Genomic DNA, 72,089 nt, shown 5'->3' on the forward strand with positions numbered 1-72,089 from the left:
TCCTGGACATCGGGGCTCTTAGGAAGTTTTCCTTTTAAGAGGGGAAACATAGCTAGCAGGTGCAAAAGTAAGCAAGGTGATTTCAGATGGTTATAAGAGCGCTGAAGAAGTCAATCAGGATCACGGGGAGACAGTGGCCGGCAGAGGTGGAGACCTTGAGTTGATTGAGGTCAGGAAGACTTGACAGACAGCTCGGGACCTGAAGTCTGCATGAGGAGAAGGAGCTGGCCCCGGGGCGGCGCAGGCGAGGAGGGCTCCAGGCAGAGGAGCAGCCCGCCCTCCGCCAGGTCCCGGCCCTCCAGCCGCCTCTTCACGCCGCGGGTGCCGGCTCCTCTCGACCTGAAGGCCACTTCTCTGGCTTGGCTCTTTCTGTCTGCCTAACCTAAAGTAGCCTATTCTTGCCCTCACCACTCCCTACCTAGGTTAGTCTTTTAAAGAACTTACAATTTTCAGGTATTTGGTCATTGTTTACTTATTACCAGTCCCCAGTAAGCTATAATTCCCATGAAAATAGGGTCACGTCCCAATGTTTCTTGAATAATTTCATCAGTCAGTTCAGTTCAGTTCAGCCGCTCAGGTGTGTCTTGCTCTCTGCGACCCCATGGACCGCAGCAGCCCAGGCCTCCCTGTCCATCACCAGCTCTTGGAGTTTGCCCAAACTCATGTCCATGGAGTCAGTGATGCCATCTGATAGAACTATGATTATTCAGCATTCACAAATATTGGGTAAGCAAATACATAAATGAATTAAGATAGTCCCAGTCTGAAAGGGTGACCACAAATGCCTGGCGTGGGACAGGTTCCCAAGTCCGATTCTTGATGAGCCCAGACAGATGCAGTCCTGCAGGCTGGTTGGGGCATCTGCTTTCCGGAGGTTTCTTGCTGGTTGGGGCATCCGCTTTCCCGAGGTTTCTTTTTCAAAGCTCCTTGGAGCTTCTTGGACTCTGAGTCTTGGTCAGCACTGCCGCGATACCTCAACAGGTTTCCATCGTTTTAAACCCCAGAAAGGAGACTTGGGAGTCTGTTTCCTTAAAAACTCTCCAGAGATTCTTATACAAAATTCCTACCTCTCTCTCCTGCTACTTTCAAAATTCTTCATGGGGAAAAAAGAAAAAGATTTTAATTCTTTATCTTTAGACACCATCTGCCACGAACATTGATAGAGGGGTCAGTCATCCGACTTTGCTTACCAGATAGCAGACACTTGAAGCATAATATTAGTAGCCCTCCCTTCAATCCTGCAAGGTAGGAATTCTTTTCCTCATTTTCCAGGTGGGGAAACAGACTGTCAGAGGTCAAGAAACGTCCACAGTCTCATCTCAGGGCTGAGTGAAAGAGCAGATAATCAGACTCCTGAGTCTAGAGCTGATGGTGTTCCTACCACCCACATTGCCATTATGCTGACCCACTTCACGCAGGAGAGGGAAATACAGATCCACCATGGCGTGCTCCCAACCCTGAAATCCAAAACTTTCTGCAAACCAAAAACTTTTCTGCAAAAATCTGACCTGACTTGGCCTGAACTCATTTGTGAACAAAACTTGACCTGAACTGATATGAAGCTAATTATACTCCTTACTTATGCCACTTATTATGACTAGTCTTACATTTTGGTATACAAATAGTAAAATGTTAAATTACAGGGTGCTCTTCCATCTCCTTAGTGCCCCATTAGGTCATTATGCATATAATATCTGCCCTGTAATCCTCCTTAAGGTCTGAAAGTTCTAAACTCTGAAGCACACGTGGTCCCAGGAGTTTCAGATGAGCAACCGGGAATCTGTTATATTTGTGAGTGATCCTATCATCCACAAAGCTTTTACAAACTGGAAGTAATTTTTTCTCATCTTCTTCTCATGCCCAAAGAGGAATTGAGAAAATTTTCTAACATGCCTTATTTTCTTGCTTTTTATAAAACCACTTCATTCTGTGGTTTCAAGGTATTCGCTGTACTTGATGTCAAGAGAAGTTTGCGGTTATTTGTTCGAGAAAAAAAAATTTAATTTTAAAAATTAATAACATGCTAAGTGGGGGAGGTGAAGGCCAAAAATGTATACAGAGTATGCTAACTGTATTCTTTGAAAGAGAAAATCTTCAGTTTTTTTCATGTGTGATTATCAACTAGAAAATTATGGGCAAAATTGATAACTGTGGTTCTCTCTGCGATGATTGAGGGAAATTTTTTTCTTTAATTTCGTACCCTTTTATACCTGTAAGTTTAGAACTACATGAACTTATTATCCACTGAGAAACTTATAGTCATAAGTAAACATACCTACGAATGATTTTTCACAATGTGTGAGAGACTTGAGACACAGGTGCCAAGTCAGTGGAGGTACAGTTCACAGCCAGTGTCAGTCATTCGTGCGGCACACAGTTGATGGCCCGTGTTTTCCTTGCTGTCTCCCATTCCCATTTAGGACAGGTGTTTCCCTCATCTTCCATCCCTGAAGAGCACGCACTGGCCTTTGTTTCTGGCTCATGCCAGCCTGCCCTCTCTGCCGCTTCAGTCCTGGACAGTATTCTTCTCTGGCCAGAGCTCTCAACCCCTGGCCTAAGTGGTCATCTGAGTCAGGGCAAAATGAGAGGGTCCTGAACAGGAGGCTGGGCAAAGCTGGTGGGCGGGGTGGTCAGAGCGGGCCCACAGGTCACAGCAGGCAGCGGTCGGTCTGTGACGGGCAGCCCCAGACAAGGGCAAGGGCTGGGCGCACAACGGGGATGGGGGCTGAGGTGCAGAGACCAAAGCCACTGTGGCTGGCACCCGATGGAACTGAACCTGGGGTGCAAGTGTCGGCTTGACGTTCAAGCTGGGCACATAGAACAGATTTCAACTTCCAGAAAAGACAGGCTCATACATGTTTATGCCAGAATCGAGCTATACCATTCCCGCTGGACTGGAGAAGACTCTTGAGAGTCCCCTGCACTGCAAGGAGATCCAAACAGTCCACCCTAAAGGAAACCAGTCCTGGGCGTTCATTGGAAGGACTGATGCTGAAGCCGAAGCTCCAATACTTTGGCCACCTGATGCGGAAAAAGGACTCATTGGAAAAGAACCTGATGCTGGGAAAGATTGAAAGCGGAGGAAGGGAACTACAGAGGATGAGGTGGGTGAATGACATCACTGACTCAATGGACATGAGTTGGAGCAAAACATCTGGAGATGGTGACGGACAGGGAGGCCTGGCATGCTGCAGTCCATGGGGTTGCAAAGAGTCAGACGTGACTGAGCGACTGAACTGAACTGAACTGGACTAGTTTAAGCACATTCCCCTCAAGGAAAATGAGAAAGCTCAGGATTCTGTACGTGCTGCTTGTAACACAGAGTGGATGAGATTTCCTCCCCTCCCTCACGCAGGGCTGTCCTGCCCAGTTTTATACTCTAAGAAGCAACAGGTCATGGAAATCCCTGCAAACTTGATTTGTCCTTCCCCAAAAGTTGGGTTGAAATGGTCTAGGGGCAGCCTTGACGGCTAAGGAGGCAGACTGGTGACCTCAACGGCAGTGTGGGTGCAACAGTGAGTCACACACTCAACCCACAGCTCATTGCAACAACCAGAAGTCATGGTGCCCAACTGCCATGGTACCTTTTGTCTTACGCTTTGTTCATATTGTGATGAGGGGATTAACTGGGCTCAGTTTAGCTTTGTGTAGACACTGCAATTCAAGGCTTGTCCGTAGCTGTATTTCAATCCTCCTAAATCTAATAGACTTAAAAATCTCTCAAGGGCCTCCGATTATCATCCATCTTTGCACTGGATCAACAGGAGCCTGACAAAAATAATATAATGCTGCCTCACCTCTAGGTTCTCTGCAGAGGGAATGGAAAGAACTGGACTTTCCAGCTCACTTTGAAAGAGGCAAGTGGGAAGGAGACCGAGAGCAGACCATAAATCTGTTGCTTGAGGCAGGACACCTGCCCTGTCAGTCTTTGCTCCATCCAAATGGAAACATGGGTGATCTAGGATTACCCTCCCACAATGCCAACGGTCAACGCACTGAAAGGTCACGTCTATTACGGTTGGCGTTGCTACCCTGCTGAGCTGCTTTCTGAGTGGACATCATACTCATCTCATGCAGAAGGCATGTTCTCCATGCCAGAATGCTGCTGGTAATATTTGATCTAATAAAAGACACCCTATCTTTTCTTCAAGCTTCATGGTGACTAGCTGCTGTTAGATGATCATTCTTTTCTTCCTCATCATTCCAACTTTGTGTTCTAAGGACTTGAATCCTTCAGCAAAGTTTTATTTGCCACCTCTCATTTTAAAGTGATTCATTTAAAGAGATGGTATAACCAAAGAAAACAGCTTTATTTGCAGAAGTAACTTTATGTGAATAGTCGGTGTGCCTTTGGAAGGAGCCACTGGCCTTTACTAATACTATCAGCTTCCCCAGCAAACCACACGGTGCTGTTTGTGTAGGATTGTAAGCGGGGAAAGGAAGGACTGGAAACACAATCTTCACCAAAAAACAGGGTTGAAACGTGCAGCAACAGCTGGAACCAGCTGGGAACAACTGCACAGTGGAATCCTGTCCAACTCTGCCGACGGAGATCTGAGCACTCTTGGAGCCTGGAACAAGAGGAACAACAGACCGCTTCGTAAGAATGTCACACGTAAACCCAGCCAGCTAGCACCCCCAGAAATCGGCAACAGGAGGAATTCATCTTCTCAGATCCAATCACTGGGTAAAATCAGCCCTGTTTGTTCTAGGAGGTCCACGCACATGAACTTCATGCTAACTGGAGCTTGGTTCTCAGCCACTGGGACCCTTAAGGACTCCTTTGGACTCTGTGGGTCTCCACTTCAAAAGCATTATTGACATGAAGCTGGGGAGGTTTTTCCTGGGGTTCTTTCTCACCAGACTGGTTCTGGCTGCCTCCCGGGTGATGATGGAAGACTAAGGCGCTAGCCAGCATGTTATCCCCTCATTTTGTAATCATCAGGCAGTTGCACAAAGGTTATGTGGAACTTTCCCAAGTGGTCAAAGGCACAGCCCCAGGCAGTCTTAAAGGATTTAGGACTGTTAACGCACTCCCCAGATTGCATATTAAGGAACTCCACCGCCGGCCAGGTAAACTAGGTATGAGGGAATGCAGTCATCACCTTTTCACTCTCAACCGTGACCTTTGGAAACCCAAGGCCTTTCAAGTCACAGTTGAGAACTGCTGCTTGGCTAACCTCTCCAACATTTTCTGATCCCAAAAAGGAGCCGTAAGAAACCACAGGGAAGGACCCTGCGCACTCCTGCCGAGGAGTCATTGCTAAAGGAGGAGCATTTTATCAGAGATGCTTAAGAGTCCTTAAAATCCTTCACTTATGGCCAAGTCCTTCTTAGAGATCAGCTTAATGTAAGTTCCATGTTTAGGTAGCTCTCATTTGCCTCAGGGCTTTCCAGGAGGCACTAGTGGTAAAGAATCCGCCTGCCAATGGAGGATATGTAAGAGACACGGGTTTGATCCCTGGGTTGGGAAGATCCCCTGGAGGAGGAAAAGGTACCCTACTCCAGGATTCTTGCCTGGAGAATCCCATGGACAGAAGAGCCTGGAGGGTTACAGTCCATGGGGTCGCAAAGAGTCAGACACAACTGAGAAATTTAAATAACAGCAACTAAACAGAAATTTAAATAATAGCAACTAAACAAATAATCTGAATATGGGAGACAAGACCTGAAGGGACTTTCATTAAAATCTTGCTATTTGGCCTTTAGTGCAAAGGACAAGAATCTTTTCTGAAATCCTATTGTAGGGATTCTAATGTAAATTTTCTTTTTCTTCTTTCAGCCCTAGTGATAGAAGAGAGGAGGATATATTATGGTCCATCCTGTGCTCTGATCCTTCACCCTTAGGACTAGAAGAAATAAAGTAGATTTTTGTGTGAATGTAGAAATATGTTTACCAGCTACACCGGAAACAGGGAGTTGAAGTCATGTGTAGCTTGGTTTCTCCAAAGACATGTTGGAAGTGTGGGCACTGAAAGAGTGTCGTGGGCATTTAACTCTCCTGTCCAAGTTAACCACAGTCCATGCAGTTTCCCATCATCAGCAGTACACTCAGTGGAAAAAATCACAGCTGTGTTTTACTGTGCATCAGCTATGTGCCTGTATCTCTAATCCTGATACAAAAAGAAAAACCTTCAAGAGAGTACTATCATTAAACCAGTTCAAAATAAATAATACAATGATTCAGAGAAATTGGGATAGACAAGTTTTGGTTAATGCTAACGACTGAAACAGCCATGAAGCAAATGAGAGTCTTTAGAGCCCTCGGGAGCACTGTGTTAATAGAACGGCTTCGTCCCCATTAGGTGGCTGCCTTCACCCTCTTAAGATCAATAAGCAGAATGCCAGCAACGTGCGTCCTCTGAGCACTCCGAGTCCCTCTGCACACCACTATTTCAGGTGGTGGTCTTGCCACTCTCCTTTGGTAGCCTCAGGAAGACGAGGATCAGTTAACAGTAAATTAAATGGCAGCCTCCGGCATGCAGCCGTGGGTATTTCCACTACTAAAAGGCATTTGGTTATTAGGCTTGTCTTCACTTAATCATGGACCTGACTTGAACACTCGATTCAAAATCCCCTGCAGAGCAAGCTATCACTCTGTTGTTGTTAGCATGTTGACCCAATAGATAAAAAAGCATAAAAAAAGAAAAGAATGGAAAAAGGTTTTCTTTTCTGAAGTCAGGAACTAGTAAAAGGCTCAAAGGATTTTTAAAATCTTAGAGAGATTAAAAGCTAGTAAAAAAGTAAATATTTCTTTCAGTGGCTGCTCATATTTGTATTCTTTCTAAAGGTGGAAGGCATGTCAGGAAGATGACATTTCTCTTAAAAGAGTGTTTGTAAAAGTGTCTAAATGTATTTGATCAGAGCTGTTTTCATTAAAGCATATCTTTTGTTAGTTAGATTGTGAAGGCAGATTCATATAGCCCCCAGATGCATCTGAAAAGGCTTCAATACCACTAATGCAATGCCCCTGAAAGAGCCTGAAGTTTGTTAGCAGTCCAAACCAGCTCAGGCTATCTCACAGAAGTAAGGGGCTGGATGAGATGTGCACATGCATTTTCACTCATGTGTCTGTGACTCCAAAGCCAGTGATCTACAGCCTGAATATTACAAACCACAGGATCAAGAAAGGACATGCTGCTGCTGCTGCTAAGTTGCTTCAGTCGTGTCCGACTCTGTGCGACCCCATAGATGGCAGCCCACCAGGCTCCGCCATCCCTGGAATTCTCCAGGCAAGAACACTGGAGTGGGTTGCCATTTCCTTCTCCAGTGCATGAAAGTGAAAGGTGAAAGTGAAGTCGCTCAGTCGTGTCCGACTCTTAGCGACCCCATGGACTGCAGCCTACCAGGCTCCTCCATCCATGGGATTTTCCAAGCAAGAGTACTAGAGTGGGGTGCCATTGCCTTCTCCGAAGCGAGGACATATTCAGCTGCAAACTTGCCGGGAGCCAGCGTGAGGAACTCCGCCCGTGGCTAAGGTCATGAGGAAGGAGGCTCGGCATACGCAAAGGTGCGATCGAGCCTCAGGAGTCCCCCTGGAAATTCTCAAGCATCTACCCCGAAACCCAGAGTCTGCCTACTTTCTGTTTTGTGCTCTCACCTACACCTCTGACTTTACAGGGGGCTGTCCCCCACTACCTCTCTCTGAAAAAAGAATTAACTTACAGCTCCAGTTAATAAAGTTCCTGGGTGTGATAGTGTTTCAACCTACAAACTCCTTTGGAAATCCTCTAGCCTGCCTAAATAGGTTTTTCCAGCCACATGTGATTGCTCAGAGCCTCCCAACTGTGAGAGGCATGAGATGTTCTAAACTGTCTAAATACAGATTCCTTTGAGCAGTTAAAAGATTGATTTAGAAATTGTATTGGTGAAGGGTTTTTCACTTGTTGGGCCAATGTTTGCTGCTAAGTTTCCATATCCCTTACCTGCTGTGTCCCTGGCAGTGTATTGATTAATATAGTTGGTGTAAGTAGTAGCTTTAATGTTTGTAACCTTGGACCCTTGAGTTAATTCTTTTTCTTGTTATAGCCCACCACACCTTTGCTGTGTAGGAATGCAACTTTATCTAATGCTTTTGGAGGGTGGCTCCTGACTGATCACCTTTAGAGAAAAATAAGTTTTCTGAAGAAAGGGTCTTAAAATGTTAACAGGCCTCCGGGCCAGAAGATGATGCAAATCACCTAAACTTTTGCATATGATAAGTTTGCAGGAAGAAAGCCTGGCTTGCTGCATGACTCTACCCCTTCCCCCATCATCCTCTATGCATAACTTAAGGTATAAAAACTACTTTGGAAAATAAAGTGCGGGCCTTGTTCACCGAAGCTTGGTCTCCCCGTGTTGTTCTTTCTCTCAACTTCTGGCTGAATTATTCAGCCTCTTTTCTCCACTGAATTTCCTCACTGAGCTATCCTTATTCTATTACTCTTTATATCCTTAATTAACATTTAGTTAAGCAATTGTTTTCCCTGGATCCACTGGGGCTGGACCCCGGCACAAACTTGTTTTAGAAATCTCGCCTTTGATAAAAATGGTTTGAGAGCTAACAGAAGTATTTGGGAAGTCAGGAAAAAATGTTTTTAACTCTTCAAATAACTTTTTGGTAGATGGACCCCAACAAAGTTTGCTTGAAGGATGTTACAAGGCAGTTGATGTGACTGACTTTCACCCCCTTAATATTTAAGTTGGAGAACTTATCTCCTTTTGTGTTTACATGTGGGATTTACTTTAATCTATGGCAAGCTGATTTCTGTTACACAACTGTTTGAATTTCAGGCCACATGCAATCACTTGAACTATTTTACTTAATTTCATGTGTTTATATTATGTATTTACTGAGAGTTAAAAATCAAACTTTTTTGAGGCTGAAGTTAATCATTTACATTTGTGCAGTATTTTAAGGTTTGTAAAGCATTATACATACTATTTTCTTTTTAGATGAAAAATATTGTTTAACTGTCATCTGCTATATAGGAGCTCATTAATTCCCTAAACATTATAGGAGATAAGACATAAATATTATTTTGTCTGTTTTGAAAATAAATACAAGGATAACACACTTAACCTGCTCAAGTTACCCATTCATCTAGTAGAAGAGGCTCAACAATTAGCTTTAAAGTATATTTTCAGTGTATTCAGTATATATCTTTCCAATCAGTGATTTTTAACATGTATGACAATCAACTAGACATATTTAAAATGTAATGTTTTCAAAAGCAAGAAATTGTAAGAAACCAGAGCCTCTATGCTGTGGATTAAAATAGTCACTTTGGTTGACTTGGTTATTAGAAAAATATTCATTAGTGAATTTTAAAACTGCCTTCAGAAATAAAAATAAAATGTTCCAATGCAGAAAATATCAAGTTAAAAGTTTTTCTTTAAGAGTTAGGGATTTATGAAATTTGTATGTCAAAACTTCAAACCACATTTCAAGAGTTAAGTTTTGACACTTTCAATGTATCAAAAACTTTGACACTTAGAAAGACCAACATTCTCACTCTCCCAGCAGTGACTGACAGACACACACGGGTCCCTTCGTTCCTCCATTAATAGAACTGAAAAGGGAAAGCTCTGTTTTCTGAGTTCCGAATATGAACATAAGTTTACCTCCAGCAAAGCTCATTCACACCTGAGTTCAGACCAGTGCATTTGGGTGGGCGTAGTTCCCGATGAGGGTTCTATTCTTCCAAGTCTTTATAAAAATACAATAATTAAAGTTCAAAATGACCACTTAATAGTTCTCTCTAAACTGTTTATTGAACACCACGATTTACCATGCATGTTATAATTAAAGTTAACATAGTGAGATAAAAAAAACAATAAAATAGCCCATTGTTATCAAGGTGTCACTATAGAGATGGTTGTAGGTATTAAGCAAGTAAACAAATAAATTTCAGAATGGAAAAGAATGAATAATTTCAAGATGTAACAAATGTAGTGAAAGAACTAAGATGGAAGGAAGTAATAGAGTGACTGAGAGCTGGGCAATATGTTCAGTTTGGAGGTCAGGAAACCTGTCTCTGAGAAGGTGATATTTGAGCCTGTGGAAAGATCTGGACACAGAGAAATCCAGACAGAGGGAAGAGCAAGTGCAAAGCCCTAAAATGGGAACCCCGTGGTGGGGGTGGACACAGACCTCCTTGGAAAGGATGAAGCTGGTAAAACGGCTGGTTACAAGGGGAGAGAAAGACCAGTTTGGAAGAAATAATCCAGCCATTTAAATTGATTCAGCAGAATTTCCAATTGTCTTACTGCAGAAATGTCCGAGCTAATATTACCATTTTCCATGTCCCACTTCTCCACTAGAATTAAGCTTTCTCTTGTCACCCTAAACAATATCAATTCTGGAGAAGCAGGGACATTAAGAAGCGATGTGAGAGTTATGCCAATTTAATAAAAATGACACTTGATTTTCACTATGTATATTTCTTAATTTTAGGGAAAATATGAGTCCCAGGAAATCCACGTATCCTATGGAATACTAAGCATCATAGAACTGCTACTGTCTTTTGGAATTTCTCTTCAGTGGCATTTACAGATTTCTACCATAATGAGACATCATTCTTTCATATTCTTAGTTCCTTCTCTACCAAAGAACTATTTTTAATTATGAATTTAAACTTGGAACTCATCATAATTTACTTGCCTTCATAATACTTCATGTTCTCAGTTTTAAAATATGATAGTAGGAATCAGAGGAAATGTTTGTTTAAGAGACTAGGAGAAAAAAACTCAGTTAAGAAACACTAAGACTTAAAAATATATTTTAGAGTTGGCTCTTACTCCTTGGAAGAAAAGTTATGACCAACCAAGATAGCATATTGAAAAGCAGAGACATTATTTTGCCAACAAAGATCTGTCTAGTCAAGGCTATGGTTTTTCCAGTGGTCATGTATGGATGTGAGAGTTGGACTGTGAAGAAAGCTGAGCGTCGAAGGATTGATGCTTTTGAACTGTGGTGTTGGAGAAGACTCTTGAGAGTCCCTTGAACTGCAAGGAGATCCAACCAGTCCATTCTGAAGGAGATCAGCCCTGGGATTTCTTTGGAAGGAATGATGCTAAAGCTGCAACTCCAGTACTTTGGCCACCTCATGCAAAGAGTTGACTCATTGGAAAAGACTCTGATGCTGGGAGGGATTGGGGGCAAGAGCAGAAGGGGACGACAGAGGATGAGATGGCTGGATGGCATCACTGACTTGATGGACGTGAGTCTGGGTGAACTCTGTGAGTTGGTGATGGACAGGGAGGCCTGGCGTGCTGCGATTCATGGGGTTACAAAGAGTCGGACATGACTGAGGGACTGAACTGAACTGAAATATGGTTTTCAAATTTTGTGAAACACTGAGAAAATGTCTCTACTCTGTTAAAAACATTTTATGGCGCTAAAATTATCTTCGGTAAATTTAATTGATGTTACTCAAAAATAAATGTCATCAGCTATTAACTAAGTTTAAAGCAAACATTCTATGGACAGCCTGTTAAAGATGGTCATGTGATAAAATAGAGCAGAGGATGCGCTTTTGGGTTTTAGATTCAAATCCTGCCTTGTCCACTAGAATTTTCTGAGCCTCAGTCATTCCTCTTTAAAAGTGGAGTGAGATTAACCTAACCCCAAGTCTACTGTGAGAACTGAATTAGATCATCATTTTTAATGTTATTCAGTGAACCATAGTCTTTTCTAGCCTATTGCAATACTCCTAAGTGTGTGCATAGTGAAATAGCTCACTTTAATCACAGTAAATCTTTTGTGTCAGATGCTCAGTCATGTCTGACTCTTTGCACCCCATGGACTGTAGCCCGCCAGGCTCCTAGGTCCATGGAATTTTCCAGTCAAGAATCCTGGAGTGGGGAGCCATTTCCTCCTCCAGGGAATCTTCCCAATCCAGAGATCACATCCATGTCTTTATGCGCCCTGAATTGGCAGGCGGATTCTTTACCACTAGCACCACTTAGTTCGGTTCGGTTCGGTTCAGTTCAGTTCAGTCGCTCAGTCGTGTCCGACTCTTTGCGACCCCATGAACCTCAGCACACCAGGCCTCCCTGTCCATCACCAACTCCCGGAGTCCACCCAAACTCATGTGCACTGAGTCAGTGATGCCATCCAGCCATCTTAGGAAGCACAGTAAATCTTTTAGCCTCTTTATAGTTCTTTTTGTTTGTGTGTTTGCTGCAAGAATTTTATTTATTGCAAAGGATGGTCAAGAGATAAAATTAGGGCATATAGTTTAAGAGTAAAGATAATATCAACATTTTAGCTGTAAGTTTTTTTCAGTAAATATTTGACTTCTAAAATTCCATTTTAGAAGGTTAAGAAAGGAATCTTTCTTCCCTCTCCCCCAGCCCATTAATACATTTTCATCAAATTTGAAAATTAAGCCAATGTAATTGTTAAAATTAAACATTCTGCACATCATTCTTTCAACATTTAAAATTTTTAATTTAAAATACTACAGTATTTTATTCTTATTTTCTCCATTTTCTTGACATATAGCTTTATACTTCTAAATGTTATCAATTAACCAATACTCTATGAAAATTGATTTATGCAGTTTTACAGTACTTTAAAAATATATATATGTTTTCCCATCAGGTTACTTGCTCCTGCACCAGTTCCAAGTACCTATGGATTTCTTCGGAATATTCTAACAGGGCTTGGGAAACCTACATATGTGCTTGCATCCTTGATGGTTTTTAAGGAATAAACTGTTTAAATCAGAAGAGCAGAGTTCAGTGTAGACTAAACTCTTCAGTATGCAGAAGCAGTCCAAAGATTATAAGCTTCGAAAAATGTCCTGTGAGGATGTTACAGGTGAAAGTGGAAGGAACACAAAGGGGACATTTGGATTTAGTGCCGATATTAAGCTGAAAGGTGACGTTTGTAAGCAGAAAAACTGATGAAAGTAAATGAGAGGCGTGTCAGGATGTAAACCACAGATGCTCATTAAATTGTACATCTTTCTCTGTGTAGCTTTCTGCTTGTGGTCGTAAACAAGCACACCCAAGCTACATACTCGAATAAAGGGTCATAATGGTTAGGATTCAAGCCAATCTTGTGCCTAAACTTTAAACAAATTACCATTCCTATATGAATGTTAAACATTCATGTGATGAGTTGTCATGTAATCATGAAATAAAAAGGGAGTTATCTCTTCTCAAATAGGTTGATTAATATAGTAGTTCAACTTAAAGTTACTTTTAACAAAGTATCAGTCAGCAGGCCTCTTAACTAGACACAACTTAGCAACTGAACAAAGAAATAAGAGCAATAACTGACAAAGCGTAGCCTATTTCTATCCCTCTATGTGCTTCTGGGCAACCTGAGACTCTAAATCTAAAATAAAGTAACCCAAGGGTCAACACTGACTATTGGTCATCTTGAGACAGACTAATCTGGATCCACCAAGTCAGTCCTTCTGCGAAAAGAATCAGGTGGAGATTAGTGGGTATTTGTTGACAGTGGAAAGTCAAGAAAGAAGACAAGCATTGGAAACAAACAGAGGTTTAAACCCTCGCGTGACCCAATGTACACATCCACATATAAGCATTTATAACCCTGCGGAGTTGTCTTCAGTTTCTTCCTGTGTGAAATACAAATGTTAATGCCTGATTGGGTTATTGTGAGAATTAATGATTTGCTGCACATAAACTTTTAGCATAGCATTTGGGATATCCTGGACCCCCATTCTAGTACTCTTGCCTGGAAAATCCCATGGACAGAGGAGCCTGGTAGGCTGCAGTCCATGGGGTCGTGAAGAGTCAGACACAACTGAGCGACTTCACTTTCACTTTTCACTTTCATGCATTGGAGAAGGAAATGGCAACCCACTGCAGTATTCTTGCCTGGAGAATCCCATGGATAGAGGAGCCTGGTAGGCTGCCGTCTATGGGGTTGCACAGAGTCGGACACGACTGAAGCGACTTAGCAGCAGTAGCAGCAGCAGGACCCTCAATAAATGGTATCTTTTAAGAGTTCCCTTTTCATAATAATTCTTTCCACTTACTAAAGTGAGGAATGGAAACTCAGGTGTCTTCCCGTTCTACGTCTGAACCAGTGGGCTGTCAGCACCCAAAAGGGGAAGAAAACGTGGCTCTGATAAGCCTGGCTAAGAGCTGTGACAGACCCTCTTCCTTCAGAAAGCCCAGGGAGCTCAGACAGTACACGAATATGGAAGCAAGTATGACTCCCAGGCATGGAAAGCGTTACTATGAAGGCTCCTTTTTTCAGGTTGCGTTTCCTCTGAGCACATTTAGAGCCTTGGGAATGCAGACCTAGCCAAGATCTGACACACATTCATCACTCCTCTTTGCCTCCTTAACAAGTCCTGTGAATCTTCTCATCACTCAACAGCTGGCAAGTCTCACCTCAGTCCAGGCTTCAGCTGGGCTTAAGAGGATTGTGGGCAGAGACGGAAAACTGGGGATCAGCCACCTCCTGGCTCAGCCAGCGGGGCCTTCCACGGAGATGGAGGCAAAGAAAGCAACTAGACGTGGAGGCTGGAGCCTTGGCTTCTCCCTGGTTGTGGTGAACCCCTCAAATTTTCTCAGTTGCAAAATGATAACTCATTGTATAGGATTTTTATGTGTGGTGTGATGGTAAAATAATATGAAAGTGCCCTATAATCATATAGTCGTGCCTCACTCTTTGGGACCCCATGGACTGTAGTACATGAGGTTCCTCTGTCCATGAAATTTTTCCAGGCAAGAAGACAAGTGGGTAGCTGTTTCCTCCTCCAGGGCATCTTCCCAAGCCGGGGATTGAACCCTCATGACTCTTAATCTCCTACATTAGCAGGCATGTTTGTTTGTTTTCCTATAGATTCTATAGAACTATACTAAAGAAAGGCTTCTATTTCAATATTTGATGTGTAAAAAAATATTGCGCTGTATGTAATTTAAGTCTTAATAAAATGTTCTCCATTTTTGGTGGCTCTTGGGAGAAGGAACTGGCAACCCTCTCCAGTGTTCTTGCCTGGGGAATACTGTGGACAGAAGATCCTGGTGGGCTGCTGTCCATGGGGTTGCACAGAGTCATACATGACTGAATTGACTTAGCATGCATGCATGCATTGGAGAAGGAACTGGCAACCCCACTCCGGTGTTCTTGCCTGGCGAATCCCAGGGACAGAGGAGCCTGGGGGGCTGCCGTCTGTGGGATCGCACAGTGTCCGACAGAGCTGAAGTCACTTAGCAGCAGCAGCAGTGGTAAAGAATCCACCTGCCAATGTAGAAGATGCAAGAGACACAGGTTCAACCCCTGGGCCAGGAAGATCCCCTGTTGGAAACGGCAACCCACTCCAGTATTCTTGCCTGGAAGAATTCCATACAGAGGTGCCTGGTGGGCTACAGTCCATAGGGTTGCAAAGAGTCACACATGACTGAGCACACACAATGATTTGTTGAATGCATGACTGAGTGCACACAGCTCACAGCTGGCAGCCTGTGAGGCAACAGAAGGGCGGGGAATGGGCTACAGTCCAGGGAGTTGCAAAGAGTCAGACACGACCGTGCTCACACATAAAACAAATCTCCATTTGTGAATTCCAATACTGCTCAAAAACGAGGAACTTGACTCTCATCTTGTATGTCTTCAAAATGTACTGTCATCAATAATATATTGAGTTGGCCTAAAAGTTTGCGTTTTTCCCTAAGATTTTACAATATACTACAAACGGCAAACCCAATGTATTACAAATGATGAGTGGTTCTCTTATCTGATTTTAAATTAACATCATGATATTGGTTCTGATCTGCCTGTAAATATGCAAATTATTCTCCTGACTCAATTCCTGTTGCTAGTATTGCTTGAGTGTCCAGCAAGGGTAAAAGCTGGGAATCTCAAATGCACAGTCCTTTTTAACTGGAAATTCAAAGCATCATGTGTGATAACTCAGCCATATCTTCTACTAACATGAGAATGACAGGGCTTGGTTTTGCAGAAGCTAAGATTTTGATATTTCTCTTTAACAATATAAGAGAATAAAGCAATTGGAATTGACCTTACCTTTGTGAGCTTTTATAAACGATACCTTTTTTTTAACATGCATATACTTCCTGATAGATAAAGATGATGAAATAGTGGGCTGAGTGACTAACACACATGCACAAAGGCAGAGACTTTCTATAAAAACCCTGCGAACTGCGGTTTCAGTTGTCTATCGCACACTCAGTTACAGTCAGTTATTCCAGGTATTGTCTTTGTTTTCAGGAAAAGAAAACTAAGTAGAAGATCATGGCAAGTCCTGACTGGGGATATGATGGTGAAAACGGTAAGCATTCTTCTGCTCATGTAGATCAAATAACGGCTTCTTCCCTTTTCCAGGAAAAGAGATATTGAGCACTTAAAATAACGGTAAAGTCATAGATTAACGGTTTGAAGTGCCTTTGACTTACACCAGCTTTGCATACGTTCTCAACAGTTGTCCTTAGGGCCCATGATTGTCTACAAAATGTATTCTGCCTCTTTTCTCCTCTCTGCCTCTCAGCCTCTCTCCCTCCCTATGTATAGACAGGTCTATTGCTAACAGCAAAATATGTACAGTCTGATCCCATAGACCATGAGACTTCTGTCGACAAAGACACTATTTGCCAGTGTAGCATAGAAAAGGGGCATTCTCACACCTGGGATTTCCATTAAGCTAACTGGAATACCATTTGAGATACCTGAATAAATCCTAATCTAGTAAAACTATATTCCTAAAACTTGGACTCAAGCATTAGATCAGTTTTGATTGTAATCATGTTCGTCCTGGTAGGTCCTGAACACTGGGGCAAGCTGTACCCCATTGCAAATGGAAATAACCAATCTCCTATCGACATCAAAACCAGTGAAACCAAGCGTGATCCCTCTCTGAAACCCCTCAGTGTCTCCTACAATCCAGCCACAGCCAAAGAAATCGTCAACGTGGGACATTCCTTTCATGTAAACTTTGAGGACAGTGATAATAGATCAGGTGAGCCAAAAGGTCCTTCTAATTTGTGTCTTTGACTTTACTGGGGAAATGTAAACAGTAGGGCTTTCAGAAACATGAACACCCATATGCAGTGGGTGCACACGGGTAGCATTGATGCCATCTACTGAGGTATCTTGAAGTTTTAAAATATTTCCAAGTGTTAAAGGTGATTCTGGGGACTCCCAGCTCGGTCTTTTTTCAGCCCTTCTCCTTCTCAGTGACTCTATTCCATCTCTTCTGGTTTCCAATATCTTTATGCTAACTTTACACCCTCTGAATAAACAGTACTTTTTCACAAAATTCTGTGAATCATCATGAATATAAAAACTGAAAAGGCAAATATTTTCTAATTGAGATGAGGTTGGAGGAGTGCATTAGGGAAGAAATACAGATCCCGAAGAGTATATTTATTTTTTGTGGCCAGGAAAATGGCTCCCTAACAATGAACTGCTTCAGTTCAGTTGAGTTCACTCGCTCAGTCGAGTCTGACTCTTTGCAACCCCATGAATCATAGCATGCCAGGCCTCCCTGTCCATCACCAGCTCGTGAAGTGCTTGGGTACCAATACCAAAAACAAAAAAACTGGTCTTGGGTGTATCTTGCATGGAATCATTCTGTGCATAAGTATTTTTGTCTAGCTTCCCCTCTCCCTATTAGATCATAGTAACTGAATTATCTTCATCTCCCAGAATCTAGCATACTTCCTCGCTCACAGGAAAATTCTCAAAACTGTTTACTGAATAATTTATTAAATGACAATTTCATAAATCAGCTCTACTGTCAAAAGGCAAAGTTAGTCATAGCACTTTCCTTCAAGGTTCTGAGCCTAAGTTTTAGACATCCTGGGGCTACGTCCTTTGTTAACATTGGATTAGGTCTGGTACTATGTGTGTTTTATTACTCATATGGTTGGACAGACTCTCTAAAGCAAAATGATCCTTCCGTGTTAGAATTTTAAAAGTGACTCTACCATCCTGCTGGAACTTTCTTTTGGTTCCTGGCTACTACTACTACTAAGCTGCTTCAGTCGTGTCCGACTCTGTGTGACCCCATGGACGGCTGCCCACCAGGCTCCCCCGTCCCTGGGATTCTCCAGGCAAGAACACTGGAGTGGGTTGCCGTTTCCTTCTCCAGAGCATGAAAGTAAAAAGTTAAAGTGAAGTCGTCAGTCATGTCCGACTGTCAACGACCCCATGGACTACAGCCCACCAGGCTCCTCCGTCAATGGGATTTTCCAGGCAAGAGTACTGGAGTGGGGCGCCATTGGTTCCTGGCTAGGGGTTCTCAGTAACGCTGTCAGAATACCCTCTTGTATATTGATCAGTTACAAGATACGTGCAGAGTGATTTGTTACTAAAAATAAATTGCTAGATATCTTAATGCATACTGTCCATTACTGTCTGTTGAAAGAATGAATGAACTTATAAACTAAAGCAGAATCAAGGAAAGAGCTCTAATCCTAGAATTCACTCATCTTCCAATATGTTTTCCTGAAAACAGGAAAAGATAAAATTATAGCCCATGTGCTGAGAACCATGTAACTCAAGCACCACCTGAAGGTGCTCTGCACATCTGAAGCCCATCATTGTGGACACGGGGAAAAACCAACAAGACGGAAACTTTAGACTACTGGTTATTTTCATTTCTACTCGCCCCAATTTAATGTTAATTTGTATTAAATGCAAAGACAAGCTGGAGCTCATGACTGTAACACTAATAGCAGTTTCCTTTTTCTTCTAGTGCTGAAAGGGGGTCCTCTATCTGAAAGCTACAGGCTGCGGCAGTTCCATTTTCACTGGGGCATCACAGATGACTGTGGCTCTGAGCACTTAGTGGATGGAGCCAAATTTTCTGCAGAGGTAATGTAGCGTAGTAAGTGAGGGGGAGCCATACAGAGCTCTCCCGGAAGTAGCACCCTTATACCATGTGGATGTGTGTTAGTCGCTCAGCCATGTCCAACGCTTTGTGACCCCATGGACTGTAGCCCGCCAGGCTCCTCTGTCCATGGGATTCTCCAGGCAAGACTACTGGAGTGGGTAGCCTATCCCTTCTCTAAGGGATCTTCCCCACCCAGGGATCAAACCAGGGTCTCTTGCATTGCAGGTGGATTCATTACCTGTGTGAACCATCAGGGAAGTCCCCCTTATCACTTAAGACACAATTTCAATGGCTCCAAAGGAATGAACTTTTGGGGGCCTATAAAGAATTCCTAGGCTCATTTAAACTTAAACAGTGACACACTGCATTTGGCAATAGAGAAAATTTTTCACATGAGGGAGGCAGGTGAATTTGCAGTCAAACTCCTGGGCCTCAGAATCTGCTTTCATTTCAGAATGTCTCAGAAACTGCTGCCTGACATCAGGCTAACCTCAAGGGGAGTTGCTGCTGTCCTTTTAAAGCTCTGAGCCCAGGGGGAACACACCATCATTCTCTTCTCATTTAAAGGTTCGAGTGTGCACACACCCACAGCAGAGGTGTAACCAGCCCAAGACACTCCATTAGATTCGACTAAGAGGGCCAGTTTAACCTCAGGAGTCATCACAACGAGTAGCATACTCTAGACGAGGCTTTGGGGCTCCCTGGCAGCAGGCCACTACCCTCTGGCCTCTTGACTTGCCTCCACATGGAAGTCTGTGATTCAGTTCAAGACATTCTGCCTGTATATCCACAGTAAAATCAAGAAAATGTGCATCAAACTCTCAAAAGAGGGTATAGAGACTGAAAACAAAAAACTTTTGTTCTTTGTATGCATGACTATTCAATAAGATTGTACCAGTACGGACTGGTTGGCTTTTTTGCTTTACTCTTGTAGAATGAATCTGTAATACCCATAGTTTTGCAACAATCTTTTTTGTTTTTTTTTTTTTTTCATTTACCAATGATCATGATCATTTTTCCAAGTCAGTAGGAATTCCTAAAGTCTGTACGGTATTTCCATGTATGCATATGTTAGAATTTATTAACTAACTCCTACATAGGAACAATTGCAATGCCTTTCACATTTCATTCTGCTGTTGTTTTTTGTTCTTTACCAAAAAAATGGGTAATAAATACACTTGTACAAATATCTTACACACTGGTGAAGGCAATTGTGTAGGGCATTTTTGTAAGAGGGATTGTTAGGTTCAGAGTATGTGTAGTATTCATTTTGATACAACACTTGGGAATAGTATACAACTAAAACTGACTTTATGTTACACTAGAAAGCCAGGCTAGGAACTTTCAATGGTGCAGAAATCTATTACATGTTTCATTTTTTCCTATTTATTTTTCATAAAATTGAAAGTGGACTGAAATCAAATGGGCTGAAAGTCTAAATTAGCAATAGTATTACGTCTGGGGGAGGATATTTGGCTGTATCTAAGAAATCCGGCAGTTGGTGATGGACAGGGAGGCCTGGCCTTGCGGTTCATGGGTTTGCAAATATTCAGACATGACTGAGCGACTGGACTGAACTGAACTGAAGAAATCTGAATCAATGAATCTCCTATCTAATTTGAGAAAAGTGAAGTTAATCCAGGCTGGAGGCGACATGCACTAGTCACTAAGTTTGACATATGAGAGGGTAGGGAGGGTGGGAGGGAGACCAGGAGAGGGGAGTGGTGGGGAGAAAGACAGAGCGGAGACAGAGAGGAGACGTGTGGGTGGCGGGGAGAGGACTGCTTTGGTTTAGAGTCATCCAAGCGACCCAGTGATCACTTGACATTAGGTGGTCAGAAAAGACTTTTTCAGGAGTAGCATTTGAGTTCAGCCATAATTCAAGTCAAAATCTTCCCATTTTGACTTGACTTCCCAGAGGAAAGTCAGCAGTTATGCAAAGCCTTAAAGCTGTGGACTAAGTGCAAGTGTCATATCTATGCGCTGCGCGGAAGGATGGATGCCAATCAGTGGAGAAGAGTAAGAATGAATAACTGCAGTTTTCGGTTGAGCAGTTAGATGGAAGGTGATGCCTTTTCTTAAAGCGGGAAATTGAAATGGATCTGGAAAAGAGAAAGTCAAGAGTGCTAGTTTAGCTGTGTTAAGTTTGAGATGCATATCAGGCATCCATGTGGAGATATCAAGAAAGCATCAGGAGACGTGCACACACACTTGGATATACAGGTCTAGAGTTTCACAGAGAAGGTAGGCAGGGGATGTTGGTTTGAAAGGTGTCTGGATACGATCAGGAGAACCTGCCCTTGGCCACCACTCCAGACATCTCAGGAGCCCCTTCTCACAAAGTTACCGGGTACCTCAAGTTAGAAAATTATTTCAGTTTTTGTCTCCAAACTAGTTAGCTAGAAATACTTGATCTTCTCACACCAAACAGAGAGGTGTTTGGTTTTTTTGTTTTGATATTGTGGAAAAAAGAAGTTCTACTTACTGGTTCCAGGATTTGCAACGTGCCCACTCTCTTCAACTCTATTTTCTTAAGAAAATCCTTCTTAAAAGTGCAAACATAGCCCTTCCTATGCCCTGGATAAGGGTCACACAAGTTTTGTCTACCCAAGCCAAGATGTATCTGTATATATCAACATGTTAAGGTCTAACCTGCTTTTTCCCTTCACCGTGGTGTGAACAACTGCTCCATCACGCTGTGTTTTTTAGCTTCATTTAGTTCACTGGAATTCTGCCAAGTACCCCAGCTTCGCTGATGCCGCCTCGAAGGCTGATGGTTTGGCGTTGATTGGCGTTTTGGTGAAGGTGAGTCGTAGAGTGTCTCGGAGCTCTGCTAAATTTATTCCTTACCAATCAGACCGCAAACTAGGGTGAAATAGAGCAGAGGGATGTTTGGTCTCTCTTTTTTGAAATGTGCCCGTCTACTAGTGACTGCACAGGTGAGCAAGCAGGTCTCTGGTATATGTTTGTTCCGCTGGACTTTCCCCTCTTGAAGAGAGAAAGCATTTCAGGCAGAGATGAAATGGGAAGCTGTTGGTGGCACTAATTTTTTTATTTTTCAGCTCACCTTTCACTTTTCTTCTAAACTTTATACATCACAGAGTCAGGAGTTTATCAATTTAAGTCTCATCAGGAAAAAAATATGAAGAGGACTTTTGTCCCATAAAGACAGTTGAACTGATATTTAATATGGAAGATTCAAATCTTCTGTAGGAGAGTCCCTGAAAAGTCCTATAGGGAAATTACTATTAAATTCAGGATATTTGGGTGACTAACTTTTGGAATTATAGTAATTCTAGTGAATCTTTATTGAACGCTTGTAACATACCATTCATTTCACTGATTAGAATTAATAGAACAGACCAAAGAGGTTTGCTTTTGTATTTTAGTTGTGCTAAATTCCTGTATTTTGACTTGCATATCTTTTCTTCAGTTACTGGTTTTAATTTTTAATTTTATTTTATTTTTAAACTTTACATAATTGTATTAGTTTTGCCAAATATCAAAATGAATCCGCCACAGGTATACATGTGTTCCCCATCCTAAACCCTCCTCCCTCCTCCCTCCCCCTACCATCCCTCTGGGTCGTCCCAGTGCACTAGCCCCAAGCATCCAGTATCGTGCATCAAACCTGGACTGGCAACTCATTTATTACATGATATTTTACATGTTTCAATGTCATTCTCCCAAATCTTGCCACCCTCTCCCTCTCCCACAGACTCCATAAGACTGTTCTATACATCAGTGTCTCTTTTGCTGTCTCGTACACCGGGTTATTGTTACCATCTTTCTAAATTCCATATATATGCGTTAGTATACTGTATTTATGTTTTTCCTTCTGGCTTACTTCACTCTGTATAATAGGCTCCAGTTTCATCCACCTCATTAGAACTGATTCAAATGTATTCTTTTTAATGGCTGAGTAATACTCCATTGTGTATATGTACCACAGCTTTCTTATCCATTCATCTGCTGATGGACAACTAGGTTGCTTTAAGTAACTAAATAGGATTTTACTTGGTAACCATTTTTATCTCACACTTTATTTTTTTAATCTCCAGGTGGGTCAGGCCAACCCAAACCTTCAGAAAGTACTTGATGCCCTAAAAGCAGTTAAAAATAAGGTAAATAGACTCATTAAGTTAGTTTAAATCAGAGAACAAGAATCTACAGAACCTCAGAAATCATTTAATTGCATATTTGATGTGAGGAGTAGGAAGTTCTGAGCAAAACCATCAATCCGAAAATCAAGGTGCTGCTTACACGTTCCTGGTTTCTGAGGTCTCTGAGCAGTGATTTATTTGGGTTTCGTTTTTCATAGTTACTGCTTATCTATTTCAGCAAGATGAAGCCTGTAGAAGAATAGTTTTCATAGCCTTTTCATACATTATAACTATGATGCCCACTGTCAGCTGAGAAAAAGATGAGTTTTTCTGATATATTTAACCTTAGCTTCACCATTTTGACAATAAAGAGTTAAATCATTGTCAGAGATTTGCCATTGACATTCACAGTTTGTAGAACTATCATACCTTTATATAAAATAAATCTAGTTCATGTTGAGTCCAAATAAATTACACTTTTTAAAGTGAGAAAGTTTACAGGTAAATAATCACTCAATTCAAGAATGTAAAAGATGATAAATGAAAAGAAAGTAGAAGGAAATGATTAATTAAGATGAAGTAAAACATTAATAAAATAAGAAAGAAAATGAATAAATACAGGTAAAATTTTATTAATAAAGTGAAAAACTAATTCTTTGGGGAAAAAACAACCAAAAAAGGGCACTTTTGGCACGTTTAATGATGGGGGGAAAACAGAAATACAACAAATTATTACAAATAAGGAAATGGGTGTTAACTCAAGATGCATTGGAAGGTTTTAAAAGAGAAAAGTTTGTACAGTGGACCCTAGAGCAACATGGGTTTGAACGGCACAGGTCCAGTGACCTGTGGATTATTTTTCTGATAAATGCTTGCTCCAGCACCACACAATGGTCCCTTAAATGAACCTGCTGATGCACAGCCACGATTATGAGGGACGACCATAAACTTAAGTGCGGATTTCTAACTGCTCAAGAGGTCAGCACCCCAACCCCTACATTGCTCAAGGGTCAGCAGTACCATACTACATGAGCAAATTCGAAAATTAGATCACATAGATGAATGTCTAGGAAAACATAGAGAAACTGACTCAAAATATGTGGAAAGTCTAAATAGACCAATAATATAAAAAGAAGTCAAAAAGAGTAGTTTAAAAAAAAATGTACCTAGTAAAAGAAACCCTAGGCCCAGACCACTTTATGGGCAAATGTTACACAACTTTTAATAAACAATCATGCCACTTTGAACTAAACTGCCTAGATTAGGGGACCAAAAAAACCTAATTCAATGAATTAATTTAATTTAATGAAACCTAATACACAAACTGGGTAAGAACACCACAAAAAGGATATCATAGGCCAATCTTACTTAGCAGTGTAGCTAAAAGGAATATTAAAATAGATTACAGAAAATCGTATTCAACAGTATGTTAAAAGAGCCATGCTTTCAAACTAGTAGAATTTACCCAAAGCATGCAAAGATGATTCAGTATTAGACTATCTCCCAATATAATCCATTACATTAGCAAATTTCACTTGTTAGATGCTTGAAAAATGTTTGATTAAAATTCAATATCCATTCCTGAAGAGTAAAAGAGAGAAAGAAAAATATTACTCTAAAATTTAAACTGAACTTAAGAAAGAATATCAAATAGAAATTTGAAACAAGCATCTAACTTCGTAGTGAAATATTTGAAGCATTTTCATTTCAATCAAGAATAAGACCAGGGTGTCAATTGTGACCACCACAAAAGAACATTCCAATGATTGTCCATTCAATGTAGTTAAATAAGGAAAGAAATGAGTACATATTAGGATAAATATTAGAAAAACAGAGACAAAGCTATCATCAAGTGTAGAGGATACGATCATTGACATCCACCCTGAAAACTACAAAATCAACATAATTAATTCACAAGTTCTAATCAAGTTGACTACATAAAATATTAACATATGAATATCAATTTATTTGTATATACCAATATGACCAATCAGTAAAGAAACAAGAATAAAGAATATAGATGATAAACAAATGTTTAACCTCTGCTTACACTTAGCCAAATGAAGAAGGAAGAAGATAGATCAGTCACAATTCTAGTGTAGCGTATTTTCAGTCATGTTACTTTTATTGTTTGTATCTACAAACATGTTGTTGTTTAGTCACTAAGTGGTATCCGATTCTTTGTGACCCCATGGACTGTAGCTCACCAGGCTCCTCCATCCATGGGATTCTTCAGCAAAAATACTGGAGTGGGTGCCATGTCCCTCTCCAGGGGATCTTCCCCACCCAGGGATCAAACCTGTGTCTCCTGCATTAATGGGCAGCTGAGCCACCACAAACATACCAGTCATGCAATACTATATAGTAGAAAAACTGATTAAATTCTTTGCTAAGACCTATCTACCAAATAATATGTATGTCATATATGCAATGATGTAAATATTTTACATCAGGGCATAATGATACATTGCTTATCTTTTTCTTTCAGAACAAGAAAGCTCCATTCACAAATTTCGACCCCTCTGTCCTCCTGCCTCCATCCCTGGATTACTGGGCCTACTCTGGTTCACTGACTCACCCTCCTCTTCACGAGAGTGTCACCTGGATCATCTTTAAAGAGACCATCAGTGTGAGCTCGGAACAGGTAGAATGTCAGAGGGGCATGTGTGGGAATTGGAAGTGCAAAGCAGGAATATCAGTTCAATTCATACTGAGAGCAATTATTACTGCCATTCGATTTTAGAGAGTTCCCTTTGCCTTTCAACTGAAAAAGATTTATTAGTGACATCAGGTCTATTTAATAGTCAAAAAGTAGAGTGTATTTATAAGCACTTTTTTTCCTCTATGTAGAGATTCAGAATTCCTGCTCTTCTTTCACCTTAATAAGGAAAAATCCAACCTCTTCAGGGAACTGTAACTCTCCAGTGGCATACCTTGATCATTGACATTGGTTTTCCATTCTTTTTTAAAGCTTAAGCTCTTCAATATTCAGTAAAATATCTCATTAATCATTGTTTATAATTTTGATAAAAACTGCCATTGATTGAGCAGCTCTTTTCATCAGGTGCCTTACGTACATTCTGTCAGTCAAGTCTCACAGCAAACCTGCAGTGTGACCTGTTGGTATAAGAGCTAACACTTCTAATAAGCTACATGCCAAACGCCATTCTAAGAACCTTATCTGTGTTGAGCCATTTAGCCTTCACCAAAACACAATGAAATAGTACTGTATGGAAACATAGGCGCCAAGCAGGGAAGTCTCTTACCCAAGTGTGAGGAAGCTGGAATGCTAATCCAGTCAGTCATCAATAATTTAAGCCAAATGCTTGGTGCAAAGACATGTGGAAGAACTGTTGGCTTCCTCCCTTTCCATCAGTGAAACTATTGCAGTCTTCAACCTGATTTTCTAAATAACATTGCATCAATCATATTAGGAAAAAAAAAAGTGTTCTGTGTGACATCAATAGTTTTTGCTTCTCTAAACATGTTATCCTTCCCCCAAGCTGGCGCAGTTCCGCTGTCTGCTAGCAAATGCTGAAGGCGATGGAGAACTCTGCATCAAGCAGAACCACCGACCACCCCAGCCTCTGAAGGGCAGGACAGTGAAAGCTTCATTTTGATGGGCCCAGGAGGAAGCTCATCTTCCCTCAAGAAGCACAGCTCTGCTTCTGACATAATCCTACAAAACAAGCTTTAAAAACACGTTTATTTCAATACTAGCAAGACAGCCTGCTTGCGAATTTACTCTGCAGAACGCAAAATCTTTTTCTTCTTTCTGTTGAGCTCAAATAGTAATCTGGAAGTTCACTAAACTTGTGCTTAAATTCAAATCTGTTGCATTGACTTCCTTATCTTGCAATTAAGGCATACTTGATTTCTTAATGACTTTTATCCCTTCCCATTTTATTCCATTTAATTGGACCAAAAAGCATTTTATCCCTTTCTTCTTGTCTATTATGTACTATACTTTTAAATGGCATTAGGTTTCTACTCCGTTTACATTCGAGAATCTTATGCTTTCATTTGCAACATTATTCTGATGCAATATCAGGTCTATTACTCAAATATAATGACCTAAGAGCAGCTTGAGATGAAATGTTAAGAATTCATTTGCTTACTCTTGAAGACAAATATGCAGCTACGATGACAACTGGATTTTGTATTATGATGAAATAAATGGCCCAACATTGCTACCGTTTGTGTGCTCTATTATGAAAACCATGTATCTCATATAAGAACTGACACTTCTGGTTATTCCTCCACCTGTTAGCAAGGCCAGTGGGGCTGTTCCATCATTATAACTAGTTAGCCTACATGAAGAATCTGTACATCAAATTTGGAAGAAAAATCACCTGTGACTTATTTTTAAAAATAATGAAGGAATCACTTGAATTAGAATCATATAGAAACATCACATAATCTTTTAGTCTGGTGTGTACTTAACCTGAAGTCAGTTCTTTCTGAAGCCATATCTACACTCAGAATTCTACAAATCTTGTGTCCAGCGTTTAGTTTTGTGATTTACTTATTTCTCTTCTTTGAGAAATCATAATGGCGATCAAAACCCACATCCATTCCCATGTTCCAGTCTTGTCTAATGTCACAGAACCAGTCAAAACTGCTCATGTAATCATGGTTAAAAAGACAGACAAACCAGATTCTTTATTGCTCTGAGGACATTAAATTCCTAGGAGACATCTTTGTACCTCAAAATCCTAGGAGGCATTTTTGGAAATTTTATTTGGGCCCAGAATTTAAGTGAATCTTTATTAAAAATGGAAGGGCCAAGGAACACTTCATTTATCTCAGCCCCCATAAGCATTTTAAAGAATTAAATACTTTCTTTGCAAACCTACTCTGACTGTGTGTTTTAATATATATTTGCCAGATATTGAGAAGGCCTGAAACAGGCTTGATAAAATTTTCAGCTTAAGTTATCAAAGGTCAACATGAGGGCCAAAGAAAAAGGAGTATGATTTTAAGAAATACCTTTGCAAAGAGGCTCAGGACCTATAACGTTTGAAAGTATTTTCTGAAAATAAATTGAACAATTTAAAAATAAATCTCATGGCAAGGATAAGAAAAAGACCTGACTTGATGACCCATATTTCTTTTTTAAGAAAGTTAAAAATGGATTCCAGGATTTAAATGCATCTGTAAGTCTTAGTATGGAAAGGGCAAAGAAGTGACAGAAGATATATGATGGTCATCGAACCTTATCCCTTAGCTAAATGCCAGTTGGAAAGCATGGTTCCAGGTTACTTGCTTCTGCCAGAATTTCCCATATTTGGCAGGGCTCGCGAGGTGCATTATGGGAGCTGTCCACGTTTCTCTGAAGTAGCCGATAAAAGCAGCTGCTGAGAGGAGGCATGTGGACAAGACATCAGATCACCTAAGCATGCAGCTCGAATGTTTCTTTGACTCACGTTCCTGTTTTGTGCCCTCTCCTTTTGTTGCCAACTTAGGTGGAGGATTTGAACGTCCTGCAAGGATTCTCTGTCTCTTCCCCGATGTTTGGCAGCTGACTTTCTTTATGCCAAATCTGCTGGGCTTCTACCCATCCAGAATAACACTGCCAGCTGATGGGCTCAGCAATAGGTTCAAGAGTAGAAAGCTGCTTCTACTCCCTGGTGTCTTTTGTCTTAGGACCACCCTCTTCATAAATATCACGCTGAGCTTTCATGAAACCCTTTAGTTAATCTGTGAGTCCAGGTACCTCCAGCTGTTTTCTAAGTTATTCATTTCTCTAAGCTTCAGCAAAATAACTCTGAAAGCATTAAATTCATCAAAGAGAATTAGGGCAAAGGAAGCGAGGGGGGGAAATGTTGAAAGATTTAATTTCCTGACAGAACTCAAAAGAGAAAATTGTCCTTTCTTATAATTCTGGTTGTTCTATATTAGTGGTTCTTCACCCTTTGGCGATCATGGATTCCTATAAATATGTGAGTAAAGCTATGAAACTTCTCCCTACCTCCCCACAAAATGAAAAGAATTCTACATATGTGAAATCTGACATAGATTTCTAGAGTATTTAGGGACTCATTCCCTTCTTTGGTTTCCCATAACAAAGTCAATCCTGGACCCCAGGACAAGATCCTGACTCTAAAGTATATATTTAAAAAAATGAACTACCACGGACTCCAGGTTTCTATCTCGCTTCTTAACATTTATTTTTGCTTTTGTGCCTCATTTTTTATAGCAGGTTCTTAGAGATAGAATAACAGTGTATTTCCAATATAGCTCATGAATTAACCCTTTGCTGTTTTTCTATTTTCCAAATATTATTTTGAGTTGGTATGAGGTCCCATTGTAAAAGAGATGAAAAATTAAAACAAAAAAGATAATCCAAACCTCTGTGAATTTGTTCATTTATTTGTGGGCAGACTAACCAAGAATTATAATGAGAGTATAAAGGCTTAGAAGAAAAATATCTTTTGAGGAAGAGATCATCAGATAATAATGGGTTCAAATAACTGAAAGTCATCGACACTCTTTGTATCTAAGACCAGGCAAGCATAAGGAAATACTTACATTCTGAACATTATCTTCATGATTATCTACAAAAACCAAATACTTAGTTACCTACTATTCTCTATGAGTCATTGTACTAGGATTCCCTTATTACTCTTATCAGATTTGGTTATTTTAAATTTCACAAGGTAGACAAAGAGAAAGACAGGCATAGATAAACATGAAAGCTGCATTTACTCCAGGACTGCTCCATTTGACATAATGGAAACATGGATGTGGATGTTTAACCTACTGCAAGAAAATAGTGGATTTTATGTTCCTAGGCTTCTATGGACACATTTATAAAGCTAAAGGGAAATGTATAAAATTAAAAAGATCTTAATAGAAATGTAACATACTTGAAAGAAGTTAGGAGAAATGGCCTCACGTATTTCTGCTTACAAATACCACTTTTAACAGAGAAGTAACTCATAGGAGTAACCTAAAGTCTTAAAGATATGTGCATACCCTCATTTTGAATCTTTACAAGTATCTTTAGTATCTTTATCCTAAAAGTAAACCGATGGACAAAGGGTAATGTTTTCAAGCATTAGAATGCTCAGAGCCCAAGTGCGCTCACTAGAGGTTTCTCAGAAAGGCATGTAGGCTAATCCCCTTACCAGGAGAAGGTAGAAATAGCAATTATGTCAGAGAGGAATAACCTTTAAGTGGCCTTATTTTTTCCCCTCAAAGACTAGAGAATATAACTTTCCCAAACCATCAGCAAATATTTTAATACCCTTTTAGAAGCAGATACAAGCCAAGCTATTTGGATATGTTATTTTCCATCATGTTATTAAATCACCCAAACTGCCAGCAAAAACAAACAAGCATACCATGCAGAAATAATGTTTAGTTATTCAGAAAAAATTAGTTAGAAAATTAGTTACTTTGGTGTATCTCACTCATACCCCATAATAAACCTGAGATGGATTAGATTTTTCAATGAAATAATGTTATAAAAATAAGTAAATATTTAAATATATGGTAAAAGAACTTTTTCTCAAATACCAAAGCACACACTGAGAAATAACCTGAATATGTAGGTCAAACAACAATAACAAAAGATTATAATGAAAAGAAAAGTCGTAACTGGAAGAAAAGGAGAAGACAGTGGCACCCCACTCCAGTACTCTTGCCTGGAAAATCCCATGGACGGAGGAGCCTGGTAGGCTGCAGTCCATGGGGTCGCTAAGAGTCGGACACGACTGAGCGACTTCACTTTCTCTTTTCACTTTCATGCACTGGAGAAGGAAATGGCAACCCACTCCGGTGTTCTTGCCTGGAGAATCCCAGGGATGGGGGAGCCTGGTGGGCTGCCGTCTATGGGGTCACACAGAGTTGGACACAACTGAAGTGACTTAGCATAGCATAGCAACTGGAAGAAAGTGTTCAATAGAAATGCCAGCCACAGGAACAAGGCCTTTCCTATAGAAAGAGTTTTCATTATTTGTCAACATAAAAATTGAATTCCTAAGAGAAAATAGCAAGAAGACATACATAGGCAACTCTGTAAAGAAGACAAATAATTGACAAATGTGTTAAAAAATCCTCAGTCTTAATCATCAAAGAAGTATAGCTTTAACAATGTTCTCTGATTCTTTGCATATAATATTGGTAAATGTTTTTAAAATAATACACAGAGTTGTCAGTGATGTAAAGAAATAAGAACTGCCATACATTGCCAAAAAGAGCATAGTCAGTCCATTCGTTAATAATGCAAAAGTTGTATTCCTTCTCCAGGGGTTCTTCCCAACCCAGGGGTCTAACCTGCATCTCCTGCTTTGGCAGGAGGATTCTTGCCACTGAGCCTCCAGCAGGGTGGAAAAGGTCAAACGTGGCCCTGACTAACTGATGCCACCTCTGCACTTGAAGTGATTCCTTTGGTTCCAACTTTTCAAACACAACTTGGATCACTATAATCCTCTATGTCTATTCCAAAAGGTAATAAACAGAAATCTCAACAGAACAGAGTCTGGAGACCAGAATAGGGTGCTCTCCCATCCTGTGACAGTAGCAGAGCCCAGCAAGAAGTGGAGCCAAAGACCTACCTTCCCTGATGAGGACCCGGTCGGTGGAGAGCAGTGGGTTCTGTTTCTTGTAGCCTCCTAACTTCCTTCCACTCCCCGTAAAAGCCTTCTTCCCTTGTCATTTGGGGTCGGGGGCAGGGAGGTGGGGGGGTTTGGGGGGGGTTGGGGTGGGACTTGAATGTGGCTCTCCAAGGCTGCAGACACCGAACTGCAATTCTCTGCTGATCTTAAATAAACTTTTGTTTTTCTTTTTTCGTGGGGAAATAGCTGGCAGTCTCTTTGGTTTAGGTCAACATTCAGAAAAGATCCCCGTAGGTATTGGGGCTCGTGAGCAAACAGGTGGGACACCCACAACTGAGCTCATTGAGCTCACTGCTTGTCTCGCTGACCCTGGAGCATGAAGGTTTGCTTGTCTCCTGGGTCCAAGCTTACACCATTCTTGTATTTGAAGTTCTTCAGGCTTTATCCAGAATCTGTTTCAAGGTTTGATCCTTTCTGGTTAAGACTTCGTTCCATACTTTTGTCTCTGAGGTCAGTTCAGTTCAGTCGATCAGTCGTGTCTGACTCTTTGTGACTCCATGGACTACAGCACGCCAGGCCTCCCTGCCCATCACCAACTCCCAGAGTTTGCTCAAACCCATGTCCATTGAGTCAGTGATGCCATCCAAGCATCTCATCCTCTGTTGTCCGCTTCTCCTGCCGTCAATCTCTCCCAGCATCAGGGTCTTTTCCAATGAGTCAGCTCGTTGCATCAGCTGGCCAAAGTATTGGAGCTTCAGCTTCAGCATCAGTCCTTCCAATGAACACTCAGGACTGATTTCCTTTAGGATGGACTGGTTGGTTCTCCTTGCAGTCCAAGGGACTCTAAAGAGTCTTCTCCAACACCACAGTTCAAAAGCATCAATTCTTCAGTGCTAAACTTTCTTTATGGTCCAATTCTCACTTCCATACATGTCTACTGGAAAAACCATAGCCTTGCCTAGACAGACATTTGTTGACAAAGTAATGTCTCTGCTTTTTAATATGCTGTCTAGATTGGTCATAGCTTTTCTTCCAAGGAGCAAGTGTCTTTTAATTTCATGGCTGCAGTTACCACCTGCAGTGATTTTGGAGCCCCGCAAAATAAAGTCTGTCACTATTTCCATTGTTTCCCCATCTATTTGCCATGAACTGATGGGACCAAATGCCATGATCTTAGTTTTCTGAATGTTGAGCTTTAAGCCAACTTTTTCACTCTCCTCTTTCACTTTCACCAAGAGGCTCTATAGGTTTTAGTTTTCTGCCATAAGCGTGGTGTCATCTGCAGTTCTACATAGGTTTTAATTGCAGTTTAACGTATTAAAGCTGCCAAGTTTAAAAACAAGCTTTTCTGAAGCTTTCAGTTCAGATCAGTTCAGTTCAGTCGCTCAGTCGTGTCCGACTCTTTGCGACCCCATGAATCACAGCACACCAGGCCTCCTTGTCCCTCACCAACTCCTGGAGTTCACCCAAACTAATGGCCATCAAGTCGGTGATGCCATCCAGCCATCTCATCCTCTGTCCTCCCCTTCTCCTCCTGCCCCCAATCCCTCCCAGCATCAGAGTCTTTTCCAATGAGTCAACTCTTCACATCAGGTGGCCAAAGTACTGGAGTTTCAGCTTCAGCATCAGTCCTTCTAATGAACACCCAGGACTGATCTCCTTCAGAATGGACTGGTTGGATCTCTTTGCAGTCCAAGGGACTCTTAAGAGTCTTCTCCAACACCACAGTTCAAAAGCATCAATTCTTCGGCACTCGGCTTTCTTCACAGTCCAACTCTCACATCCATACATGACCACTGGAAAAACCATAGCCTTAACTAGAGGAACCTTTGTTGGCAAAGTAATGTCTCTGCTTTTGAATATGCTATCTAGGTTGGTCATAACTTTCCTTCCAAGGAGTAAGCATCTTTTAATTTCATGGCTGCAGTCACCATCTGCAGTGATTTTGGAGCCCCCAAAAATAAAGTCTGACACTGTTTCCACTGTTTCCCCATCTATTTGCCATGAAGTGATGGGACTGGATGCCATGATCTTTGTTTTCTGAATGTTGAGCTTTAAGCCAACTTTTTCACTCTCCTCTTTCACTTTCATCAAGAGGCTTTTGAGTTCCTCTTCACTTTCTGCCATAAGGGTGGTGTCATCTGCATATCTGAGGTTACTGATATTTCTCCCGGCAATCTTGATTCCAGCTTGTGCTTCTTCCAGCCCAGCCCATCTCGTGATGTACTCTGCATATAAGTTAAAAAAGCAGGGTGACAATATACAGCCTTGATGTACTCCTTTTCCTATTTGGAACCAGTCTGTTGTTCCATGTCCAGTTCTAACTGTTGCTTTCTGATCTGCATCCAGGTTTCTCAAGAGGCAGGTCAGATGGTCTGGTATTCCCATCTCTTTCTGAATTTTCCACAGTTTATTGTTATCCACACAGTCAAAAGCTTTGGCATAGTCAATAAAGTAGAAATAGATGTTTTTCTGGAACTCTCTTGCTTTTTCCGTGATCCAGCGGATGTTAGCAATTTGATCTCTGGTTCTTCTGCCTTTTCTAAAACCAGCTTGAACATCTGGAAGTTCATAGTTCATGTATTGCTGAAGTCTGGCTTGGAGAATTTTGAGCATTAGTTGACTAGCGTGTGAGATGAGTGCAATTGTACAGTAGTTTGAGCATTCTTTGGCATTGCCTTTCTTTGGGATTGGAATGAAAACTGACCTTTTCCAGTCCTGTGGCCACTGCTGAGTTTTCCAAATTTGCTGGCATATTGAGTGCAGCACTTCTACAGCATCATCTTTCAACATTTGAAATAGCTCAGCTGGAATTCCATCATCTCCACTAGCTTTGTTCGTAGTGATGCTGTCTAAGGTCCATTTGACTTCACGTTGCAGGATGTCTGGCTCTAGGTGAGTGATCACACCATTGTGATTATCTTGGTCATGAAGATCTTTTTTGTATAGTTCTGTGTATTCTTACCACCTCTTCTTAATATCTTCTGCTTCTGTTAAGTCCATACCATTTCTGTCCTTTATCGAGCCCATCTTTTCATGAAATGTTCCCTTGGTGTCTCTAATTTTCTTGAAGAGATCTCTAGTCTATCCCATTCTGTTGTTTTCCTCTATTTCTTTGCATTGATCGCCGAGGAAGGCTTTCTTATCTCTTCTTGCTATTTTTTGGAACTCTGCATTCAAATGCTTATATCTTTCCTTTTCTCCTTTGCTTTTTGCTTCTCTTCTTTACACAGCTATTTGTAAGGCCTCCTCAGACAGCCATTTTGCTTTTTTGCATTTCTTTTCCATGGGGATGGTCTTGATCCCTGTCTCCTGTACAATGTCATGAACCTCCGTCCACAGTTCATCAGGCACTCTGTCTATCAGATCTAGGCCCTTAAATCTATTTCTCACTTCCACTGTATAATCATAAGGGATTTGATTTAGGTTATACTTGAATGGTCTAGTGGTTTTCCCTCCTTTCTTCAATTTATGTCTGAATTTGGCAATAAGGAGTTCATAATCTGAGGCACAGTCAGCTCCTGGTCTTGTTTTTGCTGACTGTATAGAGCTTCTCCATCTTTGGCTGCAAAGAATATAATCAATCTGATTTCGGTGTTGACCATCTGGTGATGTCCATGTATAGAGTCTTCTCTTGTGTTGTTGGAAGAGGATGTTTGCTATGACCAGTGCATTTTCTTGACAAAACTCTATTAGTCTTTGCCCTGCTTCATTCCGTATTCCAAGGCCAAATTTGCCTGTTACTCCAGGTGTTTCTTGACTTTCTACTTTTGCATTCCAGTCCCCTATAATGAAAAGGACATCTTTTTTGGGTGTTAGTTCTAAAAGGTCTTGTAGGTCTTCAAAGAACCGTTCAACCTCAGCTTCTTCAGCATTACTGGTTGGGGCATAGATTTGGATTACTGTGATATTGAATGGCTTGCCTTGGAAACAAATAGAGATCATTCTGTCGTTTTTGAGATTGCATCCAAGTACTGCATTTCGGACTCTTTTGTTGACTATGATGGCTACTCCTTTTCTTCTGAGGGATTCCTGCCCACATTAGTAGATATAATGGTCATCTGAGTTAAATTCACCCATTCCAGTCCATTTCAGTTCAGTGATTCCTAGAATGTTGACATTCACTCTTGCCATCTCTTGTTTGATCACTTCCGATTTGCCTTGATTCATGGACCTGACATTCCAGGTTCCTATGCAATATTGCTCTTTACAGCACCGGACCTTGCTTCTATCACCAGTCACATGCACAACTGGGTATTCTTTTGCTTTGGCTCCATCCCTTCATTCTTTCTGGAGTTATTTCTCCACTGATCTCCAGTAGCATATTGGGCACCTACTGACCTGGGGAGTTCCTCTTTCAGTATCCTATCATTTTGCCTTTTCATACTGTTCATGTGGTTCTCAAGGCAACAATACTGAAGTGAACTTTTTATAAAGTTATCTAGAATAAAACTCAGACAAAGTCTATTAAGTGACTTACAGACTCTTGCAAACGCTAATCTTGAAGTTACATTCTGGGTACGTACTGGTGCAGGCTGCTGTAGCATGAAGACCATATTTGGCTTCCCCCGCCTGCAATGTGAGAAATTCCTTCTACTGTAATGATAATAGGGAGGCTGTGTCCAGCCAAGCAGGGTTCACTTTCTTAACTCATAGAGGTTTATCAGGTCAGGTAAAGTTTCAGAATCATTTAATCTCACCTTTCATCACCCAGTAAGGTGGAGCCTAAACTATCTACTTCTAGATTTATGTGTCTGTAATTTTTGCATGTTGCTGCAAAATGAGTAAGTTTACACCCACATAAAACCATGTTTCTGAAATATAGAAGTTGTTGTTGTTGTTTAAACTGATGCAATATAGTCTCTTGAGCAGATATTATGAAGCAATTCAGATTGTCACCCATTTATAGGATGAAGATGATCGAATGAATCATTCTGCTTCCTGCAGCTCAGCTGCCCCTCTGAGGCCAGAGTCTTCCTCGGCCCCTGCCCATGTTTCTGCCCACCTCCCCAATGCAGCTTGGGTCTCTTAGCTGCTGGGGCTTTTTGCATCCTTCTCTTGGCCATACAGAGAGACCAGAGGGCAGCCTTCAGAGCCAGCAGCAGCTGTTGCTGCCAGTCCCATGACCAGAAGCTGAAGACCCCCCTCCAGCCTTCTCAGGCTGCTCCTTCACCACGTACCCCTTGGCTGGCACTGCAAGCTGGCCAGTGTTCAGGGTACTTTAATACTTTCACCTCGGTCACAGTTTATGACATATTGAACGTTGAAACATTTATTCTCCAGTTAGGTTTCAGGTTTCTAGTACTAAGATTAGAGCAAGTCTTAAGTAAAGAGACAGTATCCCTTTCCTGAAATAGGTGTGCCAAGACTCTGGCCCATTTTCCTGAGAGGAGATGATTCTTAGCTTAGAGTGTACTGCAGCAGTCCTCCTTGACTGAAATTGCTGTCATTCCAGCTCCAGCTACATATTCTGGTCGCCTCACATTGCTTGTTCTCAGCGTCACAAACGTCCCACGGAAATAAAGAACAGACTCAACTCACTTGTTTATCCATCCCAACATTTGACAATGTTGATCTGAGGATCTGTTAAGAGTAGTGGAAGATTACTAACATCTTATCATCTAGTAGAAAGACAAGTATACACATAAATATAACCGAGGTTTTCATATGAAAAATGTCATAAGAAAGATATAAAACAAATTCTACAGCCACCCAGAGATCTTTTCCACCTTGGGAGATTTACTAATTTCATGAAAGACTTCATTAAGGAAATACTTATCATCTGAGATTTACATTGAATAATGACTGGATTTTCCCAAGTGGATTTGTGTGTTTGGACTGGAAAGCTGGATGTCCCACATGTAAAAGCAGCACACAGCAAAGCCTGAAGGTGGAGAGAAACACAAAATCAATTTGAGGAGAACATATAATCCTGTTTTACTAAAATGTAAAGAATATAAAAGGAACTAGCAAGATGTAAGACTAGAGAAACAAGTTTGTAGCCCAGGCTGTGATGCTTACTTTTTATGAAAAGTATTGGGAGCTGTCGAAAGTTAACAGTCCAGAAATGAGCTGAATGGAACCAGGCCTCGGGGCAATGGTCTCACAGGAGGACCTGAGCTGCATTGAAGGGGACAGAGGCTCAGGCAGTGAGGCCTGGGGGGTGCAAAGTCTTGTCAACAGGTGAAAGGCAATGCAAAGGGAAAGGCAGGAAGGCGCCAGAGGTGTTGTGGAGGCAGAATTTACAGCATTCACGTGTGGTGGTGATGGTGGTTTAGTTGCTAAGTCATGTCCGACTCTTTGACCCCATGGACTGTAGCCCACCAGGCTCCTCTGTCCATGGGATTCTCCAGGCAACAATATGGGAGTGGGTTGCCATTGCCTTCTCCAGGGGATCTTCCCAACACAGGAATCAAAGCCCGGTCTGCTGCATTGCAGGCAGATTCTTTACTGACTGAGCTATGAGGGAAGCCCAGCTTTCATGTGTGGAAGCCTAACGAAAGAGAGGGGATCGTGAGAAGTCCAGGCCTGGGGCCTGAGCCACCACCCCCGGGCTTCGTGGCAACATTAACTGATAACTGGAGGCAGGAGAAGGACCACGAGACCATCTGCAGGCGGAAGACTGAGTACCAGCCAGTCACTCAGTCAGTGCCAATCTCACAGCAGAAAGACTGAGCAGAGTGAAAGGTCGTTGGTGAACCGCAAGAAGACACCAGTATTCTTGGTCTCCGGAAGAGAAGAATTCAATCCAGGGCCAGAGACGAGTCTTGATCACTCAGAGCTTTTGTGCAATAAAGTTTTCTTAAAGTATAAAGGAGATAGAGAAAGCTTCTGATATAGACATCAGAAGGCGACAGAAAGACTGCCCCCCTGCTAGTTTTTAGCTCGATGTTACAAAGTCACTAGCAGTCTGTTAATGAAAGGAATGTCTTAAAACTCAGAACAGCACCAGGCCTCTCCTCCATAAGATGTATTTTGGGATAATCTTGGCACCAGAGGAGTCATCGAGGGCCATAACAATGCTTGACTTGAATCTTGTAGAAGGGAAGATTACCATACAAATAGTTTCATTTACACAGATTAGGGGAACAATGTCTGGGTATAACATAATTGTTTGTTAAGTCGGTTCTGAGCCATTAGGCAGAACGGACTTGAAGACAGAGTCTGGGGTAAATGCATGGTACATTACCATAGCTTAAGACAAACATCTCCATAAGAAAAATGCATTGGTTAACTCAAGGTTTGAAAATAGTTAACTTCAGGTGGAACCAGGTGTCATTATGGCAACACCATATTTTAAGAGAAACCTCCTTTTAAATTTGTATAGAGAAGGGGAAAAAAATATATCACTAAATTGTTTCTTCCTTCAGCTTAAGAGAGAGACAAAAAATGCCCGACACTTGCAGCTTATTTCCTCTGCTTGGAGACCCCTGGCCTTCCTGCCTGTTACCCTCTCAAGAGGAGCATTCAGTTAAAAGAGGAACATTTTGTTAAAGGGGTTTGAGACAGGCTAATGTGACTTATTTGTATACCACATGTCTATTTCCTGGAAGAATGTAAGCTTCACAAGGACAGGAATATTTGTTGAATCACAATGAAGATGGTCACAATCAGGATTCAGTAACGCATGTAAAGCTGATCTTGGGCCTTGCTTAACTAAGCATAAGGTTGAGTTCACTTACAACCAATATAGGTCGCAGGTTTGAAATGCAGCATTGGCTATTGTCAGATATCAATTATCAATGGCAGTGGCTGTTGTCAGATGTACGTTTCCAAAAACTTTTGAATAAAGTTGATTATAGGATTTGGGGGAAAGTAAAGAGTAACATTTTCATAGTGACGCCTTGCAAGTATGTAAGTCTACACCTCTTAAGTGATTAACGGGCGGGACACTTGACCACGTTCATCACCTGCATGAAGGGAAATATTTATGGTGCTCTGCCCCAGTGCATGGCACTCCACCAGCGGTGGAAAGGATACGGAAACAAGTTAGTGTTTCAATTAGCTACTGAGAAATTGGAGTTTCTCCCGTGATTAGGAAAAGTAACAAGAGCTACCTGAAGCCAAAGCATTGAAAAACAAAAGCGTTCCCTTCCCTTTCTCCTTAAACTGTGAGGAGATGAACATGCACCCAACACCAGCCATGATGACGGAGCAAACCTGTGTGGGTTTATAACAGCCCTTATAAAATAAAACTCACATCAAAATCAACCTGACTCACCTTTATGCAACTGTGCCACAGGGGAATTAAGATGAACAGTGCACATAAATGACTTTATTGGTAATCGTGTTGCCAAACCACACGTTTTCAGCTCTTCTTAACCACTTCCTCTTACATACCTATTATTGGCATCAGCATTGATATTTTCTTCAAAATAGTATATGATATATGTTATCTTTCTAAAAAATCCAAAAGAATCAAGGGATGACTAATTAGAACTTGAAAATCCAATCAGATCTCCAGAAGAATCAATATAGAAAAATCCACTCCCTTCTGCTCTACCAGCCACAGTCAATGAAAAAATGCAAATCAAAACTGTAATGAGGTTATCCCCTCACATTGGTCAGAATGGCTATCATCAAAAGTCTACAAGCAATAAATGCTGGAGACAATGTGGAGAAAGGGGAATCCTCTTGCACCGTTGGTGGGAGGGTAGATTCATACAGCCTCAATGGAGAAAGTATGGAGGTTCCTTTAGAAACTAGGAATAAAGCCAGCATATGACCCAGAAATCCCATTACTGAGCATATACCCTGAGAAAAATCACAATTCAAAAAGACGCACGCACCCCAATGTTTATTAAAACACTGTTTATAATATCCAGGACATGGAAGTAGCCTAGGCGTCCACTGACAAATGAATGGATGAAGAAGTTGTGGTGCATATATACCATGGACTATTTCTCAGCCATAAGAAGGAATGAAATTGAGCCTTTTGTAGTAATGTGGATGAACCTAGATAAAATGTATCATTTTATCTAGATGAACCTGTCATAAAAGGGAAGTGAGTCAGAGGAAAAAGAAAAACAAATATTGTTTTTATTTGTATATTAATGCATATATATAGACTGTAGAAAAAATGGTACTGATGACCCTATTTGCAAGGCAGAAATAGAGATGGAGATGTGGAGACTGGACTTGTGGACACAGTCGGTGAATGAGAAGGCGATGAGACCAGCGCTGACATAGGTGCGCTGCCACATTTGAAACAGACAGCTAGTGGAAGCTGCTGCAGAGCACAGGGACCTCAGCTCTGTGATGACCTAGAGCGGTGGGGTGGTCAGGATGGTGCAGGAGGGAGGGGGCATCTTATGCTTTAGCTGACTCATGTTGTTCTACAGCAGAAACCAATACAGCATGGTAAAGCAATTATCCTCCCATTACAAATCTAAGAAACCACAAAAAATATCCAAAGAGCAATATTCTTTACAATACTAAGGAAACTATTACTTTAGCATATTATTTCAAGCACCCTAGGCCTGCCCCAACACACACACACACACACACACACACACACACACAACTATACCTGCAATTTAGAAAGCAAAATCTCTGGATCATTTTAAACTCCAGATGAAGTTAATTTCCCTGATTCTCCTTTCCGAAATATACCAAGGCAATCATGTCCAAGGCTGAAATCCATCTCTTTTCCCCATTTAGTCAGTTTCCTCCTCAATACCCCACCATCACTATCAATGTGCACCCCTATTAATGAATCTTTGAGAAGCTGTTCCCTGCTCCCTATCTGTGGTCAGCTGAGTTGTTTTTGTTGTTGTTCAGTGGCTAAGTCATGTCCAACTCTTTGCAACCACATGGACTGCAGCAATTTTCTTGAAGAGATCTCTCATCTTTCCCTTTCTGTTGTTTTCCTCTATTTATTTGCATTGTTGATTTAAGAGTGCCTTCTTATCTGTCAGGCTTTGCTGATAGCTCAGCCTGTAAAAAATCTGCCTGCAATGCAGGAGACCCCAGTTCGATTCCTGGGTCAGGAAGATCCCCTGGAGAAGGGAAAGGCTACCCACTCCAGTATTCTGGCCTGAAGAATTCCATGGACTGTATAGTCCATGAGGTCTCAAAGAGTTGAACAGGACAGAGAGACTTTCACTTCCGCTTTGTTTCTTATCTCTCCTAGCTGTTCTCTGGAACTCTGCATCCAGTTGGGTGTATCTTTCCCTTTCTCCCTTGCTTTTCACTTCTCTTCTTTCCTGAGCTGTTTGTAAAGCCCCCTAAGACAGCCACTTTGCTTTCTTGCATTTCTATTTCTTTGGGATGGTTTTGGTCACTGCTTCCTGTACAATGTTGCAAACCTCTGTCCATAGTTCTTCAGGCAGTCTGTCTACCAGGTCTAATCCCTCGAATCTATTAATCACCTCCACTGTATAATTATAAGGGAATTATTTTAGGTCATACCTGAATGGCCTAGTGGTGTCCCACACTTTCTGTAGTTTAAGCCTGAATTTTATTCTAAGAGCTGATGATCGAAGTCACAGTCAGCTGCAGCTCTCGTTTTTGCTGACTGTATACTGTACACTCATTTCAGTCTTGACTATTTGGTGATGTGCTTGTGTAGAGATATCTCTTGAGTTGTGGGAAAGGATGTTTCCTATGACCAGTGCTTTCTCTTAGCAAAACTATATTAGACTTTGCCCTGCTTCATTTTGTACTCCAAGGCCAAACTTACCTGTTATTCCAGGTATCTCTTGATTTCCTACTTTTGTATTCCAGTCCCCTATGATGAAAAAGACATCCTTTTTTGGTTTTAGTTCTAGAAGGTCTTGTAGGTCTTCATAGAACTGGTCAACTTCAGCTTCTTTGGCATTAGTGGTTGAGGCATAGATTTGGATTACTGTGATACTGAATGGTTTGCCTTGGAAATGAACCAAGATCATTCTGTCATTTTTGAGATTGCACCCAAGTACTGCATTTCAGACTCTTGTTGACTATGATGGCTACTCCATTTCTTCTAAGGGATTCGTGCCCATAGTAGTAGATATAACGGTCATCTGAATTAAATCCACCCACTCCCATCCATTTTAGTTCACTGATTCCTAAGATGTCAATGTTCACTCTTGCCATCTGCTTGACCATGTCCGGTTTACCTTGATTCATGGACCTGACTTTCCAGGTCCCTATGAAATATTGTGCCCTACATCATCAGGCTTTACTTTCACCACCAGACACATCCACAGCTGGTCATTGGTCAGCTGAATAATGGCCCCCAAAGGTTTTCAAGCCCTAATCCTCAGAAACTATGAATTTGGTAATTTACAGGGACTTTACATTAACTAAGATCCTTAGTTAAAAAATAAACTCTCTCACTGTTTCCTTTGTTTCCCCATATATTTTCCATGAAGTGATGGGACCAGGTGCCATGATCTTAGTTAATCCTTAGTTAATCTCAGATTAATAAACCTGAGATTGTAGTTATTCTGAATTATCCAGGTGGGCCTGATATAATCACAAGGTTCCTTATAAGCGTGAGACTGAGAGCAGAAAGAGAAAAGATGCTAAGCTTCTAGCTTTAAAGACAGAAAAGTGGCCATGAGTCAAGAAGGGTAGGCAGTGTCTAGAATCCAGAAAAGGCAAAGAATCAGATCTCCCCTAGAGCCTGGCAAATGAATGCAGCCCTGCCAAAACCTTAATTTTAGTCCCTAAGACTCATTTCAGAGTTCTGACCACCAGAAGTGTTGAGAGTAAATTTGCATTGTTTTAAGCTGTTAAATTTTGGTAGTTTGTTATATCAGCAGTAGAAAACCATTAATACTATATTTCTTCTATGTATCATTTGCCATAAATCCTGGACCATGACGCTGTGCACTGCCTACTGAGACTGCAGTCAAGATCAGTGTGTACTTCAGTATGAGAGCAACTGGAGGACGCAGTACGAACAGCACTGACTCAGAAAAGAACATGTGAAGTGAGATGCAAACGGAGCTTCTAGTGAGGAACACCCGCTGCACATCAGCCATTGTGCTAAATGCTTTACATACGTTACCTCTCCATCTTCTTCTTGTGTCGGTCAGTTCAGTCGCTCAGTCATGTCCAACTGTTTGTGACCCCATGGACTGCAAAACGGCAGACCTCCCTGCTCATCACCAACTCCCGAGATTACCCAAACTCATGTCCATTGAGTCGGTGATGCCATCCAACCATCTCATTCTCTGTCATTCCCTTCTCCTCCTGCCCTCAATCTTTCCCAGCATCAGGGTCTTTTCAGATGAGTCAGCTCTTCGCATCTGGTTGCCAAAGAATTGGAGCTTCAGCTTTAGCATAAGTCCTTCCAATGAACATCCAGGACTGAATTCCTTTAGGATGGACTAGTTGGAACTCCTTGCAGTCCAAGGGGCTCTCAAGAGTCTTCTCCAACACCACAGTTCAAAAGCATCAATTCTTCGGTGCTCAGCTTTCTTTATACTCCAACTCTCACATCCATACATGACTACTGGAAAAACCATAGCTTTGACTAGACAGACCTTAGTTGGCAAAGTAATGTTTCTCCTTTTTAACATGCTTTCTAGGTCGGTCAAAGCTTTTCTTCCAAGGAGCAAATGTCTTTTAATTTCATGGCTGCACTCACCATCTGCAGTGATTTTCGTGCCCCCCAAAATAAACTCTCTCACTGTTTCCACGGTTTCTCCATCTATTTGCCATGAAGTGATGGGACCAGATGCCATGATCTTAGCCTTTTGAATGTGAGTTTAAAGCCAACTTTTTCACTCTCTTCTTTCACTTTCCTCAAGAGGCTCTTTAGTTCCTCTTCATCTTCTGCCATAAGTGTGGTGTCATCTGCATATCTGAGGTTATTGATATTTCTCCTGGCAATCTTGATTCAAGCCTGCACTTCATCCAGACTGGCATTTTGCATGATAATTGAGGGTGGGATGAGAAGGGGACGACAGCGGATGAGATGGTTGGATGGCATCACCTACTAAATGGACATGAGTTTGGGTAAACTCTGGGAGTTAGTGATGAACAGAGAGGCCTGCAGTGCTGCAATCCATGGGGTCGTGAACAGTCAGACACTACTGAGCGACTGAACTGAACTAAACTGAACTCTGCCTGTAAGTTAAATAAGCAGGGTGACAATATACAGCCTTGATGTACTCCTTTCCCAGTTTGGAACCAGTCTGTTGTTTCATGTCCAGTTCTAACTGTTGCTTCCTGACCTGCATACAGATTTCTCAGGAAGCAGGTCAGGTGGTCTGGTACTCCCATCTCTTTAAGAATTTTCCACATTTTGTTGTGATCCACACAGTCAAAGACTTTGGCTTAGTCAATAAAGCAGAAGTAGATGTTTTTCTGGAACTCTCTTGCTTTTTCGATGATCCAGCGGATGTTGGCAACAGATGTTTTCTTGTGTATTAACCTTTTCAATATCTTTGAGATATACAGTGCTTGTCTTCTCTAATAGTACTCTTTTATCACAAGCTTATCATTTAATCATTATTTGTAAAAGTCCTAAATTCTAAATTGGGCAATCTTTCCATCACCATCCATGGGCCAGTTCAGTTTCTTTGAGAGTCTTGGCTCAGCAGAAGAGTCACAGGTTCAATCCCAGTGGCCCAAGCCTCAGAAGTGTCATTGGTACCCATTCTAAGGGCAATGCCACATCTGTCTCTAAGACCCAGCTCTTAATTTGGGGGTTAGGAGAGAGACTGTGCATTTCCTGAAAGGATCAACTACCTGTTGCATGATCAGCATTTTCTCTAAGAGTGAAATCTTTCCACGGCCCAGTGCTTTGGCAAGAGAGAAATCATGGCAAAAGGGGAAGTGCTATGAAACTGGGGGAAAGTTCAGTTCAGTTCAGTTCAGTCGCTCAACATGTCTAACCCTTTGTGACCCGTGAACTGCAGCATGGCAGGCCTCCCTGTCCATCACCAACTCCTGGAGTCCACCCAAACCCATGTCCATTGAGTAGGTGATGCCATCCAAACATCTCATCCTCTGTCATCCCCTTCTCCTCCCACCTTCAATCTTTCCCAACATCAGGATCTTTTCAAATGAGTCAGCTCTTCACATCAGGTGGACAAATTATTGGAGTTTCAGCTTCAACATCAATCCTTCCAATGAACATTCAGGAATCATCTCCTTTAGGATGGACTGGCTAGATCTCCCTGCAGTCCACGGGACTCTCAAGAGTCTTCTCCAACACCACAGTCCAAAAGTATCAATTCTTTGGTGATCAGCTTTCTTTATAGTCCAACTCTCACATCCGTACATGACTACTGGAAAAACCATAGCCTTGACTAGATGGACTTTCTTAGTAAAATAATGTCTCTGCTTTTTAATATGCTCTCTAGGTTGGTCATAACTTTCCTTCCAAGGAATAAGCGTCTTTTAATTTCATGGCTTTTAATTTCATGGAGGAAAGTAGATAAACTTAAAAATATATTATAAAGGGAGAAAATATGAAACCTGCTAGTGGTTGGTACATAGGTTCTATCCAAAGAAATGCTCAAAACAGACTTAGAGTTCTTCCTGAAGAAATAGGGAGGGCAGTTAGTGCCATTTATAGGCGGAATACTGAGAGGGAAAATTGCTGGGCCGGGAGAGAAGAGGTACATTTTGTACATGCTAACTTTGCTAATGTCTGCTTTTTTCTAAAACGAGCTTTAAAGTTGAGTGTCCAGGATAAATATGTAGCTACATATGTTTCAGGTATACAGTGTTATATTTGAACACCTGTATACACTACAGAGTCATCACCGTTGACTGTATTATCACAAATAGTCACCATCCATCACCATACAGTTGACTGCCATCACCCACTCTGCCCAACCACCAACTGTTTTCCCGTCTTGGCAACCACCAATCCAGTCTCTGTATCTATGAGTTTGCTTTTTATTTTGTTTTATTTATTTGTGAGTTTGCTTTGCTTTTGAATTCCACATAGGCGTGAAATCATATAGTCCGTGTCTTTCTCTGTGTGATTTATTTCACTGACCACAATGTCCTCAAGGTCCATCCATGCTGTCAGGAATGGCAGAAGTTCACTGCTTTATATGACTGCTGTTTCATTGTGAATATACATTTACATACACCATGTCTCCTTTATCCACTCAACCGTCTGTGGACATTGAGGTTGTTTCCATATGTTGGCTACTGTGAATAATGCTGCAATGAACACATGTGTATATATCTTTCTGAATTATTGTTTTCATGTTCTTTGGATAAATACCCAGAAGTGAAATAGCTAGGTCACATGGTAATTCTCTTCTTAATTTTTTGAGGCATATTCATGCCATTTTCCATCGTGGCTGCACCAATTTATAGTCCCATGTTCTTTACAGGCAAAGATGGAGAAGCTTCATACAGTCAGAAAAGAGAAGACTTGGAACTGACTGTGGCTCAAATCACGAGCACCTTATGATAAAATTCAGGCGTAAATCTAAGAAAGTAGGGAAAACCAGCTGGCCATTCAGGAATGATCTAAATCAAATCCCTTATGATTATACAGTGCAGGTGATGAATAGATTTAAGGGATTCGATCTGATAGACAGAGTGCCTGAAGAACTGTGGACAGAAATCCATGACATTGTACAAGAAGCAGTGACCAAAACCCCAAAGAAAAAGAATGCAAGAAGGCAAAGTGCTTGTCTGAGAAGGCTTTACAAATAGCTGAGGAAGGAAGAGAAACAAAAGGCAGGGGAGAAAGGGAAAGACATACCCAGCTAAATGCAGAGTTCCCGTGAATAGCAGGGAAAGATAAGAAAGCCTTCATAAATCAACAGTGCAAATAGAGGGAAAAAATAGAATGAGGAAGACTAGAAATCTCTTCAAGAAAACTGGAGATATCAAGGCAACATTTCTTGCAAGCGTGGGCACAATAAAGGACAGAAATGATAAGGACCTAATGGTTAGGGTTAGGGTGATTATTATTATGAATCAGTACCGTTTCTTTCAGTTTAAGGAAGTCCCTTTTAACATTGTTGGGCCAGTTTAAGAGTAGTGAACTTTCTTAGCTTTTGTTTGTCTGGGAAACTTTTAAACTTTCCTTCAATTCTGAATAATAACCTTGGTGGGTACAGAATTCCTGACTTCGAAGTTGTTTTGTTTTTTATTTTATTTTTCTCCTTCTAGTTCTTTGAATATGTCATGTTCCTCTCTCTGGCCTATGAGGTTGCTGCTGAAAAATCTGCTGATGGGCCTGTATTTAACAATTTGTTTTTCTCTTGCTGCTGAGACAGTCATTTCCTAGGCAGGTTGATAGGGAGTCTAGGGGTCCCCAAGGATAGAGGGGTCTGGAATTCTCAAGGAGGAAGAAAGGACAAACCTTTTTTATACTTCTCTACATTCCTTAGGATTATATAACAATAATGTATCCTGAGTTAGAAAAGGCTGTGGTCCTAGTGTGATTAGATTGACTAGTTTTCTGTGAGTATGGTTTCAGTGTGTCTGCCCTCTGATGCCCTCTTGCAACACCGCCATCTTACTTGGGTTTCTCTTACCTTGGGCTGGGGTATCTCTTTATGGCTGCTCCAGCAAAGCGCAGCCGCTGCTCCTTACCTTGGACGAGGGGTATCTCCTCACCGCTGCCCTTCCTGATCTTCAACGTGGGATAGCTCCTCTAGGCCCTCCTGCACACGCAGCCTTGTCTAACTCAATGAAATTAAGCCATGCCCGTGGGGCAACCCAAGATGGGCGGGTCATCGTGGAGAGATCTGACAGAATGTGGTCCACTGCAGAAGGGAATGGCAAACCACTTCAGTATACTTCCTTTGAGAACCCCATGAACAGTACAAAACGGCAAAATGATGGGATACTGAAAGAGGAACTCCCCAGGTCAGTAGGTGCCCAATATGCTACTGGAGATCAGTGGAGAAATAGCTCCAGAAAGAATGAAGGGATGGAGCCAAAGCAAAAACAATACCCAGCTGTGGATGTGACTGGTGAGAGAAGCAAGGTCTGATGCTATAAAGAGCAAGATTGCATAGGAACCTGGAATGTCAAGTCCATGAATCAAGGCAAACTGGAAGTGGTCAAACAAGAGATGGCAAGAGTGAACGTCAACATTCCAGGAATCAGCAAACTCAAATGGACTGGAATGGGTGACTTTAACTCAGATGACCATTATATCTACTACTGTGGGCAGGAATCCCTCAGAAGAAATGGAGTGGCCATCATGGTCAACAAAAGAGTCTGAAATGCTGTACTTGGATGCAATCTCAAAAACGACAGAATGATCTCTGTTTGTTTCCAAGGCAAGCCATTCAATATCACAGTAATCCAAGTCTATGCCCCAACCAGTAACGCTGAAGAAGATGAGGTTGAATGGTTCTATGAAGACCTATAAGACCTTTTAGAACTAACACCCGAAAGATGTCCTTTTCATTATAGGGGACTGGAATGCAAAAGTAGAAAGTCAAGAAACACCTGGAGTAACAGGCAAATTTGGCCTTGGAATACGGAATGAAGCAGGGCAAAGACTAATAGAGTTTTGCCAAGAAAATGCACTGGTCATAACAAACACCCTCTTCCAACAACACAAGAGAAGACTCTATATATGGACATCACCAGATGGTCAACACCGAAATCAGATTGATTATATTCTTTGCAGCCAAAGATGGAGAAGCTCTATACAGTCAGCAAAAACAAGACCAGGAGCTGACTGTGGCTCAGATCATGAACTCCTTATTGCCAAATTCAGACTTAAATCAAATAAAGTAGGGAAAACCACTAGACCATTCAGGTATGACCTAAATCAAATCCCTTATGATTATACAGTGGCAGTGAGAAATAGATTTAAGGGCCTAGATCTGATAGATAAGAGTGCCTGATGAACTATGGAATGAGGTTAGTGACATGGTACAGGAGACAGGGATCAAGACCATCCCCATGGAAAAGAAATGCAAAAAAGCAAAATGGCTGTCTGGAGAGGACTTACGAATAGCTGTGAAAATAAGAGAAGTGAAAAGCAAAGGAGAAAAGGAAAGATATAAGCATCTGAATGCAGAGTTCCAAAGAAGAAATAAGAAAGCCTTCTTCAGCGATCAGTGCACAGAAATAGAGGAAAACAGCAGAATGGGAAAGACTAGAGATCTCTTCAAGAAAATTAGAGATACCAAGGGAACATTTCATGCAAAGATGGGCTCGATAAAGGACAGAAATGGTATGGACCTAACAGAAGCAGAAGATATTAAGAAGAGATGGCAAGAATACACAGAAGAACTGTACAAGAAACATCTTCATGACCCAGATAATCATGATGGTGTGATCACTCACCTAGAGCCAGACATCCTGGAATGTGAAGCCAAGTGGACCTTAGAAAGCATCACTACGAACAAAGCTAGTGGAGGTGATGGAAATCCAGTTGAGCTATTTCAAATCCTCAAAGATGATGCTGTGAAAGTGCTATACTCAATATGCCAGCAAATTTGGAAAACTCAGCAGTGGCCACAGGACTGGAAAAGGTCAGTTTTCATTCCGATCCCAAAGAAAGGCAATGCCAAAGAATGCTCAAACTACCGCACAATCGCACTCATCTCACGGTAGTAAAGTAATGCTCAAAATTCTCCAAGCCAGGCTTCAGCAATATGTGAACCGCGAACTTCCAGATGATCAAGCTGGTTTTAGAAAAAGCAGAGGAACCAGAGATCAAATTGCCAACATCTGCTGGATCATGGAAAAAGCAAGAGAGTTCCAGAAAAACATCTGTTTCTGCTTTATTGACTATGCCAAAGCCTTTGACTGTGTGGATCACAATCAACTGTGGAAAATTCTGAAAGAGATGGGAATACCAGACCACCCGACCTGCCTCTTGAGAAATCTGTATGCAGGTCAGGAAGCAACAGTTAGAACTGGGCATGGGAACAACAGACTGGTTCCAAATAGGAAAAGGAGTTCGTCAAGGCTGTATACTGTCACCCTGCTTTTTTAACTTATATGCAGAGTACATCATGAGAAATGCTGGGCTGGATGAAGCACAAGCTGGAATCAAGATTGCCGGGAGAAATATCAATAATCTCAGATATGCAGATGACACCACCCTTATGGCAGAAAGTGAAGAGGAACTCAAAAGCCTCTTGATGAAAGTGAAAGAGGAGAGTGAAAAAGTTGGCTTAAAGCTCAACATTCAGAAAACGAAGATCATGGCATCTGATCCCATCACTTCATGGGAAATAGATGGGGAAACAGTGGAAACTGTGGCAGACTTTTTTTGGGGGGCTCCAAAATCACTGCAGATGGTGACTGCAGCCATGAAATTAAAAGACGCTTACTCCTTGGAAGGAAAGTTATGACCAACCTAGACAGCATATTCAAAAGCAGAGACATTACTTTTCCAACAAAGCTCTGTCTAGTCAAGGCTATGGTTTTTCCTGTGGTCATGTATGGAATGTGAGAGTTGGACTGTGAAGAAGGCTGAATGCCGAAGAATTGATGCTTTTGAACTGTGGTGTTGGAGAAGACTCTTCAGAGTCCCTTGGACTGCAAGGAGATCCAACCAGTCCATTCTGAAGCAGATAAGCCATGGAATTTCTTTGGAAGGAATGATGCTAAAGCTGAAACTCCAGTACTTTGGCCACCTCATGTGAAGAGTTGACTCATTGGAAAAGACTCTGATGCTGGGAGGGATTGGGGGCAGGAGGAGAAGGGGACGACAGAGGATGAGATGGCTGGATGGCATCACTGACTCTATGGACGTGAGTCTGAGTGAACTCTGGGAGTTGATGATAGACAGGGAGGCCTGACGTGCTGCAATTCACGGAGTCGCAAAGAGTCGGACACGGCTGAGTGACTGAACTGAATTGAACTGAACTGAACCTAATCTATCGGATCATAGACTTTCAAGGGACTTGTGATCTATACTGTTACTGTGTACTGTGGCTTAGGTCCAAAACTTGAATTGGTATTCAAGAAAGCGCCTAGCCTCCCTAGAAATTGAAAGTTCAGAAGCTAGAAGGAGCTCCAGCTCCAAGAACATCTCTGAAGTTAAAGGTTACTCAGAGTGGGACTGCAATGGGTTTTTTCCTTTGGTAACGCCGGCTCTTAGTGGATCAGAGGAGGCTCTTATACTGGTGTGGTGATGCTTGGAAAGAACATCTCAGTTTTATGTTCTTGTTGGTCTTATTGTGGTCAGGAAATACTCAGGGCCATGCACAGGCATTCAGGTGACAAAAATTTTCCCCAGCGGTCTTAGCTTGGGAGGCATTCCAGAAGGTTACTCTGATTGCACCCCGGGTGGCTTCAGAGGCAAGCAAGGTTAAGGGTGAAGAGCTGGACGTCAAGTAGGGATGCTATCAGGTCTACCCCTGGTACATCCCCACCCCATCTCGGTGGTAGAACCGGGAGGGATGCGGATGGCTTCTGCTTCAGTAATGGACAAAGTCCGACCAGGAAAGAAAAGCCTTTGGTGTAAAGTCTGTCTACACCCCCATCTAGAGCAGAAAGGGACGCCTCCGGTAGAAAAATGGTGCTGGTCGCTTTTTTTCTCTCTTACACATGGGAGCTAACAATTCCAGCCTCACTCCTTTGAACTGTATCCTGAAAACCTGGGATAGATTTGATCCCCGGGGCTTAAAGAAGACACACCTGGTCTTCCTATGTGATACTGCATGGCCACGGTATCCATTGGAGAACAGCGAACGGTGGCCCGTTGGAGGATCTCTTAAGTATAATACTGTTCTACAATTAGACCGGTTCTGTAAGGAACAAGGGAAATGAGTAGAAGTAGCATATGTGTTGCCCTTTTTCTCTCTGTGAAATATGCCAGACTTAGGTCCTAAGGGTATAGATTTGGGCATGAAACCTTCAGCTCCCTCCCGTCCTCCTACTTTGCCCCCCTACCTGGGGCTCCAAGCTGAGCAAACTGAAGGCCAGAGAACCCCCCTCAGAAGGGTTGCCCTTGGCCTCAGTGGAAATCCAAACTGAGATTCAAACTGCCCACGTGGAGGTCCAAACAACTCCTGTCTCAGTATGACCTCAGACTACTCTGGTTTCAGTAGAAACTCAGACCATTGAAGTAAGAGATGAGATGGAGGACAGGAGACAAAGAGAAAAAGAAAAACAGGTTTCTCCAATCTATCCTTGATCTTATGCACAGAGCAGCCAGAGAGACTGAGGAACAGCCACACAAGCTGTTGCCTCTTTATGAAAACACCCACCGGGAGAAATAATCAGTCTGTGAGAGTTAATAAGTCTTTTTCTTATCAAGAAATACAAAGAATCCAGGAGGATCTGGGAGACTATTTAGAGGACCCAGAAAAATATATTAGAGCTTTTTAAAGATGTTACTCTGCTTTATGACCTCACATGGAAGAATGTGATGTATATCTTGGGACAAATGCTGACTCCCGAGTCAAAGACTCGAGTTTTGGGGGAAGCGGTTGCTTATGGAGATGAATGGCTTGGCAATGAATCAGTAGGGAAGAGGGAGAACGAGATAGCGGCCCTCCCCACTGGGAATCAGGCGGTCCCAACTGTAGAACCAGACTGGGACTACAACACAGCTAAAGGAAGATGGGATCAGAGTCATTTTGTTAGATGTATTCTTGAAGGACTTAGGCAGGTGCCTTCTAAGCCTTTAAACTATGGCAAATTGGCAGACATAGAACAGGAGGAGAAGGAAGCTCCTGGTAAATTCCTAGATAGACTGAGAGAAGCCCTTCGCAGATTCACTGAGATTGATCCCGAAAGTGAAGAGGGAAAAGTGGTCTTAAAGGAAAGATTTCTCACTCAGTCGGCTCCAGATATCCGCCGTAAGCTATTAAAACGGGCGTATGGACCAAATCAGTCTTCAGATACTCTGTTACAACTGGCTCAGACAGTCTATTATGATAGGGAATATGAGGAAAAGAAAGAAAGGCAGAAAAAGACAAAGGAAAAGGCAGAAGCCTTCACCATGGCTATGAAAAAACGTTCTTAAACAGCCTGAGAAAAATGCCCAGAGGGACCCAGGTGAAAAGGGATGGGCTTGCTATTACTGTGGAAAGGAGGGGCACCTCAAGCGGGATTGCCCTCAGGCATCTAAGCCGCCCCTGGCTCCATGTCCAGTCTGCAATTGACCACACTGGAAAAGAGACTGCCCCCAGAGGCGTAGGTCTCCGGGGTCGGACTCTCAAGACAATCAGGACTGAAGGTGCCCAGGGGTCCCCACACAAGCTCCTGTCCTAATTACACCTGAGGATCCCTGGGTATTAATAATTGTGGGGGGCCAATCCATCGATTTCCTTCTAGATACTGGGGCAACTTATTCTGTGCTTACTGAAGCCCCTGGCCCACTTTCTTCCCCATCTGCTTCTGTAATGGGACTGTCTGGACGAGCCAAAAGGTATTATTTCTGGTATTCTTTATCTTGCAACTGGGATTCTGTGCTGTTTTCACACGAAAGTTTCTGATTGTGCCAGAATCTCCCTCACCCCTTTTGGGAAGGGATATACTGAGCAAGGTCCATGCCTCTGTTTTCATGAATATGGAGCCCTCCCTTTCTCTCCCTTTAGTTGAACAAAATGTAAATCCTAGAGTATGGGCTGATGGAAAATCTGTGGGCCAAGCACAAAATGCTATTCCTGTACTTGTTAAGCTCAAAGACCCCCACGTATTCCCACATAAGAAGCAGTATCCACTGAAACCTGAGGTTAAGGAAGGATTAAAACCCATCATCGAAAATTTAAAGGAGCAGGGACTATTAATTCCCTGTAACAGTCCTTGCAATACCCCTAGTTTTGGGTATAAAGAAATCAAATGGTAAATGCAGACTAGTTCAAGATTTACGAATAATAAATGAGGCTGTAGTTCCTTTACACCCCGTGGTGCCTAATCCTTATACTCTATTGTCTGAAATTCCTGAACGAGCCAAATATTTCTCAGTAATTGATTTAAAAGACGCCTTCTATTCAGTGCCTTTGGCGGAAGAAAGTCAATTTTTGAGGCCCTGAGAGAATTCAACCTATACTAAATCATCGCCTACCTATGACTTTAAGACAATTGAGAGGCTTTTTGGGAATCACAGGTTACTGTCACATTTGGATTCCAGGTTATGGGGAACTTGCCCGGCCTTTATATAAACTTATAGCTGAAACTCAGCAGGCCCAAACCGACAAACTGGTTTGGTCTCCAGAAACTCAAAAGGCTTTTAAGGTTCTTCAGACTGCTCTCCTGCAAGCTCCAGCTCTGAGCTTGTCCACAGGGTCAGAATTTAATTTGTTTGTCACTGAAAGAAAAGGTGTGGCATTGGGAGTTTTGACACAACCCCGAGGGCCTCACCAGCAACCTATTGCTTATCTAAGCAGAGAATTAGATGTAATTTCACGTGGGTGGCCCCACTGCCTAAGAGTAATTGGGGCAGCGTCTTTATTAGCACCTGAAGCTTTAAAAATAATTAATGGATGAAACCTTACTGTACTGACTTCTCATAATGTGAGTGGAATCTTAAATTCTAAGGTTAATATTTGGATGACAGACAGTAGGCTTCTTAAATATCAGTCATTGTTGTTAGAAGGACCCATAACTAAGCTTAAAGTTTGTGGAAATTTAAATCCTGCCACTTTCCTTCCTGAGAAGGAAAATGAAGCATCTGATCACGATTGTTCCCAATTCCTAACTTTAAACTATGCAGCTCAGGAGGATCTAAAGGATATCCCATTAGACAATCCTGACGTGGAAATATTTACAGATGGCAGTTCTTTTGTTCGGGGTGGAAAGCGTAAAGCAGGTTATGCCATGGTGACTGCTGAACAGGTTTTGGAAGCAAAATCTCTCCCCCAGGGAGTCAGTGCTCAGTTAGCGGAGCTTGTGGCTCTGACCCGAGCTCTAGAGTTAAGCAACGGGCAGCGGATGGGCCTGATAAACTATGTGAGTCTTCTTCTGCTGACTCCAAATATCCTGAGTCTGCCGTTTGATCCTCAAGACAATGTCTTCCTGTCCTGGGCTCACTCCTACGCTGCATTCCATAATCGGTCTAACTGCTGGGTCTGTGGAGCACTCCCCTCTTCATCAGTGGAAGGCTTCCCGTGGTGGACATCTCCACTTCAAGGAAAAGACTTTCTCCAAGTCTGTGAATACCTTCGACAACAATCACATGCGATGCCTCTTCTTCATCTGATGACATCTTCCAACCCTAAAATGGACTGGTGCAACACTTTGTACTCTAACTATGGACATAATGTGACTTTTAATTTTGATTCTGAATGTTGTGTTTTTGCTGTTTGCTCCCTACATCTGTAACTATACAACTGGATTTGTTTCAAGCCGCAAAATCTTTTAGGTTACAAATGGTTGCTCAAACTCCTGCTACTGCTGCAGATTCCTCCAGCTACTATTTGGGGCCCCTGGATCAGATATCCTCAATAGAAGGATTAGGAAAATATGTTGCCTCACAAATTTAAGGACAACACCCCTTGTCAGCTCGGAAGGAGTTATGGAACGAGAACGATGCCCCTTTTCCCTAGGCAACATAATTCTCCTAAAAGAAAAGGGAGGAATGAGAGAGTCATTTCCTAGGCAGGTTGATAGGGAGTCTAGGGGTCCCCAAGGAGAGAGGGGTCTGGAATTCTCAAGGAGGAATAAAGGACAAACCTTTTTTTCATTCACTACATTCCTTAGGATTATATAACAATAATGTATCCTGCCTGAGGACAGTCTCTGGATTAAACCTTCTGGCTAATTCTGTAATCTTAAAATGTAAATTATGGGACTAGGTTTGGTGAGGTCTTTACAACCTCCAGACATCCTTTGGATTCATTGGAGAGTATATAACTTCATTGCTAACACTAGCAAGCGGGTATTCTTTCTGCCCCCTTCTGATGCCTATGTCAGAAGCTTTCTCTATCTCCTTTATACTTTAATAAAACTTTTTTACACAAAAGCTCTGAGCGATCAAGTCTCATCTCTGGCCCCAGATTGAATTCTTCTCCTCCAGGGGCCAAGAATCCCAATGTCTTCGCGTGATTTAACAATAACTTTTCATTACTTTTAGGATTTTTTTTTCTTTTATTTTTACCATCACAATTATAATGTGTTTTAAATTCTAATATTTTACTTTTACCATTTTAGTTATGTGTTTTGGTAAGAATCTCTTTAAGTCCACCATATCCGAAACTCTCTAGCTTCCTGGACCTGAATGTCAGTTTCCTTCCCAGGTTAGGGGAGTTTTCAGCTGCTACTTCTTTAACTAATTTTTCTTTCTCTTCTTCAGGGACCCCAATAATGTGAATATTCTGCTTGATGGTGTCCCAAAGGTCCCTTAGAGTATCTTCACTGTTTTAAATTCCATTTTCATTTTGCTGCTCTGTCTGGGTGAGTTCCATTGTCTTGTCTTCCAGCTCATTGATTCATTCGTCTGCCTCATCCAGTCTGCCGCTGAACGGGTCTGGTGTATTTTTCAGCTCAATTATAACTTCTGCTGGCATTTGCTTGTATTTTCTGTCTCTGTTGAAGTTCTCACTGTGTTTGTCCATTCATTTCCCGAGTTCAGTGGGCATTTTTATGACCTGACTTTTAACATCATACCAGGTAGATTGTGTGTCTTGGGTTTTTTTAGTTCTTTTTCTGAGGTTCTGTCTTGTTCTTCTGATGGGGACCTATTTCTGTGTCTCCTCGGTTTGCCTAATTCTCTGTTTTCTGTTCTTGTGTCCGGGGTAAGTCAGCTGCCTCTCCCAGACTTGAAGGGGTAGCCTTGTGTAGGACGTGCTGTGGGGCTCAGACGTGGGCTGGCACCTGAGCCGATGCTCGGGCTCTCTCTCCTATTTGGGCTGCATGCCCCTTCTTGACAGGTCAGGGCTAAAGCTGCTTCTGCAGGGCGCTGGTGGCCAGGGATAACTGCTGACCGGCAGACCCAGCATGGCCCAGACACAGCAACGGCAGAGCTGGATCTCAGAACTGCAATGGGACCTAGCCACAGGAGTTGCCAGCTGCTGGTGGATGGGGTTATTGCCCAGTCAGCTGTGAATCCTGTCTGGGTTGCAGTGGTAGAGGAGGCTTTCTGGCGGTGTGCTTCCAGTACTAACAGATTAGATGGAGGTTTACAAAATGGAATCTACCCTGCCATTAGCAAGGTGGCTCCGGCTGGTGTTGAGAGAGTTGAAGCTTAGGGCCCTTTAAGGAGGAGGTGAACCTTCTCGCTCATGCCTTTCTTAAGCCTTGTGCAACAATGGATCTTGCAGGAAAGCTGATCTTTCTTTAGGTCTGGAGCTAATGAATACACAGCACAAAGTCTTACTCATGGAAATGCTTTCTTAGGCTCTATATTAATGATTATAATTGTTACAAATCTTGCCTGGGAACCTGCCTCACAAGACTTGCACCCCTGATAACACAGCAGCAGCATCTCTCACCCAGAGACCTTTCCTGGAACCCATTCGCCCTGGCTAAACTTGTGCCAAAATTATCTCAGGATGTATGCCTTGGGAAAGGGCCTGGTGGAATTTTACAGACCTCGAGATCTTCTTTTCATTTGTTCTCAACAGCCAGTTGAGAAGTATATAATAAACTGCTTAAACTAGTGAGGGTTGGTACTCTTTCTTCCACCTGCTGACGTCTGTGTTGGAAGCTTTCTCAGTCCTGTTTCATTAAATAAAATTTCACTGCACGAAGTTCTGAGTGACTGAGACCCGTCTTTGGGCCCAGAGTTCAGTCTTTTGCTTTGGAGACCATGAACTCTGCACCTACCGCCATCAGCCACCAGTGTCTCAGTCTCCAGAGAGAGCATCCTGACTGGTGTCTGCCTCTCTAACATACACTCCAAAGTTAGTAAGCGGATCTCCTTTACTTATAGCCTGAAATGGCCAATGTAATGTCTCTGTGATGGTTTTGGAGTCAAGTGAGTCTATGTGCAAGCCCTTTAAAACTGACTTTCCCATCCCCTGTAGTTTTAATAATTTTCCTGAATTTCCCATTGATTTTCAAAATCAGGTGTGTTAGAAGCTCATTTCTCCTGTGCAGGGTCTAAGGGTTGGGATGCCTGAAAAGTGAAAGTGTAAGTCGCTCAGCCGTGACCAGCTCTTTGCGACCCCATGGACTATACAGTCCACGGAATTCTCCAGGCCAGAATACTGGAATGGGTAGCCTTTCCCTTCTCCAGGGGATCTTCCCAAACCAGGGATCGTACCCAGGTCTCCCGCATTGCAGGCGGATTCTTTACCAGCTGAGCCTCCAAAAATCCTGAAATGGGTAGCCTATCTCTTCTCCAGTGGATCTTCCTGACCCAGGAATCAAACCAGGGTCTCCTGCATTGCACATGGATTCTTTACCAACTGAGCTATGAGGGAAGCCCTTGGGATGCCTGATGTGGATGGAGCTCAAATCTCTTGCTTCTCAGGGAGATAATCATGCCTTTGTCATCGTTCTGACTGTGGATCACCGGGGCGTGGATAGTGTTTTATCCTCAGCATGACCATGTCTCAGTTTTTCCTGCCCATCTCAGTGATATTCTTTTACCCTCTATTGTGGAGTCTCTGTTTATCTACTTGTTATCTCCCTTTCAGAGGGAATTATTCCACATGAAGCCGTAGGCTTGCTGGGTCTATGGGAGAAGGTAAGTTCAGGATCTTCCTAGCCCACCACGTTGAACACACCTCTTAGGCCAAATTTGATATTTAAGTGTCTTTGCAACACACGTGTGCCTGTTTTCAGGGAACAATGGTTTTCAACTTATAAATTAAATGGTTGGCTTGATTTCCTATTTAAGATATGACTATTTAAGAAGTGACTATTTCAAACATGACGGGTAAAGACTATTAAAAAAAAACACAAAACCTCATCTTTTAAGTTTTCCTGGAAGGATTTATGGGAAAAGGACTATGTAATTTGTTCCCACAGACTGGATGATGGAGACTTAATGAAGCTTAAACTGTTCTTTCTGTATCTTTGTGTCTTGTTCTTCTTTTTTTTCTTCCATTAACCAAATGCTACAACCAGGAAACATAATCTGTCTGGGACAATTATCACATGCTCACCATGTTCCTCCAAAGAATTCGGTCTCCTCAGTGGTATGTCATATATAACTCTAGTAAATGGGTTTTGAGTCAGTTGTCCTGACCTTCAGTCCAGTTCTGTTCAATCACTCAGTCGTGTCTGACTCTTTGCAACCCCATGAATCGCAGCCAGCAAGGCCTCCCTGTCCGTTACCAACTCCCAGAGTTTACTCAAACTCATGTCCTTCAAGCCAGTGATGTCATCCAGCCATCTCATTCTCTGTAGTCCTCTTCTCCTCCTGCCCCCAATCCCTCCCAGCATCAGAGTCTTTTCTAATGAGTCAACTCTTCGCATGAGGTAGCCAAAGTATTGGAGTTTCAGCTTCAGCATCAGTCCTTCCAATGAACACCCAGGACTGATCTCCTTTAGAATGGACTGGTTGGATCTCCTTGCAGTCCAAGGGACTCTCAAGAGCCTTCTCCAACACCACAGCTCAAAAGCGTCAATTCTTCAGCTCTCAGCTTTCTTCACAGTCCAAATTTCACATCCATACATGACCACTGGGAAAACCATAGCCTTGACTAGATGGACCTTTGTTGGCAAAGTAATGTCTCTGCTTTTTAATATGCTATCTAGATTGGTCATAACTTTCCTTTCAAGACAGTTTTTAGAGTCTAGACATCCCAGGGTAACTGAAGGAGGTCATACCGGCCATGGTGGAATAAGCTGTGTTATAACTTCCACCACGTTGTCAACTAGATGAAACATGCCATTGCAAGCTGCTTCCACTGGGTTCTTGCCCAGAGAAGAGAACAGAACCTTTGATACAATTGGTCTGTTTCTCCAGCTTCCCTTCAGCCTCACTTCTATCTCCACATCAGCCTTTCTTTTAGTTTGAAACCCAATGTTTTACTCCTTTAAAACTCTCCCCACCAGTTAAAATAAGAAAGGTCCTGATGGGATCATTTGCACTTCATTGAACCTCATTTTGCTTTGTTAGATGTTTCCAGTATATCTGTTTTTTAGTGTATTTTATATTTCCCGAAGCCTCACCCACGAACCTGTAAGGACAAATGATTGGGTCTGCTGGAATAAGATTCTCTACTCTCTGACCCCAAATGAAACCTCACTCCCCATTCATCCTTGGAGTCTTCTAGATGTGTCATAGTTTTTCTTCCAAGGAGCAAGTGTCTTTTAACTTCATGGCTGTGTCACTGCCTGCAATGATTTTGGAGCCCAAGGATACAAAATCTGCCACTGTTTCCTAGACAGCATATGAAACAGCAGAGACATCATTTTGCTAACAAAGGTCTGTATAGTCAAAGCTATGGTTTTTCCAGTACTTGTATATGGATGTGAAAGTTGGACCATAAAGAAGGCTGAGTGCCAAAGAATTGATGCTTTTTAACTATGATGTTGAAGAAAACTCTTGAGAGTCCCTTGGACTCCTAGGAAATCAAACCAGTCCATCCTAAAGGAAATCAACCCTATATAGTCATTGGAAGGACTGATGCTGAAGCTGAAACTCCAGTACCTTGGCCACCTGATGTGAAGAGCCAACTCACTGGAAAAGACCCTGATGCTGGGAAAGACTGAGAGCAGGAGGAGAAGGGGGTGTAATTATGTAGTTGATAATATACTATATCTATTATTATCCAATTTAACTTTTTTGCTTAGTTATGTTTTTGAGATTTACCTGTGATGATGCATATAGTTCTGTTTATACTCCATTGTATGACAATAAATTTGTCCATTTTCCTGGTTGGGTGATATTTGTTTCCAGCTTTTAGCTATTAACCACTGAAAATAATGCTTCAATAATTATTTATTTTTTCTAATGGAATTTAAAGCAATTATAGTGTGGAAAACTTAGAATAAGGAGGTATTCTTCAGAGACTGTGGTTATGGTTGTTGCTGAAAGTCAGAGTACTTGGGTTGGGGTAAAAGAAGGGTGGTAGAAAGAATTATTTTCCTAGAATATCGACTCCTTTCTCGTACCTTCTTCCTGACTCTAACAACTTTTGCCTCCTCTCTTTCTGTCACCGAGACTCTCCCAAGTAGCCATGAGAGCCAACCTAATCTCTGCTAGTAGAAATAGTCTGCGTTTGGAATTTCTACCTCTATGAAACTTTGAACAAAGTGGTATAAGCCAACCAAACTTTATTTTTCTCATCCATAAAATTTAAAATAATATTAATAACTTGAGTGTTACTGAAAAAGTGAGAGATAATATCTGGGATCTTAAGGCAGATTAGACTCTTCCTAAAGAAAACTGGAGTATGTCCCCTCCAGTTGAATCTAGGGAGCTCTGTGACTTAGCACCTCTTAATATGATTTCTCTAGCACGGCAATCAACTTTTTAAATGCAGACTCATGCCTCCAAGAGCTTATTCCTGGATAAAGAAAGTTGAAGTTATCAGCCTCAAGGCCTGAGCCTAGAAATCAGTGCAGTCTCTTTCACCCAATTCCACTCGTCAAAGCAGGACTAGAGACTGGAACAGTCTATTAACTGGTCTCATCAATCATAAATCCTTTCCTTACTTCAAAGCTATTAATAATTTTCCACCTCATTTAGTATAACAGAACTTTACACGTATAAGGCCCTGAATGACTTTTTAAGTGTCTACTTCTTAAAAGCATTTCGTATCAGTTTCTGCTGTTCACTGGGCTTCAGTTTTTGTTTCCATTCTTTTGCAGGTAGTAGACCACCCCCCAAAATCTGTGATTTAAGGCAATTATTTTTTTATCTCACAATTGTACGGTGTGGGGGATCAGGGGGTCAGGAGGGCTGTTCTGGTTTTGCCTGGGCCCACTCCTGCAGCTGTGTTTAACCAGAGGCTCAGCGGGAAGCTAAACTCTGTGGGCACCCTTGGGTGATCAGGCTTGGCTCTCCAAGTGGTGTTTCCATTTGCGGGAGGCAAGACCAGGCAGGCTCTCTCTCAAGGCCCACCTGTGTTCCAGATGAGTGCTTATCAAGCTTCTGTTGTTCGCTGATGTCCCACGAGCCAATGAAGTCATGCAGCCAAGCCCAAAGTCAATGCGGTCGGGGGGGCGGGGGGTGGATTTCACAAGGGCATGAACACCAGCAGGCAGGGCTCCTTGGGGGCCATTAGCGTGACAAGACCCAAAGGCCTGATTTCATTGCCTAGACTTCACCAGGTTCTTTTCTACCCTAGGCTGCATCGTTTCCTCCTTTACTCATGCAACAAATACTTAGATACCCACGGGTACCGGACATTGGGGCTCTTAGGAAGTTTTCCTTTTAAGAGGGGAAACACAGCTAGCAGGTGTAAAAGTAAGCAAGGTGATTTCAGATGGTTATAAGAGCACTGAAGAAGTCAATCAGATTAGCGGGGAGACAGTGGCCGGCAGAGGTGGAGACCTTGAGTTGAGCGAGGTCAGGAAGACTTAACAGACAGCTCGGGACCTGAAGTCTGCATGAGGAGAAGGAGCCGGCCCGGGGCGGCGCAGGCGCGGAGGGCTCCAGGCAGAGGAGCAGCCCGCCCTCCGCCAGGCCCCGGCCCTCCAGCCGCCTCTTCACGCCGCGGGTGCCGGCTCCTCTCAGCCTGAAGGCCACTTCTCTGGCTTGGCTCTCTCTGTCTGCCTAACCTAAAGTAGCCTATTCTTGCCCTCACCACTCCCTACCTAGTTTAGTCTTCTAAAGAACTTACAATTTTCAGGTATTTGGTCATTGTTTACTTGTTCAGTTCAGTTAAGTTTACTTGTTACAACTCCCCAATAAGCTATAATTCCTATGAAAATAGGGTCATGTCCCAATGTTTCTTGAATAATTTCATCAGTCAGTTCAGTTCAGTTCAGCCGCTCAGGTGTGTCTGGCTCTCTGCGACCCCATGGACCGCAGCAGCCCAGGCCTCGCTGTCCATCACCAGCTCCTGGAGTTTGCCCAAACTCATGTCCATGGAGTCAGTGATGCCATCTGATAGAGCTATGATTATTCAGCATTCACAAATATTGGGTAAGCAAATACATAAATGAATTAAGATAGTCCCAGTCTGAAAGGATGACCAAAAATGCCTGGTGTGGGACAGGTTCCCAAAGTCCGATTCTTGATGAGTCCAGACTGCTGCAGTCCTGCAAGCTGGTTGGGGCATCCGCTTTCCGGAGGTTTCATTTTCAAAGCTCCTTGGAGCTTCCTGGACTCTGAGTCTTGGTCAGCACTGCCGCGATACCTCAACAGGTTTCCATCGTTTTAAACCCCAGAAAGGAGACTTGGGAGTCTGTTTCCTTAAAAACTCTCCAGAGATTCTTATACAAAATTCCTACCTCTCTCTCCTGCTACTTTCAAAATTCTTCATGGGGAAAAAAGAAAAAGATTTTAATTCTTTATCTTTAGACACCATCTGCCACGAACATTGATAGAGGGGTCAGTCATCCAACTTTGCTTACCAGATAGCAGACACTTGAAGCGTAATATTAGTAGCCCTCCCTTCAATCCTGCAAGGTAGGAATTCTTTTCCTCATTTTCCAGGTGGGGAAACAGACTGTCAGAGGTCAAGAAATGTCCACAGTCTCATCTCAGGGCTGAGTGGAAGAGAGATAATCAGACTCCTGAGTTTAGAGCTGATGGTGTTCCTACCACCCACATTGCCATTATGCTGACCCACTTCACGCAGGAGAGGGAAATACAGATCCATCATGGCTTGCTCCCAACCCTGAAATCCAAAACTTTCTGCAAACCAAAAACTTTCCTGCAAAAATCTGACCTGACTTGGTCTGAATTCATTTGTGAACAAAACTTGACCTGAACTGATATGAAGCTAATTATACTCCTTACTTATGCCACTTATTATGACTAGTCTTACATTTTGGTATACAAATAGTAAAATGTTAAATTACAGGGTGCTCTTCCACTTCCTTAGTGCCCCATTAGGTCATTATGCATATAATATCTGCCCTGTAATGCTCCTTAACGTCTAAAAGTTATAAACTCTGAAGCACACATGGTCCCAGGAGTTTCAGATGAGCAACCGGGAATCTGTTATATTTGTGAGTGATCCTATTGTCCACAAAAGTTTTACAAAGTGGAAGTATTTTTTTCTTATCTTCTTCTCATGCCCAAAGAGGAATTGAGAAAATTTTCTAACATGCCTTATTTTCTTGCTTTCTATAAAGCCACTTCATTCTGTGGTTTCAAGGTATTAGCTGTACTTGATGTCAAGAGAAGTTTGCAGTTATTTGTCTGAGAAAAAAAATTAATTTTAAAAATTAATAACATGCTAAGGGGGGGAGTTGAAGGCAAAAAATGTATACAGAGTATTCTAACTGTATTCTTTGAAAGAGAAAATCTTCAGTTTTTTTCATGTGTATTTATCAACTAGAAAATTATGAGCAAAATTGATAACTGTGGTTCTCTCTGCAATGATTGAGGGAGATTTTTTTCTTTAATTTTGTACCCTTTTATACCTTTAAGTTTAGAACCACATGAACTTATTATCCACCAAGAAACTTACAGTCATAAGTAAAGCTACCCACGAATGATTTTTCACAATATGTGAGAGACTTGAGACACATGTGCCAAGTCAGCGGAGGTACCGTTCACAGCTTGTGTCAGTCATTCTCGCGGCACACAGTTAATGGCCCGTGTTTTCCTTGCTTTCTCCCATTCCCATTTAGGACAGGTGTTTCCCTGATCTTCCATCCCTGAAGAGCACGCACTGGCCTTTGTTTCTGGCTCATGCCAGCCTGCCCTCTCTGCCACTTCGGTCCTGGACAGTATTCTTCTCTGGCCAGAGCTCTCAGCCCCGGGACTAAGTGGTCATCTGAGCCAGGGCAAAATGAGAGGGTCCTGAACAGGAGGCTGGGCAAAGCTGGTGGACGGGGTGGTCAGATCTGGCCTGCAGGTCTCGGCAGGCAGCGGTCGGTCTGTGACAGCAGCCCCGGACAAGGGCAAGGGCCAGGCGCTGGTGGGGATGGGGGCTGAGGTGCAGAGGGCAAAGCCACTGTGGCTGGCACCTGATGGAACTGAAGCTGGGGTCAAGTGTTGGCTTGATGTTCAAGTTGGGCACATAAAACAGAGTTCAACTTCCAGAAAAGCAGGCTCATACATGTTTACGCCAGAATGGAGCTATAGCATTCCCCGCTGGACTGGAGAAGACTCTTGAGAGTCCCTTGGACTGCAAGGCGATCCAACCAGTCCATCCTAAAGGAGACCAGTCCTGGGCGTTCATTGGAAGGACTGATGCTGAAGCCGAAGCTCCAATACTTTGGCCACCTGATGCGAAAAAAGGACTCATTGGAAAAGAACCTGATGCTGGGAAAGATTGAAAGCAGAAGGGAACTACAGAGGATGAGATGAGTGAATGGCATCACTGACTCAATGGACATGAGTTGGAGCAAAACATCTGGAGATGGTGATGGACAGGGAGGCCTGGCGTGCTGCAGTCCATGGGGTTGCAAAGAGTCAGACGTGACTGAGCGACTGAACTGAACTGAACTGGACTAGTTTAGGCACATTTCCCTCAAGGAAAATGAGAAAGCTCAGGATTCTGTACTGTGCTGCTTGTAACACAGAGTGGATGAGATTTCCTCCCCTCCCTCACGCAGGGCTGTCCCGCCCAGTTTTATACTCTAAGAAGCAACAGGTCATGGAAATCCCTGCAAACTTGATTTGTCCTTCCCCTAAAGTTGGGTTGAAATGATCTGGGGGCAGCCTTGACGGCTAAGGAGGCAAGCTGGTGACCTCAACAGCAATGTGGGTGCAACGGTGAGTCACACACTCAACCCACAGCTCATTGCAACCACCAGAAGTCGTGGTGCCCAACTGCCGTGGTACCTTTTGTCTTACGCTTTGTTCATATTGTGATGAGGGGATTAACTGGGCTCAATTTAGCTTTGTGTAGACACTGCAATTCAAGGCTTGTCCGTAGCTGTATTTCAATCCTCCTAAATCTAATAGACTTAAAAATCTCTCAAGGGCCTCCGATTATCGTCCATCTTTGCACTGGCTCAACAGGAGCCTGACAAAAATAATATAATGCTGCCTAACCTCTAGGTTCTCTGCAGAGGGAATGGAAAGAACTGGACTTTCCAGCTCACTTTGAAAGAGGCAAGCGGGAAGGAGACCGAGAGCAAACCATAAATCTGTTGCTTGAGGCAGGACACCTGTCCTGTCAGTCTTTGCTCCATCCAAATGGAAACATGGGTGATCTAGGATTACCCTCCCCAATGCCGATGGTCAACGCACTGAAAGGTCACGTCTATTACGGTTGGCGTTGCTCTCCCTGCTGAGCTGCTTTCTGAGTGGACGTCATACTCATCTCATGCAGAAGGCATGTTCTCCATGCCAGAACGCTGCTGCTAATATTTGATCTAATAAAAGACACCCTATCTTTTCTTCAAGCTTCATGATGACTAGCTGCTGTTAGATGATCATTCCTTTCTTCCTCATCATTCCAACTTTGTGTTCTAAGGACTTGAATCCTTCAGCAAAGTTTTATTTGCCACCTCTCATTTTAAAGTGATTCTTTTAAAAACATGGCAACCAAAATAAACAGCTTTATTTGCAGAAGTAACTTTATGTGAATACTCGGTGTGCCTTTGGAAGGAGCCACTGGCCTTTACTAATACTATCAGCTTCCCCAGCAAACCACACGGTGCTGTTTGTGTAGGATTGTAAGCGGGGAAAGGAAGGACTGGAAACACAGTCTTCACCAAAAAACAGGATCGAAACGTGCAGCAACAGCTGGAACCAGCTGGGAGCAACTGCACAGTGGAATCCTGTCCAACTCTGCCGACGGAGATCTGAGCACTCTTGAAGCCTGGAACAAGAGGAACAACAGACCGCTTTGTAAGAATGTCACACGTAAACCCAGCCAGCTAGCACCCCCAGAAATCGGCAACAGGAGGAATTCATCTTCTTAGATCCAATCACTGGGTAAAATCAGCCCTGTTTGTTCTAGGAGGTCCACGCACATGAACTTCATGCTAACTGGAGCTTGGTTCTCAGCCACTGGGGCCCTTAAGGACTCCTTTGGACTCTGTGGGTCTCCACTTCAAAAGCATTATTGACATGAAGCTGGGGAGGTTTTTCCTGGAGTTCTTTCTCACCAGACTGGTTCCGGCTGCCTCCCGGGTGATGATGGAAAACTAAGGCGCTAGCCAGCATGTTATCCCCTCATTTTGTAATCATCAGGCAGTTGCACAAAGGTTATGTGGAACTTTCCCAAGTGGTCAAAGGCACAGCCCCAGGCAGTCTTAAAGGATTTAGGACTGTTAACGCACTCCCCAAGTATTGCATATTAAGGAACTCCACCGCCGGCCAGGTAAACGAGGTATAAGGGAATGTAGTCATCACCTTTTCACTCTCAACCGTGACCTTTGGAAACCCAAGGCCTTTCAAGTCACAGTTGAGAACTGCTGCTTGGCTAACCTCTCCATTTTCTGATCCCAAAAAGGAGCCATAAGAAACCGCAGGCAAGGACCCTGAGCACTCTTGCTGTGGAGTCATTGCTAAAGGAGGAGCATTTTATCAGAGATGCTTAAGAGTCCTTAAATCCTTCACTTATGGCCAAGTCCTTCTTAGAGATCAGCTTAATGTAAGTTCCATGTTTAGGTAGCTCTCATTTGCCTCAGGGCTTTCCAGGCGGCACTAGTGGTAAAGAATCCGCCTGCCAATGGAGGATATGTAAGAGACACGGGTTTGATCCCTGGGTTGGGAAGATCCCCTGAAGGAGGAAAAGGTACCCTACTCCAGGATTCTTGCCTGGAGAATCCCATGGACAGAAGACCTGAAGGGTTACAGTCCCTGGGGTCACAATGAGTCAGACACAACTGAGAAATTTAAATAACAGCAGCTAAACAGAAATTTAAATTATAGCAACTAAACAAATAATCTGAATATGGGAGACAAGACCTGAAGGGACTTTCATTAAAATCTTGCTATTTGGCCTTTAGCGCAAAGGACAAGAATCTTTTCTGAAATCCTATTGGAGGGTTCTAATGTAAATTTTCTTTTTCTTCTTTTAGCCCTAGGGATAGAAGAGAGGAGGATATATTATGGTCCATCCTGTGCTCTGATCCTTCACCCTTAGGACTAGAAGAAATAAAGTAGATTTTTGTGTGAATGTAGAAATATGTTTACCAGGTACACTGGAAACAGGAGTTGAAGCCATGTGGAGCTTGGTTTCTCCAAAGACATGTTGGAATCGTGGCACTGAAAGAGTGTCATGGGCATTTAACTCTCCTGTCCAAGTTAACCACAGTCCATGCAGTTTCCCATCATCAGCAGTACACTCAGTGGGAAAAATCACAGCTGTGTTCCAGTGTGCATCGGGTATGTGCTTGTATCTCTAATCCCGATACAAAAAGAAAAACCTTCAAGAGAGTATTATCATTAAACCAGGTCAAAATAAATAATACAGTGATTCAGAGTAATTGGGATAGACAAGTTTTGGTTAATGCTAACGACTGAAACAGCCGTGAAGCAAATGACAGTCTTTAGAACCCTCGGGAGCCTTGTGTTAATAGCAATGGTTTCATCCCCATCAGGTGGCTGCGTTCACCCTCTTAAGATCAATAAGCAGAATGCCGGCAACGTGCGTCCTCCGAGCACTCCGAGTCCCTCTGCACACCGCTATTTCAGGTGGTGGTCTTGCCACTCTCCTTTGGTAGCCTCAGGAAGACGAGGATCAGTTAACAGTAAATTAAATGGCAGCCTCCACATGCAGCCCTGGATATTTCCACTACTAAAAGGCATTTGCTTATTAGGCTTGTCTTCACTTAATCATGGACCTGACTTGAATACTCGATTCAAAATCCCCTGCAGAGCAAGCTATCACTCTGTTGTTGTTAGCATGTTGACCCAATAGATAAAAAGGCGTAAAAAAAGAAAGGAATGGAAAAAGGTTTTCTTTTCTGAAGTCAGGAACTAGTAAAAGGCTCAAAGGATTTTTAAAATCTTAGAGAGATTAAAAGCTAGTAAAAAAGTAAATATTTCTTTCAGTGGCTGCTCATATTTGTATTCTTCCTAAAGGTGGAAGGCATGTCAGGAAGATGACATTTCTCTTAAAAGAGTGTTTGCAAAAGTGTCTAAATGTATTTGATCAGAGATGTTTTCATTGAAGCATATCTTTCATTAGTTAGATTGTGAAGGCTGATTCATATAGGCCCCAGATGCATCTGAAAAGGCTGCAGTACCACTAATGCTGCTGCTGCTGCTAAGTCACTTCAGTCGTGTCCGACTCCGTGCGACCCCATAGACGGCAGCCCACCGGCTCCCCCATCACTGGAACTCTCCAGGCAAGAACACTGGAGTGGGTTGCCATTTCCTTCTCCAATGCACGAAAGTGAAAAGTGAAAGTGAAGTCGCTCAGTCGTGTCTGACTCTTCGGGACCCCATGGACTGCAGCCCACCAGCCTCCTCCATCCATGGGATTTTCCAGGCAAGAGTACTGGAGTGGGGTGCCATTGCCTTCTCCTACAATACCACTAATGCAATACCACTAATGCAACGCCCCTGAAAGAGCTTGAAGTTTGTTAGCAGTCCAAACTGGCTCGGGTCATCTCCCAAAAGTAAGGGACTCGATGAGACATGCATGTGCATTTTCACTCACGTGTCCGTGACTCCAAAGCCAGTGACGTACAGCCTGTATGTTACAAACCACAGGATCAAGAGAGGACGTATTCAGTTGCAAACTTGTTTTAGAAATCTAGCCTTTGATAAAAATGGTTTGAGAGCTAACACAATTATTTGGGAAGTCAGGAAAAAATGTTGTTAACTCTTCAAATAACTTTTTGGTAGATGGACCCCAACAAAGTTTGCATGAAAATGTTACAAGGCAGTTGATGTGACTGACTTCCACCCCCTTAATATTTAAGTTTGAGAACTTATCTCCTTTTGTGTTTACGTGTGGGATTTAGTTTAATCTGTGGCAAGCTGATTTCTGTTACACAACTGTTTGAATTTCAGGCCACATGCAATCACTTAAATTATTTTACTTAATTCCATGTATTTATCTTATGTATTTACCTGAGAGTTAAAAATCAAACTTTTTTGAGGCTGAAGTTAATCATTTACATTTGTGCAGTATTTTAAGGTTTGTAAAGCATTATACATACTATTTTCTTTTTAGATGAAAAATATTGTTTAACTATGTCATCTGCTATAGAGGAGTTCATTAATTCCCTAAACATTATAGGAGATAAGACATAAATATTATTTTGTCTGTTTTGAAAATAAATACAAGGATAACACACTTAACCTGCTCAAGTTACCCATTCATCTAGTAGAAGAGGCTCAACAATTAGCTTTAAAGTATATTTTCAGTGTATTCAGTATATATCTTTCCAATCAGTGATTTTTAACATGTATGACAATCAACTAGACATATTTAAAATGTAATGTTTTCAAAAGCAAGAAATTGTAAGAAATCAGAGCCTCTATGCTGTGGATTAAAATAGTCACTTTGGTTGACTTGGTTATTAGAAAAATATTCATTAGTGAATTTTAAAACTGCCTTCAAATATAAAAATAAAATGTTCCAATGCAGGAAATATCAAATTAAAAGTTTTTCTTTAAGAGTTAGGGATTTATGAAATTTGTATGTCAAAACTTCAAACCACATTTCAAGAGTTAAGTTTTGACACTTACAAGATATCTAAAAATTTGACACTTATAAAGACCAACATTCTCACTCCCCCAGCAGTGACTGACAGACACAGACGGGTCACTTCATTCCTCATTAATAGAACTGAAAAGGGAAAGCTCTGTTTTCTGAGTTCCAAATATGAACATGAGTTTACCTCCAGCAAAGCTGATTCACACCTGAGTTCAGACCAGTGCATTTGGGTGGACATAGTCCCCACTGAGGGTTTTATTCTTCCAAATCTTTATAAAAATACAATAATTAAAGTTCAAAGTGATCACTTAATTGTTCACTCTAAAGTGTTTATTGGGTCCCATTTGTTTATTTTTGCTTTTATTTCCAATATTCTGGGAGGTGGGTCATAGAGGATCCTGCTGTGATGTATATCAGAGAGTGTTTTGCCTATGTTCTCCTCTAGGAGTTTTATAGTTTCTGGTCTTACGTTGAGATCTTTAATGCATTTTGAGTTTATTTTTGTATATGGTGTTAGAAAGTGTTCTAGTTTCATTCTTTTACAAGTGGTTGACCAGATTTCCCAGCACCACTTGTTAAAGAGATTGTCTTTAATCCATTGTATATTCTTGCCTCCTTTGTCAAAGATAAGGTGTCCATATGTGCGTGGATTTATCTCTGGGCTTTCTATTTTGTTCCATTGATCTATATTTCTGTCTTTGTGCCAGTACCATACTGTCTTAATAACTGTGGCTTTGTAGTAGAGCCTGAAGTCAGGTAGGTTGATTCCTCCAGTTCCATTTTTCTTTCTCAAGATCGCTTTGGCTATTCGAGGGTTTTTGTATTTCCATACAAATTGTGAAATTATTTGTTCTAGCTCTGTGAAGAATACTGTTGGTAGCTTGATAGGGATTGCATTGAATCTATAAATTGCTTTGGGTAGTATACTCATTTTCACTATATTGATTCTTCCAATCCATGAACATAGTATATTTCTCCATCTATTAGTGTCCTCTTTGATTTCTTTCACCAGTGTTTTATAGTTTTCTATATATAGGTCTTTAGTTTCTTTAGGTAGATATATTCCTAAGTATTTTATTCTTTCTGTTGCAATGGTGAATGGAATTGTTTCCTTAATTTCTCTTTCTGTTTTCTCATTATGAGTGTATAGGAATGCAAGGGATTTCTGTGTGTTGA

The 72,089-nt window shown here is 42.0% G+C and overlaps 1 protein-coding gene across 1 annotated transcript; it reads left to right on the plus strand.

Annotated features, from left to right (window-relative positions):
• The first annotated feature begins 16,133 nt into the window (after window positions 1–16,133).
• LOC109568671 (carbonic anhydrase 1-like) lies at window positions 16,134–27,120 on the plus strand. The gene is made up of 7 exons (XM_019974088.2): window positions 16,134–16,262; window positions 16,749–16,946; window positions 18,687–18,805; window positions 21,534–21,629; window positions 22,886–22,948; window positions 25,416–25,571; window positions 26,431–27,120. Exons 1-7 carry the CDS (start codon window positions 16,226–16,228, stop codon window positions 26,545–26,547), a joined length of 786 nt encoding a protein of 261 aa, XP_019829647.2. The 5' UTR covers window positions 16,134–16,225; the 3' UTR covers window positions 26,548–27,120.
• The last annotated feature ends 44,969 nt before the right edge of the window (window positions 27,121–72,089 follow it).

Source organism: Bos indicus, chromosome 14 (assembly GCF_029378745.1).
Source record: "Bos indicus isolate NIAB-ARS_2022 breed Sahiwal x Tharparkar chromosome 14, NIAB-ARS_B.indTharparkar_mat_pri_1.0, whole genome shotgun sequence".
In the NCBI taxonomy this organism is placed as follows: Eukaryota; Metazoa; Chordata; class Mammalia; order Artiodactyla; family Bovidae; genus Bos; species Bos indicus.

What these genes read in the sequence shown, in the direction of transcription:
- LOC109568671 (XM_019974088.2), top strand. Translation starts at nt 16,226, where the DNA reads ATGGCAAGTCCTGACTGGGGATATGATGGTGAAAACG. An exon ending in GAGCCAAATTTTCTGCAGAG is followed by an intron (nt 18,806 to 21,533) that starts GTAATGTAGCGT and finishes TGTGTTTTTTAG; the next exon opens with CTTCATTTAGTTCACTGGAA. An exon ending in TAAAAGCAGTTAAAAATAAG is followed by an intron (nt 22,949 to 25,415) that starts GTAAATAGACTC and finishes TTTTTCTTTCAG; the next exon opens with AACAAGAAAGCTCCATTCAC.